General features: G+C 35.5%; 1 pseudogene; it reads left to right on the top strand.

The window, feature by feature from the left end:
• Positions 1-24897: 24897 nt before the first annotated feature.
• On the top strand, positions 24898-52624 carry LOC114204733 (zinc finger and BTB domain-containing protein 8A pseudogene; annotated as a pseudogene).
• The last annotated feature ends 19465 nt before the right edge of the window (positions 52625-72089 follow it).

Raw genomic sequence — 72089 nt, 5'->3', positions numbered from 1 at the left:
GATTTGAATTATCTGTGACTGAAAAGATTAATTTATTTGTAGTTTGCTTGAAAGATAAATGTATTATTCAAGAATAAGCTTGGGCTTCAGTCTACATTTTTGTTCTTTATTAAAAATCAATCTGAAGAAATGTCTATATGAAAAATTATCAGGAAATCTCTAAAAAGATTAATGACAGAAGTACTAAACCAAGTCCCAAATTTATTATTTTGGAATAATTACAAAATATATATGATAGATTCAAATTGTGATTTTCTATTACCTAATAATTATTTAATCATTTTACTTAAATTATATAAATTCCATAAACTTGCAGAGTCTGGAACTCCTTATCTAAAAAATTTAAATAGTTTCATTCCAATACATGATTATAGAGATTATATATGACAATTTATATAAAGTACTAGCAACAAAATTCATACTTTAAAATTGATGTGTGTGTGTATATATAATCTATATTATATATATAAATTCCACAATAAGATATTTAGGTCAATTAAATAATATGTAATATATAGATATATGTTCATGTATATATGTATATTTTTTAAGCGAGATGAGATAATCTATTGGTTGAATCCAACAAAATCCTTCCTGTATTATTTGTTAAAATGTATTTACAAGAGAAATTATTGTATTTAATTTTGCTGTTGCCTTTGCTTTTTTTAAGACCAATTCCTTAACAAAGAGTATACTCTTAATAATATTCCTTATATACACATATATATTTGTGATATTATTGGACATAAAATATTTGGTCTGTTGGTGTCAGCATTTTTTTTTACTTTAAAGTTTCTTTTTATTGAGGGATAATATTTAAAAAAATGCTATGAATATTTTTTCCTTGTTATACTTTCGTCAGCATTTTCACACAAGTATCAGATAGATTAAGGTGGGGAAATGGCAATACAACCCAAAGGCTGAAAGTTTAAATGCAAGGAAGACTAGAAATAGAGAAGCCATAGTTGTCATAGCAACATAATCTTGCTATATTCATATTATCCTTTTCCACACAAGAAGAATTTTCAAAGCTCCACAGAGTTGTTCCAAGTAGTAGGGGAGTGAATTTGGTGTGCATTTTAATATAGAACTTTAAGGTACTGTTATTACAGCCCATCTTCAATAGAAGCAACACTTTCCTCGAAATTTAACTCAGTATAATCATTTAGAGAAATTTCTAGTAATATATTCTTTATGAAATAATGTATAGTTAAGAGTACACTTTTGCTTTTTTCCAGGACACATAAAGACAGAAGCATCTCATAGTAAAATTTTAGACTCATTCCAAGGTTTTACTAAATCTGTTTCTTTTATTTCCCAGCAGCCTACCTCTGGTTTTTATAAAAAGCAGCAGGTATTATATATCTTCTTTTACTAGTGAATATATTTTATCTTATATGTTATTTTGAGCCCTTCTAATCTTTTGATATGCCTATTTTCATTTTTAGATGTATTGAGAAGTGAATAATGTCACGCATAAACCAATTCCATACTCTGACTCTACCTACTTAATCTTTTGTTAGAAAATTAGCAACAAAAATAACAAACAAAAACTTTTATATAGGAGAACATAAACAACTATCAAATTCAAAAAATCATATTTAGTTTTATTTCAGAAATATTATTTAATGAAAAATACATGTAGTCATTCAGCCCATGGAGAATTATACAGATGCCAAGCCACAGTATAATTTAATATATTGTATTATTTTTCCCATTAATTTCCTTTCTCCCCATTCAGCCTAAAGTTATTAGAAAGAATTTGTCCAGTTCCAGATAAAATGAGATACTTAGGGGAATGGATTAAATGGCATAAAGGGCCTTAGTTGTGATCATCTGGGAATAAATGTAGTTTCTGGAGAGTCTGAAAAGTGTACTGCAAGGACATCATAGATTGAACACAGCTGCAGAGATCCCCAGTGAGAAGTGAGAATGTGAAATACTGAGTAGCAGCCAGAAATTGCTCAGAGTAGGAAAGAACTACAAAGGAGGCACAACAAGGTCCTAGTGCAATGTCTCTCAGCAGACTGAATGACTATGGGCTTCACAACCCTTTAGGAGTGCAGACATTACATTATATAAGGTCAGTGGTAATAGTCTACTTTGTCTAACATTTGCTTTCCTCCAGTTTGATTTATTATTGTATCCCATGGTTACGGACACCTGCCTTAATAAATTCAAGGAAAACATATTTTCTTAAAGTACAGCCATATTGACAATGTCTGGTTCAGCCCTAAGAAAAATGGCTCTTCCTCAGATTGACACTTCTACTTTGATACTATTATGCCCAAATAACTGAAATAATAAAGACAAAAAGAAACATTTCTCTCTGCTATTCTTCCCCCTATGTTGATAAAGTAGGTACTTCACATGTAAGAGAAATTTTGTTCTTGTTTGAGGCATAGCTCCTAGAACTTGCAGAGATTTTGGAGAATGGTAATCTCTTAAATTATGACGAACATGCAATAATATGTAACTCTAAAGGGACATGTTATTTGAAATGTCATCAACTCACATAAAAACAATGCATTTTTTGCCATAATGGGCTATCATGTTAAAAAATATAAATTCAAATGGAGTAAAACCATGAAATTCCACAAAATAAGGACTTAACACACTAATGTGTATGTTATTTCGAAAGCATAACACACAAGCAGTAAGTTACAAATTCACATTATACTCTATATCAGAGTGTTAAGTTTTCGGCACTTTACTTTTTTCTTGTTCTAAGTGATTTTTTTTCAAGTCTATAAGAAGAAAAAGAAAAGTCTTCATGTTACACAACTGCCCTAAATAAATGTAGTGGGTTTTAGAAAAGCTCTGCTATTCATTCACCAATTCTAGTGTGCTATTGTTTGTTTTATACAAGGAAAACTATAGGTTAGTATTCATTACTCAATATGTCTTTTAAGGAAGAAATCAAGGTTAAAGTGATTTAACATCAAATGTCAATACAAAATACAGTATAATTATGTTAGTTTGGTTTAAAAGAATTTTTATATCTAATTTTATTTTACAATTACTTTCATAAAAAGATTGCAGATTTAATGTACAAAAAAGAAAAAAAGCTTTATTTAAGAACTACTTATTTTTTAGTACAACAAAATATATTTATTACAATTTGTTTGAACTTAAGAAATTTATTTTCTCTGAAATTGAGGAAAAAATTCTGAGCCCCATAATACTACTTACAATCTGTATGAATAGCCATTCCCCCCACCTATTTTTTCCTGGACAAATGTTATGTTTAAGAACCTAATTTATCATTTTATATAGAGGTATTTAAAAAAAAACAAAACAAAAATGTTTCTGGTATTTCTGAACAGCAAAACAGAAACATATGATGAAACAAGCATAAAACTTCTATATGGCAAACTAATTATAGAAACACAATGTAGACTGCCAGAATGGTCATGTGAGGAATTCTACGGACCCTCACTCCAGCAAAAAACAATGACAAATGGTGAAAAATAATAAAAAATATTACAATCTCTGGAAAATTTCCTAAAGACATACTTTAAGTGAAAAATATACATATATATATACCTAGAAAATCTATTAAATCTGTATAAGAAGGGGCATCTTGGTGGCTCAGTTGTTAAGCATCAGCCTTCGGCTCAGGTCATGATCCCAGGGTCCTGGGATCGAGCCCCGCATCAGGCTCCCTGCTCCGCGGGAAGCCTGCTTCTCCCTCTCCCACTCTCCCTGCTTGTGTGCCCTCTCTTGCTGTGTCTCTGTTTGTCATATAATAAAATCTTTTAAAATAAAATAAGCACCATAGTTTTCTTTAAAAAAGGGGGGGGGATTTATTAAAAAAAAAAATCTGTGTAAGAAAAGTCAGAGTCTATGGCCTTTGAGCCAAGACCTGCCCTACTCCCTCCTCGCCATGCGAGTTTAGCATAAGGGAAGATCTATTTTCGGTGGTTTATGAAGCCAAGAATACATGACTTCATCTTCCCCTGGCTTTTAAGTCCAGGGCTACAGAATCTTCCTAGGAGGGGCAGGACACTGCCACTTCCCATCATCTCATGCAGAGGTTCTGTTCTAGACAAGAGAGGTCACGAGGTCCGGAATCTCTTCCTCCACTGAGTTCCAACTTGTAAGGTAGAAGCTCCACCTAGTAGGCAACAAGCTGAGAATACTGGGACCCAGAAGGCCCTCATTCCAACTCACTCTTAGCATTAAATTTCCACCCTAGGAGAAACAAGAAAAAAACACCAGAGGCTCCTCCCTCACCCAACTTCTTGCTCATTAAGCAAGGTTATCATTCCAAGAAAAGCATGCCACTATCCCCATACCCATCTCTGGACCAGAGGCACAGAGATTTGGTGGGAGAGGAATCAATCAGAACAGGTGATTATATAATAATAAAAGACAGTATACATGCATATTTCTTCCTTCTTGATTGAACTGATTAAAAAACAGTTATATAAAACAACATGTAAACAACTGCATTGTTGGGACTATAATATATAATATAAATTCGACAATTACAGCACAAAATAAAAAGGTGAAAACTAAGCTGTGTCGAAGTAAGGAAATAACACCAAATGGTAACTCAAATTCACAGTAACTAATGAAAAGAACCGGGAGCAGTAAATAAGAAGGTTAATACAACAGGCCCTATAAACAATTAACTGTTCTCCTTTCCTTTTCTCAGCTTTTAAGAAAAGATTTAAAATTATACAAAGTATTTAATTATAAGAATGTATTTTGAGTTTCAAGATATACAGATACAATTTCCATAACACTAATAATATTTAAAAAGTGGGAATATGGGTTAAGGGTACAGAGAAGTAAAATTTCTATTCCCACTCGAGTAAATCTGAAGTAGATTCTGGTAAATTAAGACATATATGGTAAGCTTTACAGCAAGCACTAAGTAAATGCCTCAAAATATAGTGAGAAATCACTTGAATAATTAAGATGATACACTAGAAAATCTTCACTTAATTAAAAAATGAAAGCATTAAGACAAAACAAACAAAAGAAACTGAAACATATAGAAAAAATAAAATAGCAGATATAAATCCAAACATCAATAATAACATTAAGTGTGAATGAATTAAACAATAATATCAAAAATCAGAGTTGACTGGATTGAAAAACTATGTGCTCTCTGCAGAAGACACATTTAAGAATCAAAGATACAAACAGATTGAAAGTAAAAGGATAGAAAAAAATGTTAAAAGAAGAAACACCATGAGAAAGCTGTAGATAGTACTAGTATCAGATAATTTAGCCTTTAAAACAAAAACTTTTTTGCTAGAGATAAATGGGTTTCTTTTTTTTGTAATGAAAAGAGGTCAACATATCAATAATCTATAACAATTACATATATGTACATACCTCACAAGAATGCCACACCCCACATCCAACATGGATAGAACAATTGTACAGGACATATGAAAGGAAAGATTTGGCCAACATTAAAAACTATACCTACAGATATCTAGAAGACACTCCACCCAACAACAGCAGAATATACATTATTCTCAAAGCACAGAAAAAATTGCCCAGAATAAATTACATATCATAATACATGCTTCAACATATTTAGAAGGATTGGATAATACAAAGTGTGTTTTCTCACCATGGAATAAGAAATCAGTAAGAGAAAGAAATTTGGGAAATTCACAGATGTGTTAAAATTAAACAAAACTATCCCAAATAACCAATGGGTCAAAGAAAATATAGCAAGGGAAATTTTAAAAATACTTGAAGACAAATGAAAATGAAGACACATACACCAAAACCTTTGGGATGAAGCCAGACTAGGGTTTAAAGAAAATTTATAGCTGCAAAAGATTATATTAAGAAGGAAAAGAAAACAGCTCAAATCAATAAACTAACTTCCATTTTAAGACACAGAAAAATGAACAAACTTAAAGCAAGCAGAAGGAAGAAAATAAATTTAGAGAGGAAACTAATGAAATTGAGGCTAGAAAATCAGACACTATCAATAAACCCAAAAGTTGTTTTTTTTGGAAAAGAGAAACAAAACTGAAAAATAATTTAAGTACATTGACCAAAAATAAGATGAGAAAAGATTCAAACCACTAAAATCGGGAATAAAAGAGGGGACACTGCTACCTACAGGAATCAAATGAATATAAGGGAATATTCTGAACAACTCTATGCTAAAAAATTAAATAATTTTGATTAAACAAATTTCTGGAACAACAAAAACTCTGAAACTGACAGAATAAGAAATAGAAAATCTGACTAGACATATAATAAATCCCAGGTTTGAATTCATAATTTAAAAACTTCATACAAATTAAGCCCAAACCCAGATTAGCTTCATTGGTGAATTCCTTCAAAAACTTAAAGAAAATTAGTAGTAATTCTTCACAAACTCTTCTCAAAAATAGAAATGAAGAGCCTATTTCTCAATTAATTCTATATTGCCAGTATTACCTCAATAGCAAAATTCAAAAAACAAAAGAAAGCTAGAGATCAAATTTCTTAGAGATATAGACACGAAAATTCTTAACAAAATATTAGCTAACCAAATCCATCAATTTACAAAAACAATTCTACATCCTGACCAAGTAGGATTTATCCCAAGAATGCAAGACTCATTGAACATCCTAAAGCTAGTTATTTATACTAGATCATATTAAGAGAATGGACACAATCATCTCAGTAGATGCAGACAAAGCAGTTGACAAAATCTAATACTCCTTCATGATAAAAACACTCAACAAACTGGGTATAGAAGAGAACTTCTCAACCTGATAAAAACCCGGACAATGTTATACTTAATGTTGAAAGATGAAATGCTCTCACGCTGAGATCAGGGATAAGACAGGGATGTTCAGCCTTGTTAATTTTATTCACCAATGTATGGTGGTTTTAGTCAGGGAAATTAGGCAAGAAAATGAAATAAAACACAGCCAGACTGGAAAGGAAGAATTAAAACTATATCTACAAATAGCACGATCTTTTATATAGAACACTTAAAATGAGAGCAGCAGGGTTGATGGATATATCATTGCACAGATATTGTTTGTCTGCATATAGCAATGAACAAACTGAAAATGAAGCTAAGAAAACAATTCCAATTACAATATCATCAAAAGAAATAGAATACTTTACCTAGGAATGATTTTCACAAAAGAAGTACAAAACTTACACTCCAAAAAGTACAAAACAGTGTTGAAAGAAATTAAAGAAAACCTAACTATATGGAAATCCACCCACGAGTGGTTGGAATACAGGGATGAAATTAGGTCAGAGACTGGTGACACTAAATGCATATAATTTGTTAAATGAAAAATAAAAAGCGATTAAATTGACAGATGGCTCTTTAAAAAATCATCAAAATGGTTTGTGTAATATTGGCATGTAGCCACGTTTTTCTTCTTTTGCCTAGAGTGAGCTGACATGGCAGAGATTGATTTTCCAAGGCTAAAAAATTAGGTACAATTTTCCTAGCAACTTTTCAAAAGTGACTGAAGAAGTATCTTTGCAAGACAGTGGCTGGCATACCAGTGACGTGGAGAAACTAGAAAATGCAAAGAGAAGAGACTAATTCCTGAACATGTTAATATACCACCCCTTCCAAAGATATTTCCAAGCATCAGGAACTCATTGATGTCTCCAGGGTTTCTGTTTTTTGTTTTTTGTTTTTGTTTTTTTTTAATGTTCTGAATAACTAGTAACAGGCCATTATAAAATTTTACAAAGCATGAGAGACTATGGACTCTGAGAAACAAACTGAGGGTTCTAGAGGGGAGGGGGGGGATGAGTTAGCCCGGTAATGGGTATTAAAGAGGGCATGTATTGAATGGAGTACTGGGTGTTATACGCAGTGAGTCATGGAACAGTACATCAAAACTAATGATGTAATGTATGGTGATAAACATAACATAATAAAATAAAATTTAAAAAAATTACAAAGCAAATTGACTGAGGATTAAGTTTCAAACTAAATTAGCAACTAAAATAATGTTCACCAGCCCAAATCCCCAGAATATCTCCTCTTCTACTTTAAGGCCTATGTACAGATTTTTAATATATTCAGGAATCTCAAACAAATATATCTCTTTGAGGACGTTTATTTTCTTTTGTCCTTCTTGGGGTGGGGTGAAGCTTTGGACTGGAAGACTGCATTTTTCTTTATTTTATTTTATTTTTTAAGATTTTACTTATCCATTTGACAGAGAGAGACACACAGTGAAAGAAGGAACACAAGCAGGAAGAGTGGAGAGGGAGAAGCAGGCCCCACGGCCGAGCAGGGAGCCTGACGAGGGGCCTGATCCCAGGACCCCGGATCACGACCCGACCCGAAGGCAGACGGCCAACGACTGAGCCACCCAGGGGCCCCGACTGCATTTTTCTTTAAATATTCTTCCTTAATTTTAATTTTAGTGATCATTTCTATTTGACTAGCTAGCTACCTACTTACCTATTTATTACCTATATATCTACATCTAGGTATATCTTTATCTATAGTTATCTCTACCTATCTATAAAATTCTAACTTTTTTTTTCCCTATTGTCTTGTTCCAAGATAGCCTAATACTGGACCATCTTCCTGCCTCTCACTCATTCAAATCTCTTTAAGATCCCTTTTTCTTGTTTGAATTAGTTATTCCCTAAGGGATCCGATCTGTGTTTCACTCTCCTTAGTGCTGAATTTCCTCAACTTTCTGATGAAACTTAATTCCATAATTAATGAAGAAATATATATTTGGGATCATTGTAATCTGTCCAGCATTTTAATCACGGCCTTTTGTCACTGACGGCCAGGGGTGACACCAGGGTTTTATGTTGATGATGCACACTGCTTTAGTGGCTTCACCTTGGAGTACCTATAGGAGCTGGAGTCAGAAAAGCACTCCATGCTTTCCCACCTTTTTAAAATAAAGTTCATATATTGCGCTCCAATCTCCAATTTGAAAGTCCTCCCTTTTCCCATGAAGGTCAATCAATTCATTAAGACATATTTTCCCTAAATAAAAGTTGTTTGAATTTGAAACTTAAAAAGAAAGAACGTATTTTCCTGCTTCATCTGGAGGAAATTTATTCTACTCTACATTTTGGGAGGGAGGCACTGGAGGGGAATGCAGAGGCAGACTTGTGGAGAAATACAGAAAATGTCATTCAAAACGCTTTTAGAAAATCACTCTCATCTCTGTGCTCTTCCTGGCTGAGTTGTCCATATTTATCCAGTCCAGGATTTTTCTGCAATAAGAAACCGTGCCTGCTTTTAGAAGAGCCTTCTCCTGTGAATGTCCTGAGTAGGATCCTTTGATTCTTCGGATCCTACAGTGTGGTTCTCCCCAACTTCTGTCTCCCTAAAATGCACCAGAGATTATAGCTGTTCTTCCCTCTTGTCACTCTCAGTTGTTATTGTTGTGGTTTGATTTGCTGCCTTTTGAAATACTTCTATTTCTGATGTTTCAAGAGTGTTTCTTGGGGGAGAATCACTAAAGACGTGCTCAGTCAGACCTTGAAAATTGGAGCTCCACAACAGCTTCAGGGTACAAATTATTATACACCTGATTTATTTTTTTTTTCATTTTATATGGAAAAATAATTTAGAAGGTAAAAGGAAACATTTTTGATAGTGTAACTGAATTTATTTTACTTTCAAGGAATAGGTCATATTGCCCAAATTATAATTCTAGTGATTGTCCTCTCAAATTGTACTTATTGTTTTAGGTTCCCTTCCCCCACCCTCAGTGGACCCTTTTAGCCTCCATTATTAAGTATTTCATACTAGTATGAACTAATAAAATGGAATTGTGCGCACTTAGGTTCCCAACGTGATGCTGAAATTTACTTTCTCTTTGACCTTAAGAAAGTTCCTTAAACCTTTCAAATATATGAAATAGGGATAACATTATGCTACTAGACCTTGCTTGATGTAGAAAGGAATGACATTAAATTGGATGTCTTCATCATGGACTAATATATTTTAAGATGTCATATTTAAATTGAATTTATGTTTTCTCAATTGCAATATTAAATAATTTGCTTTGGGCAAACAGGAATGAGTTCATATATAATTGATATTAATATTCTTCCCAGTCTCTAATAAGAAACAAAATGTCCTTATTTATATGCAGATTCCTTACATTGCAGTACGGTCCTACATACTTGGAAACTGAACTAACACTGTATTTCTCAGGAAAAGAAGTTCTATTTCCTTAATTTTATGCCCCTTATTTATATAACATGGATCTCATTTACTATTCTTCTAGGGGATTTTCTTTGCTTGAATTACTTCACTAATTTGTTCAGCATTAACCTCATTTCCTACATGATCAGAGTGTTGTTCTTTTATATGCACACAATCATGTAGTTATGCTGAATAGACTCTCTCTACTTACATATTCATTAGGTACAAGAAAAACTCAACTTCAATTAGGTCTTAAGGTGGGTTATTCAAGAGGCTACTGTTTGTGATTCTCATTCTGTTTATAGTAGTGACTGTTAGAAGTCATTATTAAATATTTATTTGATGTTTACAATAGGTTTCCTTGAAACTTTATTTAAAAGGGAAAGCATAATACCTAGATCCTATATAAGAACGACAAAAGACATTAGCTGTAACTGAAGTCTTCAAAGTGACAGTAAAATAAGATTTTTATGAATGGAAGCATTTATATTAATTTGATTAGTTTTGGCCATTATCTAAAAAAATATAACATTTATATAGTATATATGATTCAAGGAAATTGTTTCTTCATATAAATTAGTTTTTTAGAGCTGACATATCTGGGATATATTCTAACTGGAGCAAAGATATGGCAAACACAATCATGTATATCCTAGAATCTATTATTGATTCCTTCTGCAGATGTTTTAATATTCCATCTCCCTAGAGCCCGGAAGGGAAAGGATTTAGTTGAACAGTTTTGTAATTCAAAGAACATTTGTATATTACTACTCACTAGGCTAAGACTGTATTATCTCCAGAACTTTGGTCTCTTTAAACGAAGTATATGAGATTTAATGCAAGAAAGATGATCTGTCTTGAAAAATAACACATTAAATAAATATTGCTATTTTTTTAAATAGCCCTATTTATAAAAGCAAAGTGTAACATACTTCAGAAACAATAAGATTTCAAGTGCCTTCTCCACTCTAATTTCAAAATCTCCTATGACATCTTATTTATGTAGAAGAAAAGATTTTAGAAAATATTTGAAAATGACATTTAGCATAACTCAAAAGAGATCTAATCTGTAAGGTTTTGGGAATATTCAAATGTAGGAAGCATCCATTGTTTTCCTTGGAGTGTATCATCCTGTCTAAAATAAGCCCACTTGAAAGAATTTCTAGAGGACTTTTGATGAAGAAGAGCAGTTTTCATGACACATACCCAAGATTAGGTCCAGGGATTATCTATACTTTGAAAATCTGTAGCAACTATATAGAGACTTTTATATCATTAATTTAAATCTTCATGTTTAGAGAGATTTAAGGTATACCTAGTGGAAACAAAGTCAGTTATTTCCCATATTTTCTTTTTATTAATAGCATTATATGTGTTAGGATTAGCAAATATCAGAAAACTTCAAATCAAACTGCCTGAAATAAGAATTCTTGATGTTTTGTTTGTTTGTATTCCCAAGCATGATATCTAGATGCAGGGTGGGCTCCAGAACTGGCTGATGTAGCATCTTAAGAACTCCCTGGGCTAATGTTTAGCCTCCATTGTGTAATGTTTAATGTGTAAAAGATGCTTAGCTAGCCTTCCTCAGTGTGATAAAGATGACGCCAGAAGATGTAAAAGTAATATCCAGATATGGCAATGTTGAGAGGAAGAAGGGAGCGATGCTTTCATGTATCTCCCTCATGGGAGCTGTGACTCTGTCCCACAGCCCTCTAAACACTCTTCCTTCTACACCACACTTGCCTTCATTGGGTCAAAGATTCGGTCCTACGTCAATCCTTAGCAGATGCATGAACTTACCATGACGTGAGTTGGAACGGGTATCAGGGAGTCACCCACAAAGATCTCCATCTAAGACGTCATTACTTTGACTGAAGACAAACTAGGAATCTTAACAACAAAAACAACAGCAGCAAAAACAAGAGGTCTATCTTCAGTGTGACAGAGGTTCTAAGAACCTGAGGGGTTGGAGTGTGCTCGGCCCTCTGTCATAAGGAGTAAGAAAACCAACCACATGGTTTGCTCTAAAGAAAGCAAGCTAATAAAGAATCAGAGAGGGCCTTATCTTCAAAAAGGCTGTGTAGAGGTCCCCAAGAAAGAATAAATAAGAAATGGATTCCTCAACCATTTCTCTATAGAGGATGGTCAAACAGATAACTTGCAAACATTTCTCTACTCAGGAAATCTTCATTCTCTACTGTGGGGACATTTAAATGAAGGCACTATCAAACCAACACAGTAGGCTGCTCGAACTAAATAACAGGCATATTAATGGACATATTTAGAATCTATTGATCCAATTTAAAAAACGACATTTGCATATTTTATACCACCTTACATATTATGGTATATATTATTTTACATATACATATTATACACATATATATATGTACACACACACACACACACACACACACATACATACACTGGTACACACACATTCACATTCTTTTATGAGATGGTTAATTTTATTTTTCAATTTGACTGGGCCACAGGGTGCCCAGATACTTGGTCAAATATTCTTCTGGGTATTTGGGTGACGATGTTTTAGGATGAGATGAAGTTTTAAATGTGTAGACTGAGTAAAGCATATTTTTCTGCCCAATGTGGGTGGGTATCGCCTAATCAGTTGATGGTCTCAACAAGACAAAGAGGCTAATCCTCTGCTGAATATGAGAATTTCTCCTGCCTGCTCTTGAACTGAAACATAAGCTCTTCCTGGCTCTTGAGCTAGCAGGCCTTCTGACTGGAACCATGACATCAGTCCCCCTGGTTCTCGGGCCTTCAGACTCAAACTGGAACTACACATTAGACCCTAGGTCTGAGTTTGTTGACTCACCGTGAAGATCTTGGGACTTGTCAGCCTCCATAATCACACAAGCCAATACCTCATACTAAATTTCTTTCTATCTATCTATCTATCTATCTATCATCTGTATCTATCTATATCTCTCTATATAAAATAGAGACATAGAGATCTATACAGGTATTAGATACATAGGTATAAATGTGTGTATATATATGTAAATATATAGATCTCTCTATATAAATACATTCTGTTGGTTCTATTTCCATTAGGCATAAAATCTTATGAGAGAATATTCTTGGGTGGTGGAAGTATTGGCATAACAAATTGTAACAAAAATGATACAAAAAAGATCAGATACATTTGTCTCCTTGAATGTTAATATATTAAGACAAAATGCCATTCTCTTCGGGTTGCACTCATCTAGATTTTTAGCATTCTTATTTCAAAGACTGTATGTTCAGGTTAATATTTGGGGGAAGATAATTAAAGATAATTATACATAAAGCAGTATACTGATTATTTTACTTATGGCCCATAGTAGTTACATATTAAAATATTAACTTTATTATATTTTATTTATTAAGTATATATTAACATATTAAAGTCAGCAAGACATTTTTAAAATCCTTCTCTGTTACAGTGATTTTTAACTCTACCTCATGAAAAAATACAATATCTGTATTAAAACAATCAAACCCTTTAATAGCTGACATTATTTCACACTAACCATAGCTGACTTGTAACTGTCTCTGACTGTCCGAAGTATTTCTTACATGGTATGTCACGTTCAGGAGTTTATTAAGTCGGGATTCTACTGTTAGACCTTTCCTTATTTGAAATGTATTTGTAATACTTCCTTAGAAGTAGAATCTATGATTCAAAGAGTATGTGTATTTTTTAATAGTTTTGACATTAGAATGACAAATTGCCTTACCAGTACATATACTGCCTTGAATCACACCAGTATTATAGAACAGACTCCTTGTCATCAAATCTTGGCTAATGCTCCTAATTAACATTTACAAATCCAGTTTTATCATTAAAAATATTCATTTATTTGCATTTGGTTAATTGTTATTTCTAACTGGTAATTAAAAATTCATCTTTTTATACTTTTTAGCCCATTGTTCTATTGAGAAAGCTTTTTTTTTCCTGACATCTTAGAATGTTTTATAATTTATAGGTACTACTAGTGTATCACTTTAAAAGACATGCCTCTCCCAGAAACTTCATAAATAGCTATCCCTAGTTTTGTTTTTATAGTTAAATCTTAAGCATCTATCTCTGCACATGCTATCAGGTAAGCATTTAACTTCTGTTTTTCCAAACAATCTGGCAATCCACTAAAAAAACATTTATTAATTTGGTCATTTTTTATCATGGACTTGAAATGTCCCTTTTACAATAATGTTGAAATGTACAGGGTTAAAAAACATGTGTTCTGCTACTTACTACCTGTGCGAACCCAGGAAAGCTCAGAGATACTTGGTCTCTGTGTCATCTATAAACCGGGATAATGGTACATACCTGATGGGGTTGGTATTAAAACTAAGTTAATCTATGTGTGAGGAAAACTTGAAAAGAACCTAGAACACAGTTAACATAGTAATTAACTATTGTATAGCTAACTATATGTATATATTCTAATATTAAATATATCTAAATATTAGGTCTTCTTCTAGAATTACTGACCCATCTTTGACCTACCTATACTTACCCTGAAATGAAACTTTATTTTTGCTTTACAGTGTGTTCACTTCACCATGTCACAAATGTCATGTCTTTTTTTTTTTTTTTTTTAAGACTTTATTTATTTATTTGACAGAGAGACACAGCGAGAGCAGGAACACAAGCAGGGGGAGTGGGGGAGGGAGAAGCAGGCTTCCCGCAGAGCAGGGAGCCCGATGTGGGGCTGGATCCCAGGACCCTGGGATCATGACCTGAGCCGAAGGCAGACGCTTAATGACTGAGCCACCCGGGCGCCCCTGTCATGTCATTCTTATTCAAATACCTCTTCACTGTTCTTCCATAGATAAAAATTAGCATCATCATATCAAGTTTTCAGATAAAGAGTTAAGCAAACAAACGAATAAGCACTGAATTGGGATGTTTTTAATTGTAGTTGTGTTAAAGGTAAAGATCTATGTGTGATGATCTGTTTTCAAAATTATATTTTTCCCCCTAGGAACGTCAAAGTCATACAATTTAAAATAGTGTTTAATTTGTTGTTCTAGCAACAGAGCTGTACTCCTATAAAGACACAGCAATTTAAAAGGTCAAAAATATTTACAGTGTGTGAAATAAAATAATTGACCCAAATGTGAAATATAATAATTGGTTCATCTGCCAAATGAAAGAAAATATTTTAGTAGATTTTCCAAAGTATAATGTAAGAATATAGTATGGACACATTTTGCATATATGGAAGTTATGTTTATACCTAGTATCACTTAAAGTAGACAATTAATTGAAACACAGACTGGCACACTGCATTATCTTCCTCTTGTTAATTGGTCTTCAGAGGGTATTTGGAGATATCCAATTATCACTCCACCAAATGCCACAACAATAGCAACAATTTAAAAATAAATAAGGTCACCTTCCTTTTCTACTAATGAGTAGTGCTAAAAAGTGACATAAGGAAGACAGAGAAAATATCACTCTTTTCCTATGTGTAGACCTGATTTAGCAGAGATCTGTCAAAAATGGTGTAAATATGGATATATTGTCAACTTTACCAAAGCAGAGAATTTAGTGTTGTGATTTGGAAAACCAATAACAAGAACAGTTAAACGTTACAGGTGTACATGTATCTATTCATGCCGACTTGTTTCAGGAGACTGCATATATTTAAAGCCACGCATTATTGTTTGGAAATTTAATAAGCATAAGTATTATGTTTATCTACTCTTCTTCATTTAATTTCTAATACCTGTCACTGCAATGAATTAAATTGTTATTTATTATACATCTTTTAACCCAGTATCATAAGGCAATATATCAAATCAGCACACTACCTAGTTCTGTGTAAAGTACATTTATAAAATTCTATGGAGAGCTTCAATATGAAAATTTAGCTTCAGATGTTTACATTAGAATTTTTACAACTCAATGGGGCACCTGGGTGGCTCAGTTGGTCAAGTGTCAGACTCTTGATTTTGGCTCAAGTCATGGTGTCAGGGTTGTGATACCAAGCTCCGTACTCAGCCTAGTCTACTTGTGATTCTCTCTCCCTCTCCCTCTGCCCCTCCCCCTGCTCGTGCATGTACTCTCTCTCTAAATAAAATAAAATCTTAAAAAAAAAAAGAATTTTTACAACTCAGACTATGACTATATGAAACAAAAACATATATTCGTTATCTGATAGACACAGACGCGTAGCAGCCTTCCCAATGCAGTTCTACCAGAATCCCTGATAGAAAATTTTAAGAAAGTGATAATTGCATAACTAGGGTGAGGTATTGGTTAACTTGCATTTCACTTCCATCTCCTGATAGCTACCTTCATTCTAATACCCTAGCCCACGTCTCTCAGTGCTTCCAAATCTTTAAAGCAATGTGTACTTTAACATTAAATACAGGGGAAGAATAAGTTAAAACTCAAAATGCAAGGTCACATAAAAATTAATACAAAAAATAATGAAGATGTCTATTATCATAAGTTTCTCTTACAGAGAGGTTCTAACCATAATCGATAACTTGTGATTGTTAGAATTATGGTGATATTTAAGCATTCAAAGCAAATGTCCAAATAAATTAATACCGTACTCAAATGGGTATTGTAAGCACTTCAATTATAACTGAAGTCTCATATAGAGTTCTTGTGGCTTCAAAATTTTTAGTCCTCTTACTCTTCAATAAGAGTGTTACAAAATAGGTGACTCAAGTAATTTATAATTCCTAGTGTTTCTAACTTTGCCTTGTAATGGAACAGAATCAATAATTTTTTTTTCTCTTTTTATTGTTATTTGCATTTATTCTGCAGAATTTACTCCCAGGCCATAAGTTTTTGTTTCTTCAGTTTCTTCTGGGATATCTTTTCCTTCTGTGCAACCTCCTCTTCTGGTTTAGGAACAATCTGCTCTTTTTCAGTAAGGATCATCTCAATGTGGCAGGGAGAGCTCATGTATGGGTTAATCCGACCACGAGCCCTGTACGTTCTACACTGCATCTTGGGGGCTTTGTTCACCTGGATGTGCTCAATGACCAGAGAATCAACATCTAAACCCTTAAGTTCAGCATTACTCTCTGCATTTTTAAGTATGTGCAGTAAAAATTCAGCACTCTTCTTGGGCCACCGACCCTGTGTCCAGCCCCACTGTTTGGCCTGGGCACACCTACCAACTCCACCATGGTAGCAACGGAATGGCACACACTGCTTCTGTAAAGTGACGTCTTTCAGATACTTGGTGGCTTTTCGGATATGAATACCCTTGATGGCCTGGGCAGTTTCACGTGTGTTCTTCAAGTGAACACGAAGATTTGAACCTCTTGATTTACATGATTTCGTAGAGTTTTCTGGGTCAAGCGAATAGTGAACCATTTTCAGAGGTCACCTCAGGCTGCTTAGGGGGAAGAGCTAGAATCAATAATTTCTTTTTTTTTTAAGATTTTATTTATTTGACGGAGAGAGACACAGTGAGAGAGGGAACACAAGCAGGGGGAGTGGGAGAGGGAGAAGCAGGCTTCCCATGGAGCAGGGAGCCGGATGCGGGGCTTGATCCCAGGAACCTGGGACCATGACCTGAGCCGAAGGCAGAAGCTTAACAACTGAGCCACCCAGGTGCCCCTAGAATCAATAATTTCTTATTAATTATGGTTTTATTTTTCAAAATTAATTCAGTAAGAAAGTTGTAACAACCTGTGGCAGTAGGATATGTTCACATTTTCCAAATTCTTGTATTCTGGTAATTCAGAAGCATTTGTCTCCATCTAGATAAATTAGAAGAGAAGAACAGTTTCCCATAAAAAACACCCGCCTGCTATAATCACTTAGAGCAAAACTAATGAAATGCCAAAGTGAAGATCCTTGCCATTGGAATGGTTTAGGAGAAATAAATGCTTAAAACATTTTCAAGGAACAAACTATTTTTTAAATGTCCTCAAATAATATGTGTGTAAAGCTAAACCACAAGACACGAATAAAGATATTTTTTTTTAAGAAAATGGACAAACGTGCTGATGAGCATAAGTTCTATTTTCTCTATATAACCGGACAAATTGATTTCCAATGTCATGCTGTTTTAAGTGAAATATTGGAGAGAGTGCTCAGACACTTTCAGGGCTGGAAGCGGCTCTGTATGAAAGAAGATGATGGAATACATGAGACAAATGGTTAGACTGGATACAGCAAAGTGCTCCCAAAATATAGATAACACTGGCCGCACAGAAAATGAGCACCCAAGTGAAACATGTGTGAGACCCGAGTGGAGGCGGAAAAAAAAAAAAAAGCTCAAGATAAAAGCAAGGCCTCATAACCTTGACCGGCTCAGTATAGAATAGTGTGTGAATGGAAATAAAGATGCATTTTGTTTTCCTTTGGACACTATTTCCAGACACTTAATGAAAGGCTTGGGCTATCTTTTATAATCCAAAGGGAGAAAAAGCACACTTTTAAGATCAAAGGCAACCTGTTTTTAGAATATATGGAAGACTCAATGGTGAGTATTATAGGTAGAGAAATGAAATTCTAGAGAAATATTAGTAGACACTACAGATATTTTAATGATGTAGTAAATTTTAATATTAAATTCACAGTCAATAGGTGCCTTCCACCAAACGTTTTCTCAAGAAATGCTGTTTCATTACACTGTGATGGGGATATAATATAAGAATGTAAGAAAACAAAAATAATCTCTCTCAAGGATTTAGTTTTTAGGGGCGCTTTGACTTCAGTTCATCAATTATGGATTGCCTTCATACAAGGTTCTATGTGCTTGAGCCACAGTATCTGGAATCCACTGGTTTGGGAGGCAGACACAAAGCGGTATTGTACAGAATGACTGTGGTGAAGGCATACCTGATATGGGAAAGCAAGGCAATTTACTGACTTGGGTTTTAAGCAGAACCCTTTTAAGACACTTGAGAGGAATAGTTAACAGTGCAGTATTTGGCTCTGGTGGGTGTGTTAGAGCAGACAACTGATACACTGGCATGTGAGCTGTAATTTGCTAGGAGGTTGGAAGTAGAGTCAGAAGCAAGAGCATAATCCAGGGCACAGAGGCATGAGGGCCTAGCACTTTCAGGTAATGCAGTTCAGTGAGAAACGCGTCTGAAGATCACATGAGAAACAAGACTGGAAAGGGACATATGGTGCTGATGTCAGAAAATTGCCTATTATTTTGAATCTCTTCAATTCACAGAATGCCTAATGAATGTTTTGCAAAGCTGGTGCAGGATTTTATGTTTTGATGAAGTGTAAAATAACATAATTGGAATATTAGATATTTCCCAAAGTTCTCTTTAGTTTAGAGTGAATGATTTAATGGTCTTAAAGATCCAAATGCTAAAATAGGGACCAGATTATAAAATGGAGGAAGAAATGTTACAGATTTACTACATAGAGACAAGATAATATATATGTTTAAGTTGATCAAATTGGTATTACTAGTATGAGCAGAGTACATCTAGTACCCCAGGAAATCCAACTGGGGAAGGCAAGGATTTTAAATATCTATTGTGTATGTCATACACATTTTTTTTACATATATTTAGGGTGATTACTTCATGAAACAAAAGGCAACATTGAATTCTGGTAGAGCATGAAAATGAGTACTGAGATATAGCCTCTCTACCTGACACTGGCTCAGAAATGCATACTTCTATCCTACCATATGTATGCATCCTACTACAAACAGTGCTTAATCATTATGTTATCTACCATTATTTTTGAGTTTCATAAACACTCACATATACTCACTTAAATACGCATGCAATTTCCCAATTCATAAGAATTATCAATTTCTCACTCTTTCATTCACCACATACTCCTTTTATGGAGTACTTAACCATTTTATGTCTTGGACATATCCCTCTGATAAACCTTCTTAACCTACTGCACACATTTTTCCTATGGGGAAAAATGTATGCTGTATTATAACTACATATTTAAATATTATAATAGATGTATTTAAGTTGTGGAAGCAACTTTTTTCTTCCTGCAGAGATTAGGAAAGCAACTATAGAAAAGCACTATTTAAACTGGGGGTGGAACATGGAGAACCACAGGCGCTAACACTGAAAACGAGAACTGTGTTCAAATTATCGAGGGTCCTCAATACCATGTAAAGGAAATTGGGCTTTGTACTATGGAAAATTCCAAGCCATTGGAAGTCTTTAAACTGTGGCTATAACTTTATCTACTTTCTCCATCACAAAGGTAATTGGATTAGGTAGCTAAGATCAATGGGCAGAGAATCCAATTAGAAAAACAAGGCGGTAGTCCAGATAAGAGGATATGGTAACCTAATTAAGGCAAGAACAATGGGATAAAACTAAAGGATTAAAAAAAAAATAGGGATGCCTGGCTGGCTCAGTCAGTGGAGTGCGCTACTCTTGATCTCAGGGGTTGTAAGTTCGAGCCCCATGTTGGGTGCAGAGGTTACTTAAAAACAGAATCTTAAAAAAAAAAAAAAAAAAAAAAACAAGCCACAAGGTGTGGTAATGGGGATACAGAAAAGAGCCAACATCCAAATAGGTATTTCTAGGTCAGAATGAGAAGGAATTCGTGACTAATCTATCTAGGGCAGTTTAAGAGATGAAATAATGTTAAATATACTAGAGTGTCCAATCAGGGATACTGATGATACTGTTAAAGTAGAGAATTCAGGGTGAGAATTCGATTGGGAAAGTATGGGAAGAAAGAATTAGGTTTCCAAAAAACAATAGTGAAGTACCTGCAAGATGTGAAGGTAAACATTTGACACCTGGATGGATAGGACACCTTGCAGCACAGAAGAAAGGTCTCAACTGAGTATATACAAAAAGGGTAGTTAACATTTAGTTGATATTTAATGTTAGGAAAATATATACTCAAAAAAAAGTAGGAAGAGAAAACATGGAGATAGGCTTATAACTCTGAAATAAAAACTAAACATTTAAAATAAACCTTTCGGGGTGCCTGAGTGACTCAGTCAGTTAAGTGTCTGCCTTCCGCTCATGTCATGATCCCGGGGTCCTGGGTTCAAGTCCCACGTTGGGCTCCCTGCTCACTGGGGGTCTGCTTCTCCCTCTCTGTCTGTCCCGTTACTTGTGCACACTCTCTCTCTCTCTCTTTCTCCCTATCTCTCTCAAATAAATAAAATATTTTATTATTTTTTTAAGATTTTATTCATTTATTTGTCAGAGAAAGAGAGAGCACAAGCAGGGGGAGCGGCAGGCAGAGGGAGAGGCAGACTCTCCACAGAGCAGGGAGCCCGATGTGGGACTCGATCCCAGGACCCTGGGATCATGACCTGAGCCAAAGGCAGACGCTCAACTGACTGAGCCACTCAGGCCCCCCTAAATAAAATATTTTAATAAAATAAAATAACCTTGAATTTCAGAAAGTTGGGATAATAAATGACTTGAGGTGCTGAGAATTGTTAATGTATTAAAATTGGAGAAGGAAGTAGAGACAAATGGTTTAATTTGCAGAAAATGGAAAATTTGGGTCATAGCTCAAAGAAGAAGTAAGAGAGAAGGAAATATAATTTCTTGAAGATAGCACTCATCTAAGAATGTTTGTAAGATAGATCAAGAGAGCCTCGTGGTCCCCTTTTGAGAATATTTGAGTGGCATGGAAATTCACAAAGATAAAATCATTACATCATGACTAAGATGTATAAAGTCTTCAAAGTAATTTATTTTTATGGGGCACCTGGGTGGCTCAGATGGTTAAGCATCTGCCTTCGTTAGGCTCAGGTCATGATCCCAGGGTCCTGGGACCGAGTCCCGCATCGGGCTCCCTGCTCCTTGGGAGCCTGCTTCTCCCTCTGCTTCTCTCTCTCTCTCTCTCTCTCTCTCCCTCTGTCTCTAATGAATAAATAAATAAAAAAAAATCTTTAAAAAAAAAGTAATTTATTTTTGTCTCCCCAGAACACATGGTCTCAGTTGGTCTCTTTTTGTCATGTCAACATACTGCTAGGAGTCTTTCATATTCACGGTTATTTTCACATATTAAGTTAACTAATATCACTTCTCTAAATGTCATATAAATTGTTATTTTATAGATAAACAGTTAGCTGTTACCTCTGGAAGACTTATCATCATTCTTAAAATAGAACAGAACAATAGCATAGAATATTAATGTTTCCTATACCCATCTGGAAGGTGTTTGCAAGCAGTTTCACTTGATCATTCAAATGTATCTGCTGCACAACCGGTGTCCGGTGCTCACTGATAATTCTGAAGTTATTTGGTTTGGGTATGTTGCCAGCTAGCAAAACACAACCAGTAATCTTATGACACTTCCCAGTAATATTTTGGTCATATTTTATTCAAAACACTTATGATAAGATACTACTATACACAGTTACTGTTTATGGGATAATAAAGTGTCATTATACGTACATAAACATTTCATAACCACTGCTCCAAGACTATTGGTACATAGACATCCGCTTGCACAGTTTTCTCTACACTGCTGGCCGGCAGATGCTAGACTCTCTTTTTTTGGAAAAGCGATCAGCTACAAGACTAAACCAAGTCAGCTCACAGATGCTGTATAGTTTAAGTTAATTGTTATCATTTCCACTTAGAGATGTTCAAAAGAAAAAGCAGCAAACCTACTACTAGCTATTAAAAACTAAATGTATTATATTACAGCAACAGCTGCTATTTATTTTGTTGTGGCTGCACGGCAGGTATAATTAATATTGTTTTAGGCATAAATTTATAAAATTTTCTCCATGGGTAGTCCCATTAGAGAAAATGTTTGCAGTCAAATACCCATGGAGATTCTTCTAATATTTGTTAATATAGAACATTACAGGGAAAAAAAGAAACAACGTACCATGTACTAAATTAATTAACAGTAGAGTGACTTCAATAATTGGGCTTCCAAAGAAACCAAAATGTATAAAAGCTGTATTAACAATGATTTTCATGAAACATTATGCCTTTTTCTTCTGTATTTCTTTCTCAAATCTAGTGGTATTGTAAACATGAGAATTTCCACATGTATTGTTTATTAAGCTATGCCTGCTCTTTGTTTTAGGTCTTAGGGATGCAGGAGTAAAGAAAACAGACAAGGTGTCTCTCCTGGAGAGCACATTTTCCTGAAGGAGACAGACAAGGACAACAATAAACACACAAACACCTAAACACATAATGATTTTGTATAGTGTTAATTTCTGTAGAGAAGATAAACAAAGAAGTTAATATGGATGGATACAGAGGGAGGCAGCCTGAGCTACAATAAAATAGGCATCAAGTATCTCATGAAGAGGTGATGTTTTGGCAAAGATCAGAATGACAACAAAGAGCCAGGTGTGTTAAGACCTCGTACATTCAGGCAGAATAAATATCAATTACAAAGACTCTGAGATATGAACAAGCTTGATACATTCAAGGAAGAGAAAGAAATTCAATGGGTTGAATATATGGAGTGAAGGAATAAGGTACGAGATGAGTTGGTGAAATAAAGAGAAGATCCCATTGAGTCTTATGGGCCTTTGTGAGGAGTCTGGATTTTATTAATGCAAAACAAAACCATTAGGACATTTGCATCAGGGAGATGACCTAATATGCTGCAAAAGAAAAATAAATATTTTTTGACATTATGTGCTGAGAAATTGGAAGTAGATGAAGTATAGAAGCCAATTGCTATGAGAAGCATAATGCAGAGTACAGGAGTAAAACTGAAACAGAAGGAGTAGAAAGAGAAATAGCTGAAATATATATTTTTTGTAGTTGAACAGGAGATAAGTACCCTGTATTAATTCTCTTTCTGTCCTCTAAATTTTAACTTTAAGAAATATTAGCAAAATTCATTTTGCTAACAAAAGACCAGAGAAATCAAAGGCCCTATTATCTAACTTGAATCCTGTCTGTTGCAATTATTATGCCTATTTTCTCATTTTTTCCTCTTAACGAAAAGGAGGAACAGCTGTTTACCATCATCCATACATTCTTTTTATAAACTTCAAGTATATTATTAAGCAGTCCTTAGGCTTGTGAGGCCTAATTCAAACATAATCATCCAGATTGACTATTTAAGGTCAAAAGCACTGAATACGACTTGGTAATCTCAATGACAGAAATAACCTAGCAACCATCCATTACCACACCGAAATAGTGAAAACTATCTAATGGAAGCAACTGAATCAGTAAAAAAAAAAAAAAAAAAAAAAACCAGCAAACGATGTGAATATTTTTAGATATTTGACTAATAAAGCCATCACACGGTGCACCAGTCAACAAGAGGGGGTGTCCATGTGTTTGCTAAGTGAATATTTGTTGTAGATTGTTCTAGAAACTAGAATAACTACTGAAAACAGTGTCTCTGGAATCACAGAGATTACACACTAGATGGGGGCTTAGACAAGTCAATAGCCAAGAACAGCACAGAATGGTGAGTAATCCAGATGGTGGGTCAAACAAGGATTCTGGAATCCAGGTGGTAGGGGTCTCAGTTGAGCCCTGAAGAGGGGAATCATCAGGGCTTGAGGAGAGAGGGAGGACACAGAGGTGGAGGGCCGTGGGTCACAGCAGCTGCACAAGCCTGCCCGCCATGTGCAAAATGGCTGCGAGGAGAGAAGACGGAAAAGTCAAAGACACTGATTAGGAATTTGTAGTGGTAAGTTATATATCTACATGGATATTTAAATCTTGTCCTCCTACTTGAGACCCTCTAATATTAGCTGCAGAGAAGCAGGAGGTTAAACAGGGCCCAGAGGACTCCTCTCTATGTTGTGAATATAAATACCCCGAGCCTGTTTTGGATAGAGGATAATCTCTATCAGAGACCTTGAGGTTTGATGGTAGACCTGTCTGGAAGAACAAGCGAATTGGAATCTAAGGTACGTATTTGCACTGTTTTCTAGTGTCTTTTGTGTTATATGTTCCTTATAATCAGTTACTTATACCCATTCCACTTCTATGGTTACTAGTTTCAGTCACAAAATATTTAATGTGTGACAAATTTAAAATCAAAGTTCCCCAGTACAGCTTTTTATTAACATTTCATCATAGATACTTATTCATCCCATTATTACATTTACTAGTTTTCAAAATCTGATGTATGTTTGGGAGCACTGGTGTTTTTCTATGTTAGTTCCCTATAACTGATAGGTTGCAGAGTACTTATCAGCTGTAAATTAATTGTTCAACTGTATGAGGCTAATACATGAAGATTATGATAAATTCTGAGGTTTTCAGCAAATTCTAAGTGAGCTACGGTTTAAGTTTTGTACTATAATAATATTCTTTTCCAATCTTTAACTTTTTTAAAACAATGAGCAAAAAGAAAGCATACTTATGCTGAAAGGTTGAAAAGTGTATGAAGAAATACAACATTATATATCTGAAACAATATCAAGAACATCTAATTTGCAAATATAGACATAATTCTTAATTCATCATTATTAATGTGGTCAAGTAGGTTAACCTCTCGATCTCTGCTTCTCCATTTGTAATTTGGAAAAATAATAGTACCAACTTAGTACTGTTTTATCTATAAATGAAAGGTGCTGAAGGAATTTCCTTTTATGAAGAAAGGGGCGGTAAATACTTTATTCCATTATAATTCCAACATATACACTGTATCTTATTATTAATAGTAGTTATTTTATTTTGCCATTATGCAATTTGTAAAAAAAAAAAAAAATACTGGCTTCAGATACAATATCCAAGACTTTTTAGTCATATTATTGTTTGAAGTTAAAAAAATAAAACCTTCAAAATTCTCTTTTGATTGATAAATTGAAGACATGCATTGAATGTACTTTTCCTGGGACTTTGATATACTTGATCAAGTTAAGGACTTTATAATGCGGTGATTATCTTAAATTATCTGGTTGAACCAATCTAATCACAAGGGCCTTAAAAGTGGAACAGTGAGGCAGAAAAAGAAAGCCAGAGAAAAAGATGTAAGGAAGAGAAAAGCCAGAGAAAAAGTCCCCCCTTCAGTGGGACTGAAGCATGAAAGATTTCTGTCTTGGAAGATGAAAGAAGAGGGCCATGAGCCCAGGAATGCGAAAGGCCTCTATGAGCTGGAAAGGCAAGAAAATATTCATCTTTTGAACGCCCAGAAGGAAAACAGCCCTGCCAACACCTTAGTTTTCACCCAGTGAGACCCACGGCAACCTTTTAACCTGCAGAACTACAAAAATATATAATTTGCAATGGTTTAGCTACTAAATTTATGGTAATTTGTTACAGTAGCAAATAGAAAAGTAATATGAGCACGAAAGAAGAACATGAATTATTGAAATAGTAACCTTTAAGGCACACTTCAAATTAACAAAATAAATGACCCAATTATGATAGTCTTCTTTATAATTAAAAAAATAGTAAGAGGAGAAATCAGGACTAAATACTTTCATAAAATATGTAAAAGAGGGGCGCCTGGGTGGCTCAGTTGGTTAAGCGACTGCCTTCAGCTCAGGTCATGATCCTGGAGTCCCGGGATCGAGTCCCACATCGGGCTCCCTGCTCAGCAGGGAGTCTGCTTCTCCCTCTGACCCTCTTCCCTCTCGTGCTTTCTATCTCTCATTCTCTCTCTCTCTCTCAAATAAACAAATAAAATCTTAAAAAAAAGAGCTTTTGTTTAAAAAATATGTAAAAGAATTTCTTTCTTAATCAAATATTTTCTTTCTCAGTAATACTCTCACATGGTAAAAGGACAAAGACTATAGCAATGTTATGGTTCTATCATCAGAATAATTACAAATATTTCATAAGAATGTTATATTTTAAACTAGAAAATTTAAACGTGATATTTTATGATTAAAAGGTAAAGTTAAAAATAGAACTACCTTAAAATCCAACAATCACACTATTATTTACCCAAAGAATACAAGAACACTAATTCAAATGAGTACAAGCACCCCTATGTTTATAGTAGCATTATTTACAATAGCCATGATATGGAAGCAGCCCAAGTATCCAATGACTGATGAACGGATAAAGAAGATGTGATACACACACACACACACACACACACACACACACACACACACACACACACACACAGCACAATGGAATATTATTCAGCCATAAAAAAGAATGCAACCTTGCCATTTGCAATGGCATGGATGGAGCTAGAGAGTATAATGGCTAAGTGTAATAAGTTGATCAGAGAAAGACAAATATTATTTGATTTCACTCATATGTGGAATTTAAGGAAAAAAAAAACAAACAAGAAAAGGGAAAAGATAAGAGAGAGAGGGGGAGAGACAGACAGAAAGGCAGACAGATAGACAAATCAAGAAACAGATTCTTAATTAGAACAAACTGATGGTTACCAGAAGGGAGGTGGGCGGGGAGGATTGGCTAAAATAGGTGATGGGAATTAAAAAAAAATGATGTCATAGCATAGTGCCATGAAAAAAAAGATTTGAAACAGAATAAATTATAGAGTAACATTTTTATTTGGGTATGAAGTATAGTTTTCCAGATATTGGAAAGAAGCTTTCTGCTATAGAGTCGTCCCAATTTAGTGAATCTGAGTGATGTTGGGCATTCTGTGTTCTTGATCCAGTTTGTATGAGGGAAGTCATATCCTCAAGTTATTGAGTGTGGGGTGGAAAGCAGCTGGGGGGCAGAAAGTAAAATGAATCCCAGTGTTGCTAATGCTGCTTCTCCCTCTCTGCCCCCGAGTCTGACAGCTTCAAACTACATCGGTCATCCTGGCATGATTTGCTCAGAAGACCAAAATCACAAAGACACTGTCCTCCTCTTCTCAGTGCTAATTATCTAACTTTATTAAACCAATGTAACTTGATAGACATGTGCCCTATGGAATAGAAGACTTGTGAAAAATAAGCAACTGTTACTTCTAGGTGGTTTCAATTTATTAACCAGTTATAATCAAGGGATATGTTTTTATATGATTAAAAGTGGTATAAATGAAATTAATGAGTGAAATTTGAAAAATTGGCCATCATATATTCCTACAGCAACCAATGATAGATTCCTATAGCTACAAATCTTGTATTTCTGTAGCTAGAATTGATTCCACTGCAAAACTCTACATTTTACCCCACAACTGCCACACTGAAGGGCAACTAATCTGTTCTTATTTTCCTGTCTCCATAATCAGGTTACTTTGAAGACAGAGCTATCAATTTTCTTTGCTCCAGAAATAAACAAAGTCCGGGGTACATATGGAAATATAAATTTCCCCAAACAATACTACTTTGAAGAAAAGCTAACAAACACTTACTCCACATCTGTTTTCAGGACAGTGCCCCAATTTGCAAGGAGCTATAAACGCAAATTTTACCATCCCCTGAATCATGGCTATCTTAAAAAAAAAAATCCCAGTGTAATCCAATCCTTTTTATTCCAAATATATACAGATCCAGTTAAAATAAAATTTAAAAAAATAAAGCCAATATACATTAATTTTTGCAATAAACCACTTTTGTTAGAAACATTTTTTTAATTCAGAGCATTGTTGATATTGTTCCCCTTTTGTATCAAACATAGGATACTCTCAAAGTTTATATATACAGTTTAAAGATTTTACTTACTTACTTATCTATTTGTCAGAGAGAGAGAGAGAGCACAAGCAGGAGGAGCAGCAAGCAGAGGGAGAAGCATGCTCCCCGCTAAGCAGGGAGTCCGATGCAAAACTTGATCCCAGGACCTCATGACCTGAGCTGAAGGCTGATGCATAACTGACTGAGCCACCCATGAGTCCCCCAAGGTTTATATTTTTCAAACTGTGATTATCCATATGTATAGGAAATTCAGTAAGATTATATTTCTAAGGTATTAAGTTTTTTGTTTTTGGGTTTTTTTTACTTTCATTTTTGGGGTATATACTTGTTCATATGTAGCCCACAAACATTATCAAAGAGGATAACATTCATTTAATTTGCTCTAAATTGTTACGCTACATCTTTGGATAAGCAAGTTAGAACTGCAAGAAAGGATACAAGGTTTATCTATGAGGTAATAGTACATCTTTGTTTTCATTAGAATTGTAGTTCTTTTTTTTTTAAGATTTTATTTATTTATTTGACAGAGACACAGTGAGAGAGGGAACACAAGCAGGGGGAGTGGGAGAGGGAGAAGCAGGCTTCCTGTGGAGCAGGGAGCCCAACATGGGGCTCGATCCCAGGACCCTGGGATCATGCCCTGCTTAACCAACTGAGCCACCCAGGGGCCCCTAGAATTGTAATTCTTGAACTAAATAATTCCACTAATGCTTCCTTAAGAAAACTGGATGCTGATCTGAAAAATCCCTTAATTTAAAATGACAGATTTTTAAGTACCCTGAAGTAATGGGTCCTGACTGTCTTACTTCCTTGTGTACTACTCAAAGCTCCTAACAGAATTTTCACACATGTTCAGTGGTTTAGACATGTTTCTTAAAAGAATAAGCACATGTTAAAATAGCAAATAGTGATTAAAACACTATTATGTGTATAGTAATAACACTATTACACATTATATTTGTAACATTCAAGGAGGCATACATTCTCTTTAGAAACCTACATTTGGTTATAAGGAATGACACACTGAAGTCAACTTTTGGAATAAAGAATATTTGAAAAGATAAATATAATAATAAGTTAATTCTCTATTCCATTCCTTATGTCTTCCTATGCTTATTTTATCTTATCTAAAATATTATTTTCAACATCTTTTAATATGTAAAAATATTTCACAGGACTTATTTTGTTATCCAAATCATTATTTATATTCCATATTAAATTTTAACTCTTATGAGGATACTTAATATATAAAATGTGAAATCATGAGAAATATAAAGAAAACTCAGGCCATTATGAAGTTTTTCAACTTGTTGATTCTAATTGATCCTTTTTTTTATTTTTTTCATTTCCTACGGATGCTATCTGCTCTCAGATATCCATCCTCTGCTCCATCAAAATGGGCATTTAGCTGGGCAGCAGCACGTGGCTAATGGCTGGTGAATGGTATATGAACAAAGGTGATATGTACAAGATTAGGGTCCAGCTCTTAAAAGCAAGAAAGCACGCCGCCTGCCTTCCTGGAGGTAATATTCCCACATGTAACTTTTCTCCTCCTTGCAGATGTGAAGGTAGGATCTGGACTCGTAGATAATAGCTGCCCTGAAGATGGCACACTTATCAGCCCTGCAACACACTCTTCTGAACTGCTATACCAAAGATTATATTTACACTGCTGATACCTTCAAACTGGACACATGTCAGTAAGTATTTATCTTGCTTAACTGTTTTGGTTTTTTTTGTTGCTGTTGTTACAGCAGCTTAGAATTTATATCAACTATTTCCTTAGTGAAGAAAACATAACCCATGGTGTTCAGGATTAGACTGTTTTGCATCAAGGTAATATTGCTTCATTTTTTGATAGAAATTCGTAATGGTTAGTTACATATAGTATAAAAAAATGTGACTATTATTTTCTTATTAGCTATTTTCCTATGTTCAGGTATAAATTCTATAATACCTATTCCTTCATTAAAAATAATAATATACATGGATCCACTTCCATTATCTTTCTTTCCAGTACTTCACGTCTTTTTAAAGCATACAATTTTGAACAATTGACTACTAAAATGTGTAATTCATTTGTAAGTTTTCCAATAATCCTAAGTGACCTTGGATTTTCAGCTTTGTCAACTTCTCAATAACCACTTATAAAAGTTAGAAGAAAGAATTGGTCCCTCATGAAATCCCTTAAATGAAGTAAATTTTAAAATCCTTTCATGCATTACGTGCCAATCACTATGGCTAATCCCATTCAAGCTCCGTAATTAGTATCCCATGGTAGGGATTCCCACCTGTACTGTGTTGTACAACATCACAGAATGGGGAGGGGTATAAGAAAGAAAGGCTCCCAGCAGACCTATAGGTGAGAGAATGTGTGAATCAATTTTAATTAATTCTGCCTCTTTAAATCTGTCTGCTCTTTAGGAGAGATTGCTATCTGCCTCAGACACTCTGGCAAGATAATTAACAGAACTACTGCGGGAGACTGATAGCACAGGCAGCAGCTGATACCTGTGGCAGGAATGCCCCATCATCCAAGTGCCATTGAACTGTAAAGGTAAAGGGCATGCCGTGCAGTGCAACGTTAATTTTACTAAATAAGCGCGTTATTTATAACATCCATTATAGACTTTTATTTATCTAGCATGTAACCGAAATAAAGAAGATTGTTTCTAAAACACTTCAAACTGTTCTGGCAAGTATCTCAGACGTTCTGACAAAATATCTTTAAATAAGATCGCCCACAATCCCTATGAGTAGCCACAATAGTGTACATGGACCCCTGAATCCCACCACACAGAAAATCAATAAAACAAAAATTATTCCTGAATGAAAAAATAGAAAGTTGTGAATTATAAAAGTAAACATGAAACATTACATTAAGTTCTCTAACATCCGTTTAATGTATAGTTGTTTTAGTTTCTTGCTAGAACCTGATATTTTCCTGTTTTCCTACAAAAATAATAATCCCCTTATTAGGTAGAATTAAGTAGTATTAGCCAAGCAGAGTAAACTTTTTTTTGCTTTAACAATAGAATTTGACATCACCTTTTCCAGTTGCAAAGATTTGCTCATCCATTCAATGACTGAATTTCATAGTCACAAGAGCCTGATATTTATTTCCTGACTTATTTACTTATAGTGGTCAATGGAAGGGCTACACAATTGTATATTAAATGACTATGATAAAGGTAGCTTCAAATAATTATCTCTATATTCAGTGCTTCAGTCACTACGTACTGAGAAATCTATTATAGTCTAGTTTGTCTCAAATGTTCATTTCCATCATCATTTCATCAGACATCCTTTGAGGAGTCTAATACTTAAGTATGTATTCTGTATTTTTAATATCCATTAAGGAAATAACAGGATTTTATTTTATTTTTATTTTTTTATTTTTATTTCAATTCAATTAACATGTATTATTGCTTTCAGAGATAGAGATCAGTGATTCATCAAACCTATATAACACCCAGTACTCATTACAACACGTGCCCTCCTTAATGTCCATCACCCAGTTACCCCATCCCCCCACCCATCTCTCCTCCAGCAAATCCCAGTTTGTTTCCTATGCTTAAGAGTCTCTTATGGTTTGTCTCCCTTTCTGATTTTTTTCCCCCTATCTTCCCCTATGATCCTCTGTTTTGTTTCTTAAATTCTACAAATCAGTTAAGATCATATGATAATTGTCTTTCTCTGATTGACTTATTTCGCTTAGCATTAACACCCTATGACTCAGCAATTGCACTACTGGGTATTTACCCCAAAGATACAAATGTAGTGTTTACAGCGGCAATGTCCACAATAGCTAAACTATGGAAAGAGCCCAGATGTCCATCGACAGATGAACAAAGAAGATGTATATATACAAGAGAATACTTACTCAGCAATCAAAAAAATGAAATCTTGCCATTTGCAACAACGTGGAAATAATAGGATTTTAAAATTGAGTAAGATCTTGGCCAGGATACCATAAGGAAGGTGAGTAAACTCAGACTCAGAGATGTTAAAAGACTTACTAAATCCTACAGTTAGGATGGAATGGAATCAGAACTGGCAACCTGGAATTCTGACTTGTGACCCAGCATGTAATTCACTAATAGGATTGCTTTGCAGTATCAGAGATACTTGGATTGATTTCTAAGAGGCCACCATAGATTCTTTCTTCCAAAGCCATGTGCTCGTCTACTTCTTTTATCTCCAACCTCTTATTTTAGAACTGAAATGACATACTCTCCCAAGCTAGTTCTAAACAATTCTGGAAAAACATTTTTTCTTCCCATTTTTGAGCAAAAACAGCAATAAAAAAACCCTGAGATTAGGCAAAATAACTTTCCTGCTTATTCTAGGAGATATTTACTCCTTGAACACTTTGAGCCAACTAAATAGTGCACATATCAGGACTAGCAGGTTGCCTATCAATACCTTTTTCACGTATACCTCCATTGATCCAGAGCTACTGTGCCATAAATTCTGCCCATTCCGAACTAGTGCCTTGAATTGCAACACTTGTTTAAAATTATTCAGATTAATGGGGCGTCTTGGATGGCTCAGTTGGTTAAGCGACTGCCTTCGGCTCAGGTCATGATCCTGGAATCCTGGGATCGAGTCCCATGTCAGGCTCTCTGCTCAGCAGGGAGTCTGCTTCTCCCTCTGACCCTCTTCCCTCTCATGCTCTCTATCTCTCATTCTCTCTCTCAAATAAATAAAATCTTAAAAAATAAAAATTAAAAATAAAATTATTCAGATTAAGAAATCATTTCTAATGAAATGCTATACACATCTGTCCCTGACTTCCCCTTTCTGAGATGCTCTTAAAAGTCTGTCAAGATGGTGTTATCACTTGTACCAGACAGGGTCTCAAGAGAAATAAAATCAATAGGATGTATATTTATATATATATAGAGAGAGATTTATTTTAAGAAATTGGCTCACGAGAGTAGGGAGGCTGCCAAGTCTTAAAGTCTACAGGATGGGCCGCCAGGCTAGAAACCCAGAGAAGAAGTGAAGTTGCAGTTCAAGTCCAGAGGCATTCTGCTGGCAGAATTCCCCCTTCCTCAGAGGAAAACAGTCTTTTCCTTAAGATCTTTAACTATTTGGATGAGGCCTACCCCCATTATGGAGCTTAATCTGCTTACTCAAAGTCTACTGATTCAAATGTAATCGCATTCAGAATGATATGTGATTATTTCCAACAACATCCATAACTCAACATACACCTAGGCACTGCGGCCTGGCCTAAATGACACACACACACAAAATTTAACATCACATGTTTTATAGCAGCAAATTCAATATAAGCATACATCATTTTATTGTGCTTCACTTTACTGCTCTTTCCAAATACTGCATTTTTTACAAATTGAAGGTTTGTGACAATCGTGCATCAGGCAAGTCTATTGGCACCATTTTTTCCAATAGGATCTGTTCACTGTGTGTCATGTTTTGGTTAGTTCTTGTAATAGTTTCAACAACTGCATTATTATTATATTTGTTATGTTGATCTGTGATCAATAATCTTTGCTATTTTGCTATTGTAACTGTTTTGGGGTGCCATGAACTATACCCATATAAAACGGCACACCTAATCAATAAACATTCTATGTGATCTGACTGCTCCACTGACTGGTCATTCCCATGTCTCCCTCCCTCTCCTCAGGCCTCCCTATTTCCTCAGACACAATAATATTGAAATTAGGCCAGTTAATAACCCTAAAATGGCCTCTGTGAAGTGTTCAAGTGAAAGGAGGAGTCTCATGTCCCTCACTTTAAATCAGAAGCTAGAAATGATTAAGCTTAGTAAGGAAGGCATGTCAAAAACCAAGACAGGCCCAAGAGCTAGGCTTCTTGCACCAAACAAGTTAGCCAAGTTGTGAATGCCAAGGAAAAGTTCCTGAAGGAAATGAAAACTATGATTCCAGTGAACACAGGAATGATAAGAAAGGGAAACAGCCTTACTGTTGATGTGAAAAAAGCTTGAGCTGTCTGGATAGAAGCTCAAACCAACCATGGCATTCCCAATATTAAGCCAAAATTGAATCCAGAGCAGGGTTCCAACCCTCTTCAATTCTACAAAGGCTGAGAGAGGTGAGAAAGCTGCAGAAATAAAGTCTGAAGTTAGCATAAGTTGGTTGATGAGGTTTAAGGAAAGAAGCCGTCTCCTTAACATACAAGTGCAAGGTGAAGCAGCACGTGCTGAGGTAGGAAGCTGCAGCAAGTTATCTGGAAGATCTAACACAGATCATTAAAGAAGGAGGCTACACTAAACAACAGATTTTCAGTGTAGACGAAACAGCCTTCTACCACACAAAGACACCAGCTAGAGAGGAAAAGTCAATGCCTGGCTTCAAAGCTTCAAAGGGCAGGCTGACTGTCTTGTTAGGAGGTAATACAGCTGGTGACTTTAAGGTGAAGTCAGTGCTCATTTATCATTCTGAAACTCCCAGGACCCCTAAGAATTATGCTAAAGCAATTCTGTCTGTACTCTATAAATGAAACAACAAAGCCTGGATGACAACACATCAGTTTACAACATGGTTTACTCAATATGCTGAGCCCACAGTTGAGATCTACTGCTCCTCTCAAAATATTCCTGCTCATTGGAGTGCCTGGATGGCACATTCGGTTGAGCATCTGACTCCTGGTTTCAGCACAGGTCGTGATCTCAGGGTGGTGAGGTGGAACCCTGTGTCAGACTCTGTGCTCAGCGTGAAGTCTGCTTGAGATTCTCTCTCTCTCTCTCTCTCTCTCTCTCTCTCTCCCTCTGCCCCTCCTGCTTGTGCTCTCATTCTAAAATAAATAAATAAAATTTGAAAATATTACTGCACATTGACAATACACCTGGCTACCCAAGAGCTCTGATGAAGGTGTACAATGAGATTAATGTTGTTTTCATGCCAGCCAACACAGCCTCCATTCTGCAGCCATGGATCAAGGATTAATTCTGACTTTTAAGTATTGTTATTTAAGAAATACATCGCATACGATGTCATAGATAGAAGTTCCTCTGATGGATTTGGGCAAAGTAAACTGAATAACTTTCGGGAAGTATTCACCATTCTAGATGGCATTAAGAACATTCATGCTTCATGGAAATAGGTCAAAATATCAGCCTTACTAGGAGTTGGAAGAAGTGGATTCCAATCCTCATGGATGACTTTGAGGGGGCAAGACTTCAGTAGAAGAAGTTAAGTGCAGATAGGATAGAAATAGCAGGAGAGCTAGAAGTGGAGCCTGAGGGTGGGACTGAGTTGCTGCAATCTCAAGAGAGAACTTTAATGGCTGAGGAGTTACTTCTTGCAGAAGAGCAAATGGAATATTTTTTTGAGATGGAATCTACTTCTGGTCAAGATGCTGTTAAGATTATTGAAATGACAGCAACGGATTTAAAATACTACATAAATTTAGTTGATAAAACAGTAGCAGGGTTTGAGAGGATAAGCTCCAATTTTGAAAGAAGTTCTACTGTGGACAAAATGCCATCAAACAGCATCACATGCTACAGAAAAATCTGTGAAAAGGACAAGTCAACTGATGCAACAAACTTCATTGTTGTCCTCTTTTAAGAAGTTGCCATGGCCACCCCACCCTTCAACAACCACCATGCTAATCAGTCAGCAGCCATCACCATCAAGACAAGACCCTCTACCAGTAAGATTAGGACTCACTGAAAGCTCAGATGACAGTTAGCATTTTTTAGCAATAAAGTATTTTTTAATCAAAGTGTATATATTTGATATTCCATGCACATTTAATAGACTACAGTATAGTGTAATTGTAACTTTTATATGCACTAGGAAACCAAAACCTTTATTTGACTTGCTTTATTACAATATTCACTTTACTGTGGGGGTAGGGAATTGCACCTGCAATATCTCCGAGGTATGCCTGTAAACTTAGTTTTGCTTGATCAACAATTTTTGTAGTGGTCTCCTGGGAAATTGACTGCTGACACACCATTTGCAGAAATGCAATTATGCAGAAGTGTCATAGCTGATAAGCCAACCCAGTTTCTTAAGTCTAGAATCAACATGAAAGATAAGATTCACGAGGGAATGGAGTCTTTTGTAATACTCTCAGCGCCTAAAACAATGACGAACTAATAGCAGGTAACTGAAAAACAGATGAATGAATAAATAAATTAATAAGTCAGATATTCTGGTATATTAATTGCAGAGAAGGAAAAGATTATTTTCAAAATGACCTCATTATGTAAACATATGTACTGTGGAAATTCTTTTGCATTTCAGTAATTAAAATTCAATATGAACAAGACATAATTATAGCATAACCTATGTGTGTAAAACAAATATCTAGACCCACAGAACACACAGGAGGCACTCAATATTTTTTATGATGATTGACAATAATTTTGTTTCACATGAGAAAATAAATTTTCAAAATTCTTTTCATGCAAATATCAATTGCTTAGGTGATTTGTCTAGCATTCTTATATTTCACAAACAGAGCTCCAACATGCTGTAATCCCTTATCTTTTTTGTCATAATTCTCCTTGATATTTCCTCTCATTTCTTAATGACATTTTAAAGATTCTAGACATAGCACTTGTGTTTACAGGTCTCCATCTCAAAAAGCTCCGGGTGACAAAGATAACTGAGCATCAAGTTGATGCCATCCTGTTCATGAAGATTGAAGAAGTATTCTGCATCTTGATTTATATCCCAGGCTTTATATTCACAGCATTTCATATTTAAAAGATTTTTCACAGATGTCATTCTTAAATCTTTATAAAGATTATTGAAAGCAACTCATTTTTCTTATTTCAGTTAAGAACTGAAACTCCTCTGGAAAAATGGCAACTTTGCATAGTTTTATGAAGGACAGGAATCCCAAGGCATGCCAACTAGGACACTGAATTATTATCTACAGTATTAAGTGCTATGTAAATATTTGTCAATTGAATGAAATGTCCTGGGAAACATTTTAAAAGATTCACTGAACTAAAATTAAAAGCTTCTCTACTTATGACTACATAAGGAAATGTCATTTTTCTGGGTTCATCCATCTTTCAATCTGAACATTAAGAAATGCTCCAGAGGTTCATGATATACATATAAACAATAATATCTTCTCTGTACCCTATCTGCCAAATGTCCTATGACATTACCAGTCAGAATAGACTTTACTATTTACTTATACCTGGCATTAGACATGTGTGGCAACTAATAAATATTTTACTCTTTGATTCAAGAAATTTGTGTAAACCAATTTATCTAAACTCAGAGTTTGCTCATCTGAAAAAGCAACTCTTATTTCATGAAGTTGTTAGAATACAAACAAAACTTGCTTGTGACCTGTGTCCTAATGACAATTATACCTTAAGTTTCTACAGAATTTCAGAATTTACAGTTTTTCAAAAACACACACATACATATATACACCCAAGCACAACCTAGCCTTATAAAATGATGAGAGTAGAAAAGGAATCTTAAAGATTATAAATCTCAAAGCCCTAATTTTCCAGACAGACAAAAAAAAAAAAAAAAGATACGCTCAGAGAATTGAATTCGTCAAACATCTCATCAAAAACAAACAAAAAACTGGTAATAAACTGCAAAACCCAGACTACTATACTTAAAGATTTTTTTTTTTAGAATGGGAAGGGGGAGGGGCACAGGGAGAGGGAGAGAGAGAGAATCCTAAGCAGACTCCACACCTAGAGCGGAGCCTGATGCAGGCTCGATCTCACAACCCTGAGATCATGACCTGAGCCAAAATGAAGAGCTGAACGCTTAACCGACTGAGCCAACCAGGCACCTCTACAGTAATTCTTGTGTGTGTGTGTGTGTGTGTGTGTGTGTGTGTGTGTGTGTGTGTGCACCTCCAGGTATGTGTGCATATGTGTTTAACCTAAATTATCTTGATATATGTACATAAAGGAAATCATGATTTTTTTAAAGTACATGGTTCATATGTAGAAGGAGCGATAATAATTATAGGAATAGATTCATATAAAACAGATCTTTCCTTTGGTGTTAGAAAAGAGGAAATTCAATTTCATCATGCAAATTTATTGGCATTTAAGTTTGCATCTCAGGCAATGATTCTTAAAAAAAGAGTATTACATCATCGTATTTTAGGTTTTTTATAAATAATTTGATAGAATAGCATTTTTCATTTAAAATAACACTGGTGAATAATTCATTTTATGTTAAAAATTAGAGTTATTCATCCCTCTCAATGATTTACATTCCAATATCATTTCCTGAGTGAGGCAGAATGTTATATCATCACCTTTTTATCAAGGGAATCATTTATAACCTTAGAAATTGAGATGAGACTACTTGAATCCACATAGCTTAATGATCAGGACTGAGAAATGAGATCATTTGTATCAAAATGGCATAATTACTTTGTCCAAAACATTCTTTTCATGAAGATAAGGGTGTAAATTAATAATTTTACTGTTTACTTTGGGAAATTCCTGTAAACAAATGTATCTGGACAAAGAGTTTATCCATCTAAGCAAACAAGTCTTTTATTAGGACATCAGTTATCTTCTGAGCAAACAATTTTCTTTTCAAACAACAGTTTAGTTATCCTGACTTGCTTCAAGATTCATACCTTTTCCCACACACCATTTCTAAACTATTATGTTATGAACTTTACTCACTCTCAACCACTTCCCTGAATGTAAATATCTTCTTTGAACCACTAACCAGACATCCCCAAACACTAAAAACATAGAACATTAAAAACATGTTTGTATCTATACTTCCAAGGCACTAATAAGAATCTTCACATTGTTATTTTATTTTACTGCTATAGAGCCAATAAACTTAGACTTACTTTGTGTTTGTGTATGTGTGTGCTTTTTTATAGTCAAGAATTGACAACTTTTTGTCTGTGTTACAACCTAATAATCTAAAAATGTTTTTGAGGTATGTTGAAAACTTGAACATTCTTATGGCTTAAATGTGTCTCATTAAAAGAAAAAAAGTCTGAAAACTACTTCTCTAGATCTTACCTTTCTTCATCTATAGAATGATAAAAATATGCCTTATACTTTATGTAACTCAGTGAGATACTGTATCTTTCATTTTAACTCCAGTTTAGTTAACACACAGTGTTATATTAGCGTCAGGTGTACAATATAGTGATACAATAATTCATCACCCAGGGCTCATTATGACAAGTGCACCCCTTAATCCCCATCACCTATTTCACCCAACCTCCTACCCACATCTCCTCTGGTAACCATGATTTTGTTCTCTGTAGTTAACAGTATGTTTCCTGGTTTGTCTTTTTTTTTCCCTTTGCTCATTTGTTTTGTACCTTAAATTCCACCTATGAGTGAAATCATATGGTGTTTGTCTTTCTTGGACTAACTTATTTTGCTTAGCATTATATTCTCTAGCTCCACCCATGTGATTACAAATGCCAAGATTTCGGGCGCCTGGGTGGCTCAGTTGGTTAAGCGACTGCCTTCGGCTCAGGTCATGATCCTGGAGTCCCGGGATTGAGTCCCGCATCGGGCTCCCTGCTCAGCAGGGAGTCTGCTTCTCCCTCTGACCCTCTTCCTTCTCCTGCTTTCTATCTCTCATTCTCTCTCTCAAATAAATAAATAAAATCTTTAAAAAAAATGCCAAGATTTCATTCCTTTTTATGGCTGAATATTCCATTGTGTGTGTATATGTATACATATACACCTATGTACATACACACACATACATATATAAACACTACATCTTCTTTATCGATTCATCTATCAATGGACATTTGGCTGCTTCCATAATTTGGCTATTGTAAATAATGCTCAATAAACAAAGGGGTGCATATATCCTTTTGAATTAGTGTTTTTGTATTCAATGGGTAATACACAGTAGTGCAATTACTGGATCATAAGATAGTTATATTTTTAACTTTTCGAGGAACCCCCATACTGTTTTCCAGAGTGGCTGCCCCAGTTTGCATTCCCACCAAATGTGCACCAGGGTTCCTTTTCCTCCACATCCTTGCCATACTTGTTTCTTGTTTTTGATTTTAGCCATTCTGACAGGTGTGAGGTGATATCTCATTGTAGCTTTGATTTGTATTTCCCTGATAATGAGTGATGTTGAGCATCTTTTCATATATCTGGATATATATGAATATATCTATCCATATACTGGACATCTGTATGTCTTCTTTGGAGAAATATCTGTTCATGCATTCTCAACTTTTTTAAAGTGGATTATTCATTTTGGGGGTGTTGAGTTGTATCAGTTCGTAGTATTTATTAATCTTTTATTAGATATGTCATTTGTAAATATCTTCTCCCATTCTGTATGCTGTATTTTAGTTTTGTTGTTTCCTCTGCTGTGCAGATGCTTTTTATCTTGATGAAGTCCCGATAGTGTTTTTGCTTTTCTTTCCTTGCCTCAGGAGACATGTCTAGAAAAATGTTGCTCTGGCCGATGTCAAAGAAGTTACTGCCTATGCTCTCTTTCAGGATTTTTTGGTTTTAGGTCTTATATTCATGTTTTTAATCCATTTTGAGGTTATTTTTGTGTTTGATGTCACAAAGTCGTCTGGTTTCAATGTTTTGAATGTGGCTGACCAGGTTTCCCAACACCATTTGCTTAAGAAACTGTCTTTTTCCCTTTGGATATTCTTTCTTGCTTTGTCAAAGACTAACTGACCATATAATTATGGGTTTATTTCTGGGCTTTCTATTCTATTCTATTTATCTCTATGTCTATTTTTGTGGTAGTGCCATACTGTTTTGGTTGCTACAGTTTTATGCACCTTGAAGTCTGGAATTGTGATACCTCCAACTTTGATTTTCTTTTTCAAAACTGCTTTGGCTATTTGGGGTCTTCTGTGGTTCCATATAAATTTTAAGATTTTTTGTTCTATTTCTGTGAAAAATGTTGTTGTGATTTGGATAGGGATCACATTAAATCTGTAGATTGCTTTAGGTAGTATAGATATTTTAACAATATTTGTTCTTCCCACCCATAAGCATGGGATGTCTCTCCATTTCTTTATGTCATCTTAAATTTCTTTCAGCAATGCTTTATGGTTTTCTGAGTATAGGTCGCTCACCAGTTTGGTTAGGTTTATTCCTAGGTATTATTTTGTAAACGGGATTGTTTTTTTAATTTCTCTTTCTGCTGCTTCATTATTACTGTATATTCTTTATTACTCTGTTGTATAGAAATGTACCATATTTCTGTACATTGATTTTGTATCCTGTAACTTTACTGAATTCATTCATTAGTTCTAGTTTTTGGTGGAGTCTTTAGTTTTCTGTATGTAGTATCATGCCATCTGCAAAGAGTGGAAGATTTACCTCTTCCTTAGCAATTTGGATATTGTCTGATCACTGTAGTTAGGACTTCCAGTACTATGTTGAATAAAAGTGATGAGAATGGACATCCTTGCCTTGTTCCTGATCTTAGGGGAAAAGCTCTCAGGTTTTCCCATTGAATATGATGTTTACTATGGGTTTTCATAGACAGCCTTTATTATGTTGAGGTATGTTTCCTCTAAATCTACTTTGTTGAGGACTTTTATCATGAATTGATGTTGTAGTTTGTCAACTGCTTTTTCTGTATCTATTGAAATGATCATTTGCTTTTTATCCTTTCTCTCATTGATGTGATGCATCACACTGATGGATTTGCAAATACTAAACCACTCTTACATCCCAGGAATAAATCCCACTTGATTGTGGTGAATGCTTTTGTTTAATGTACTGTTTGATTCAGTTTGCTGGTGTTTTGCTGTGGATGTTTACAACTATGTCCATCAGAGATATTGGTCTGTAGTTCTTTTTTTTTCTGAGGTCTTTATCTGGTTTTGGTATTAGGATGATACTGACCTCATACAATGAGTTTGGAATTTTCCTCTTTCTGTTGTTTGGGATCGTTTAAGAAAAATAGGTATTAACTCTTCTTAAATGTTTGATAGAAATTTGCTGATGAAGCTCTCTGATTCTAGACTTTTGATGGGAGATTTTGATTACTGAATCAACCTCCTTTCTGGTCTGTTCAAATTTTCTATTCCTTCCTGCTTCTGTTTAGGTAGGTTATATGTTCATAGGAATTTATCCAGTTTTTCTAAGTTGTCTAATTTGTTGGCATATAGTTTTTCATATTTTCTTACAATTGTATTTCTGTGGTGTTATTTCTCCTCTTTCATTTGTGATTTTGTTTATATGCATCTTTTTTTTTTTTTTTTCCATGAGTCTGGCTAGCAGTATGGCAATTTTCTTGATCTTTTCAAAGAACCAGCTCTTGGTTTCCTGATCTGTTCTATTGTTGTTTTATTGTTGTTGTTGTTTTTGTTTTGGTTTGGTTTTTTAGTTTCTGTGTCACTTATTTCTGCTCTAATACTTAGTATTTCCTTTTTTCTGCTTGTTTTGGATTTTGTGTGTTGTTCTTTCTCTAGCTCCTCTCCGTATAAGGTTAGGTTGAGGTTTTTCTTGTTTTTTGAGGTAGGACTGTATTGCTACCAACTTCCATCTTAACAACCACTTTGCTGCATCCCAAAGGTTTTGGAGCACTGCGTTTTTATTTTTGTTTCCATGTACTTTTTCATTTCTTTTTTGATTTCTTGGTTGACCCATTCATCGTCTAGATCATGTCATTTAACTTCCTTGTATTTGTGTTTTTTCCCTCATTTTTTCTTATGGTTGATTTTTAGTTTCATAATGTTGTGGTCAGCAAAGATGCATGGTATGACTTCAGTCTTTCTGAATTTGTTGAGACATGTTTTGTGGCCTAATATGTGATCTGTTCTGAAGAATATTCCATGTGCACTTGAAAAGAATGTGTATTCTGCTGTTTTAGGATGAAATATTCTAAATATAGCTATTAAATCCATCTGGTCCAGTGTATCATTCAAAGCCACTATTTCCTTGTTGATTTTTTATTTGGATAGACTGTCTGTTGATATAAACGGGGTGTTAAAGTCTCCTACTATTATTGCATTACTATTGATTAGTTTATGTTTGTTATTAGCTGTTTTAGGTATTTGGTTGCTCCCATATTGGGTGCATAAATATAAACACTTGTTATATCTTCTTGTTGGATTATCTCCTTTGTTATTATATCATGTCCTTCTTTGTCCTTTTTATAAACTTTGTTTTAAAGTCTAGTTTGTCTGATATAAGTATTGCTACTCTGGCTTTCTTTTGGCATCTATTTGCATGATAAATGCTTCTCTACTCCCTCACTTTCAAATTTGCATATGTCTTTAGGTCTGAAATGAGTCTCTTGTAGGAAGCATATAGATAGGTCTTGTTTTTTAATCCACTCTGTCACCCAATGTCTCTTGATTGGAGTATTTAATCCATTTACATTCAAAGTAACCATTGATAGGTATGTATTTATTGCCATTTTGCTACTTGTTTTGTGGTTGTTTTTTGTAGGTTTGTTTTTTTTTTTAAGATTTTATTTATTTATCAGGGAGTGAGAGAGAGAGTACAAGCAGAGGGAGAGGGAGGCAGAGGGAGAGGGAGAAGCAGGCTTCCCACTGAGCAAGGAGCCTGATGAGGGACTCAATCCCAAGACTCTGGGATCATGACCTGAGCCGAAGGCAGCCGCTTAACCTACTGAGCCACCCAGGCACCCCTGTTTTTTGTAGTTTTTCTCTGACCCTTTCTTCTCTTTCTTTCTTCCATGGTTTGCTGGTTTTCTTTAGTGATATCCTTGGATTCCTTATTTTTTGTTTTTCACATATCTATTACTGTTTTTTGATTTGTGGTTACCAATCAGTTTACATATAACACCTTCTGCATATAGCAGTCTGTATTAAGCTGATGGTTGCTTAACTTTGATCTCATTCTTTACTGTTCTCCCCGCACCTTTCAGATATTTGGTATCATATTTTACATCCTTTTGTTAGGTGCTTCTCTTGACTGATTTTTACACGTGTACATTTTTTTCTTTTGTTCTTCCTATTTTCTTTACTCTTACTTATGGTTTTCATTTTCCACTCACAGAGTCCCCCTTAACATTTTCCCTAGGGCTGGTTTACTGGTCATGAATTCTTTTAACTTTTGTTTGGTACCAGGTACACATTGTGTCTGTGTGAAGTGGCTGAGCAGGGCATGCGCAGGGTTGACAAAATGTGCTCTGAACCCAAGGCTGAGGCCAGCAGGTTTGAAATGGGCAAGTCCTTAGAACACCTGGGTGGGATGTACTGCTGGGGAGGTTAAGGAGCAAGTGTCTGTGCAGGGTTTCCTCCTGCAGGAGGCACTGTGTTTATGCCAGGGGGCAGGGAGGAAAAGCTTCTTTGTTCCCGGAGAGGCCCCAACATGCTCCAAAATCGGTATAAAGAGATCGTTCTCCTGTTTTCCCCATGCACTGTGCTAACTCTACCTTCTGTGTTAGCTCTCCACAGGTTGCTATCTCTTTCAGAGCAGGGACCCAGCTATCACTGACCCTCCCTCCTAGCCCACTGCTAAGTCAGCTGACTTTTTAAAGCTCCAGGCTTTAAGTACCACTAGTTATACAAACTCAGGGAATTCAGCCCCTCTAGTTTTCAAAGCCAGTCGTTTTGGGGATTTGTCTTCTCTGTGTGTGCTCCATGGTGCAAGGGATGATTTCTTTGCCCTCTCCATGCCTGCAACTCTTTTCCCTCCTACAGACAGATCTGACCACCATTTCTGCCTTTCCTAATCAATCAGATGTGATTCCTTCTCTATGTTTAGTTGTGGAGTTTGTTCTGCCAGTCTTTGGATTATTCTCTGTTTATTTACAGAGTGTGAGTGATATCTAGTTGTAAATGTGAGACAGAGTGAGTTTAGGATCCTCCTACTCTGCCATCTTCCCAGGCATTGCGATTCAAATAACATTTTTTTTCCAAGATAACATTTTTATGTGACATATTTCCCTTTAGTTCAAATAACACAGTCAGAAGCTATTAGTATCAAAATACAAAGGGAAGCACAATTCACTTTTGTATCTATTTGAATTATAATTTGTCAAATAATGTGTAACAAAATGGTTATCATATACTTCTAATTTAATCATGCCAGAAGAATGGCATGAGATGTTCCAAATTTAGATAAAATATTGTTATTTTCTTTCTGATCACTCAGTGATCATTTCATTTCTAAATTTTAGCTGCATTTACTAACCAAGTAAAATTCAGTAAACTCTACTTGTACAATATGATATCTAAGAACCACAAAGAACATTCAGTATTTGGGAGTGGACAATAAGATATGGAACTTCCATATATATATATGTGGAAATAAGAAAAACTTTTCCTTACAGTAGAATCCTAATAAATGTAGAATGAATTGCTAAAATGTACAATTAAACTATAGGATAAAGGTGTAATGAAGAACATGATATAAAATCTCAAGTAATCACCCCATAAATTACTTCTTAAATATAAAGGGCAATACTGACTCCATATTGGAAAAAATAATCAAGCATTACCTTAATCACTTTAACGAAGGATCAAAGTGAAGATTGCCACTAATGGGACAAACTGTCACCACATTCCTCCTGATATGTTGCCCCGAGAAGGGTACAACGTCACTCCCATGATATTTTACCTAAAATAATAAAATGCTTAACCTGAAACAATGAGGAAGTATCTGGAAAACTCTAATTTTGGTTAATTCTACCAAATATCTTTCCTGTTTGCTTCACAAATATCAAGATCATGAAAGACAAAGTATGTCTAAGAAATTGGTACAGATTAAAGGACGTTAAAAATATATGACAACTGAGACCACCATGGATGTCCTGAGAACTTCTCAAACCCCTTGTCTGCTAGCATTACCTGTCTATCCTTCATCGAGGACACGAAGTCAATAAACTCAGACTGCCTTCTGAGATATCAGATTTACTGGAAGGTTTGAGGGAGAAGGATCACTTTTTAGGCCAAAACAAACAGTGGCATATTTATGCTATTCATATAAAATCTGCTTGAATTTTAAAGACAGATACTTGAACAATAAGGACTGGAAATGGATTCCATTGCCTGCCTTAAACCACTTTCTACAAGAGCCGCGTCATGGTCATGGGCATACCTGTCCTTCATTCCTCTGTTCAGGGACACCTGGTGATACATCAGAGAAGCCACCCCTTTTCTCTGTGTCTTGGAAATCAAAACAGCCCTTATGTACCTGAGTACTTCATAGTGTAGAGCATGACCCGGCTCCATGGCTTTCCAGGTGTCACTTTGGTCTAAGATGGTGGTTCTTAGTTCTTGAGGAAAGACTGCCTACTTGGAAGATCTGGTGATAGCATCTTTAAATTCTTTTTTTTTTTAATTTTGTATTGTTATGTTAATCACCATACATTACATCATTAGTTTTGGAAAAAAAAATATATGACAACTGAATGCATGAATCCTGGAAAGAGGGATTAACGTACATTTTGTATGCATACCATAAAAATTAACACTATGGTAATTCTGTTTGTCTTTTTGCTTCAGCCAAATAAAAGCACTATTAATAAAATATATTATAAGATCCATGGCAATTAAACTTGAAATAATAACAACTTTGTTATTCTCATGATTAATAACAATGTTCAAGTCTAGGTCCATCTCTGCTCACCTAATCAGTGAGTCTTAGACGGCTTCACGTTCACCATTATTGAAGGACGACCACACAGAAAGTGCACACCCTCAGAAACTGAAGCAGCTGAATGACACTAATGATACACTAAGGAGTTAATTTTGAAATGTCTAATAAATGCAGAATTTAAGTAATAATTCCCAGCGGGTATGATTGTTATAGAGAAGAATGATATGTCTAGTTACCATAATAATTAATTATGTAAGAAAGTCTTCATTGTTATAGATCTAGTGGAATGAGTCAATCATCTGGTTAAATATGGAGATTCACTGTTTGGGGCCTGCATAATCCATGGGATTATGGGAGACTGTGAGAGACCATTTGACATGAGTTAGTGAATATTACCAGTATTTTCTAGGGTAGATCATTATTACTAGTTACAGAACAGGAAACCTGTCAGATTGACTACTTTTTCGCTGTCATTCAAACACTTAGCTTTTGGAAAATAGCTTGGTTTTCACTTTGGGTGTGTGTATGCATAAATTCTTTTCTACATGGTCAGACCAGGTAAAATTTATAGGTCAAAGAGGACTGGTTCTGAAGTTTGAGTCTTCTGACATATAAATCTTACAGAAGTTATATTTTAATACAGCACATTCAATAGATTCATCCTCACCAAAACATAACATACATACACATAGCTAGTTATTGCATGTACTTTAGTTTAAAATATTAAATATTCCAGTGACATGTTTCATCATTTAAAATCTGGTGATGCATGCACTAGGATGTGAACACATCACACACCACAGATTTTCATTTCTTTAAGATTTTATTTATTTATTTGAGAGAGAGTTAAATAGTGAGAGAGAACAGGAGCAGTGATGGGGAGGAGTTAGAGAGAGGGAGAAGCAGGCTGCCTGCTGAGCAGGGAGCCCAACTGACCCAGCTCGATCCCAGGAGCCCAATATCGCAAGTTGAGCTGAAGGCAGACACTTAACCTACTCAGCCACCCAGGCATCCCCAGATTTTCATTTTTAAAATATTTTACAAGCAATTCCACCTGTAATAACTTCTTAAAATCTGTTTTGCAATTACAAACCCCTTAAATAAAGACCTATGTGCATAAAATTAAGTTTTCAAAACTTTTAGAAGCAAAGATAATATATCTCATTATGTCCTTAAGGTATGTATAATTCTTTGTCCAGATACACATGTCATAAAGCATAGAAAAATTTCTCATAATTTCAATGAAAGTTTAAACATTAAAATAAAAGATTATTAAACAGAATATATAAAGGATTCTTACAAATTTAAAATGAAACAATTGACAGTAAAGTTGGAAACAAATGGGCAAAGAGTATAAGGTGATTTAAGAAAGGGAAACCAAACAGCCAATAAACTTGAGAAAATGTTAACTTTAATTGTAATCAGGGAATTTAAAGTAAAAATCATAAAAATCACAACTCTCATTCTTCAAACAAACAAAAAAAACAAAAAAGCCACCAGATTTCCAAATACTAGCAGGGATGTAGAACAATGGGAACTCTTAAAAGAATGCTAGTGAGTGTGTCAATTACCATACCCAATTTAGAGAATAATTTCAATATATATGCATTTAAAAATGTGTATACCATATACACAAAATTCTACTTCTACAAACCCTAGAAAAATGCTTGTACAGGTGTAGAAAGATATGGATAAGGACCTTTATAACAATTTCACTGGCAGTAGGAAATAAACAGCAAGGGAAGAGCAAAATACCGCAATATATACAATGGAACTATTCAACAGTCAAAATGTATAAAATTGAACTACATGTGTAAATATGGGTAAATTGCTAGGATATTATATTGAAATAAAAAGCGAGATTGAAGGAGGATAAGAAAATTATAAGTTCATTTTGTAAACTTTAATATATTGGGCGCCTGGGTGGCTCAGTTGGTTAAGCGACTGTCTTCGGCTCAGGTCACGATCCTGGAGTCCCGGGATCGAGTCCCACATCGGGCTCCCTGCTCAGCAGGGAGTCTGCTTCTCCCTCTGACCCTCTTCCCTCTCGTGCTCTCTATCTCTCACTCTCTCTCTCTCAAATAAATAAATACAATCTTAAAAAAACTTTAATATATTAAAATGATACTCTAGAAATGCAATCTGATGGAATGGTGGAGAGAAACAGAACATGTAACATGCACTTACTTCATATGTATTATTTTATTCCTTAAGACAGGTGGTAGATACACAGTACTCATTAAATGTCGTTGTATCATTTTATATGCACAAGAAATTTCAGAATATACTTATATACTTTTACACTTATTGCATGTATTTGACTACAACTGCAATGTTAAAAAATAGATTATAATGAATCTAGTGTTTGTGGCTTTTAAAATAATCCATTTTGTCTAGGAATTGATTTATCTTTAATATAATTTATACAGAAACACAGGACCTTTTGAATACTAAAGCTACTGCATGGTAAAAAGGCAAAACGAATACCCTGTTTTCTTGAAGTTTATAAATGCATCAAAGACTAAAATTAGCTTGAACTTTGAATGTCATTTAATTGGATATAAACATTAGATTATTAATCAATAGTCCATTTAATCTGACTCCTTTACAATGGCAATTTTACATGAAAACATTATTTTTTTTATCTTGCTAGAATGTTCTCAACATTTTCAACTAAATGTGGAACAAATAAATTAAATCAAGATTCAGCGTCTCAAGAGAACATTAGGTCCACTGAGTGGTAAAGTAGATCATGCCAACAACCACTCATTTAAATCAGAGTTTATTTTTTTAAAGGAACATTTTATAATATAATAATCACCTAAAATATGAAGCATATAATCACTATGAAACATATATTTATGGATTTTTAATGTACCTATCCTGCTTTTTGCAAGGAGCTGTGAACCAAAATTAATAACACTAATTATACCCAGCCACCTGCAATGAGTAGCATTAAAAAAAATTATACCTACAATTTCTTTAAAAATATATTGTTTGGACACTGGGGAATGACAATCTACTATAGTTAAAGAAAATATTATTTTCCTCTTATATCAAAGCTTTATATAAAAATAATAATTTATACCTGGGGCTTTAGAATATTGCCATTTTTAAAGGCAGTATTTCTTTTTGACCTCACATTTTCTATATAGAGCACAGTCATTTAAACTATGGTCTATGATTTAAAAAAGGAAAGTTATTCTTAATGGGCCGGGCATACAATTCAATGTGATTATCAAGTATTGCAGCTATAAATTTAGTGAATAAATTCCATAAAAATTTGATCTCAGTATTTGGAATTGTAATTTAAATGTGCTCACTATTTCAAGGAGAGAGCAGAAAGACTGAACTCAATATTATAACTACTTAATCTCAGGTTGTGTTTCACATAAGCCATAAAATTCATATAATCTATTTGCTTCTATAATTTTTAGTGAGGACATCAGAAAAGAAAAAAAATCTTAATTCAATTCTTAGGAAAATGTAGTAGATAATTCTATCATCTGGAAATTAAATATGTATCATAGCGTATTCTGAAATGAATAGAACTGACTTTGAATTCAAAAACTCCATTCAAAAACATCGTTATTGAGTGTTTATTATGTTCCAGGAAATGAGCCAGGACAGAGGGACACAATTTTGAGAAGATATGGAAACAACTCTGAAGCATTTACTATCTAAATTGGTTTCAAGTGTAGAATGTGCATTTTCCATATGGTAGTAATTTTATATTAGTATAGCTGTAGAGTAAATAAAGTGTTTTTTTTTTTTCTGAGAATTAAAGGTGATTGGAACTCAGAACATAAACATTTCAGTACAAACTGAGAGAAGCTATATTTAGTTAACTTTACCTATAAAGAAACAGGGAAAGTATTTAGAATATAGGTGAGATGATCCTAACTTTGGAAGGCAGGGCACACGGGATCTACCCTAGTCTCTGCCACGGACATTCTGTTTAGTCATGAACAATCACTTACATTCTGTGGGCTTCATTTTTGCTTGACTGTCTACATATATACTGAAGAAAATAAATGAGATAGGGGCGCCTGGGTGGCTCAGTTGGTTAAGCGACTGCCTTCGGCTCAGGTCATGATCCTGGAGTCCCAGGATCGAGCCCCACGTCGGGCTCCCTGCTCAGCGGGGAGTCTACTTCTCCCTCTGACCCTCCCTCCTCTCGTGTTCTCTCTCTCATTCTCTCTCTCTCAAATAAATAAAATCTTTAAAAAAAAATAAATGAGATAAACTATTATCCTATAATTATGAGAAAACTTAATTCCCAGAGTAAAATTAAACAACTCAATACAGCTAATTAAGTATCCCTTTTCCGATATCATTATTTTGTAGTAAGACTGAAAATTATAGAAAGAATAAAACTGAAATATTTGAAATATAACTTATTAAAGAACTATATACTCTTTTTGCTTAGGCTGTATACCGTCTACAAGCTGGTCTTTAAAGAGCCCTTCCCTGGGATTTATGAACAGTATTGGGGTAAAGTGTAAATCCTGTGATGTCAGGCCGCTAGCTTCCTTCAGATGACTGATGTCATTAGCATATGTAAGACCTTTATTAAATCTTCACTAGACATTAGTGAGAAAGAAAAAGATGGCTATTTCAGTCTCTCCGATAAAGATGCCAATTCTAATGGTATAGAACGTTCCTCCTTTTATAGCTGTGGCTGGCAAGAAGAAACCAGTTCTCCACATTCTCACCTAAGCTCAGATCAAGGAACAGGTATAATAAGTGGGAAATCTTGGAGTAAGTATAATTACCATCCAGCCTCCCAAAGGGATACTCAACAGCCTTTGACTAAGCATGAACAAAGGAAAGATTCCTTTAAAATGTCCAAACATTTGAGGTTGTCACTGTCTCCTGAAGCTGCTCATTATAAGTCAAGCAAATGAGAAGCATGAACATCAGATTCTCCTAGCCACATTTCCCAATCTGAAGAACAAGCACAAATTGATGCTGAAATGGACTCTACTCCTGTGAGCTATCCGTATGGTCCAGGATCTGATGTCACATCCAGAAGCTTTCCAGATGATCTGCCCCAGATGCGGTTCAAGTGCCCATACTGCATACACCTGGTGAAGTGGAAGGCAGACCTCAAGCTCCACCCTCGCTGCCACACAGGAGAAAGGCCTTATCCATGTCGAGCCTGTGGGAAAAGATTTAGCAGGCTGGACCACCTCAGTAGCCATTTCTGAACAATTCACCAGGCATGCAAATTAATCTGCAGAAAATGCAAACGCCATGTGACTGATATAACAGGGCAAGTGGTCCAGGAAGGAACCAGGCGCTACAGATGCTACAGGCACTGAAGTGGGCATAGACAGCCTCCCCATTGATTTGGAAGCTGAACAGCATCTAATGTCCCCATCAGATGGAGATAAGGATTCCAGATGGCACTGGAGTGAAGATGAGAATAGATCATACATGGAGATTGTAGAGGATGGGTCTGCTGATCTGGTCATACAACAGGTTGAAGATAGTGATGAATAAGAAGAAGAAGAGAAGGAGATAAAGCCCAACATTAGGTAGCTAACATGGGAACCAATAGAGCTGGCATGTCTGCAACTTATGCTGACTTCCTGTATCTCTCTCTTTCCGTGGTCAGAGTCTGGCTCACAAAGTGATGACCTAATATAACTTGTATGCTTACCGAAGAGGTCATGGTATCCATTCTGAACTTTGTTGCCCTAAAATATGTTGCTGCACTGGAAAGAAATACCTAGCTTGAGTTGGCCTGATGGATGAACAATTAATACTCTTCCTTTTATTACAGAGGTACCTTTTTGCTTTTAATATTGAAAGATCTACCCAGCAATTTTCTCTCAAAGAAAATAATTTAAATAAATTTACCACAACCAAACTTTATGTAAGATAATTTCAAGGCATTTCAAAAACACAAACTACCAATATTGAATTTTCACAGGGAACCAGGTAAGAGCACTTTTAAGAGTCTGGCACCCTTACCTGACTGGATTTTAAGTCTTTCTATTAATTTCAGATATAATTTAATTTCAGATCTAAAACAACTTTTCAGTATCCTAATATCCTAGCTGGGTAGGACTTGATGAGGTATTGTTTTAGGATTATGGCAGACAACAAATCTAAAATGTGAAACTGTTCATATTTGAATTTTTTGTCATTAAGGTAATTAAGCTTCTATATATAAAAAAAAAATCTTGGGGCACCTGGGTGGCTCAGTTGTTAAGCACCTGCCTTCAGCTCAGTTCATGATCCCAGAGTCCAGGGATCGAGCCCCGCTTCGGGCTCTCTGCTCAGTGGGGAGCCTGCTTTTCCCTCTCCCACTCCCCCTGCTTGTGTTACTGCTCTCACTGTCTCTCTCTGTCAAATAAATAAAATCTAAAAAAAAAAAAAAAACTTATTACAGTTAAGCTTGATATAATTTAATTTTGGCAGAGGCTCCATGTATTCTACTGTATTTCTAAATGTCGTGACATCCCTCAAGATGATACTTTACATTTTATTTTTTCTCTTCTTTAATTACTGATTGTCCTTGATTCTGATTGGAGGGCTAAAATGGTTAATTTCTTATAGCATTTTTTTTAAGATTATTTATTTATTTATTTATTTGAGAGAGAGAGAATGGGAGATAGAGAGCACGAGAGGGAAGAGTGTCAGAGGGAGAAGCAGACTCCCTGCTGAGCAGGGAGCCCGATGTGAGACTCGATCCCGGGACTCCAGGATCACGCCCCGAGCCGAAGGCAGCCGCTTAACCAACTGAGCCACCCAGGCACCCCTAAAATGGTTAATTTCTAAAACATTTTTTACAAATAGAATGAATTGCCATTTGTTTCTGTTTTATGGTACTTAATGCTGAGACCTTTCCAAGATTCCCCTGATGGTAAATTTCCATTTGCTTCAAGACTGGATGGCACGCATCAACTTCACTGTTCTCCTAACATGACTGTTCCTGAATCAGGAATCTTAACAATTTAGTTGTATCCAAATGAGGGAGGGAACACTTGTCATTCTTTAGTTTCACCAGATGGTAACATCTTTTAAAATTATTATCTGATTTTTAGTCGTTGGAGCTAATAGGAAAAATGAGTGATTGGAGCTTTATTCATGAGAATGAAGTAGTGCATGTGTATGGTCTAACGCACTTTAGTCTGTGATCTAAATGTTCTCTTATGCTTCTGCAAGCAAACATCAGCGTGAACGTCAGCAAAGTCCACGGAACACCCTGCCACTGCCACCAGCACCTGGACAGCCTTATCTGAAAAAATGCTTTCTCATTGTTTATAAAAAGCATCAAGCTCTCCCCCACAAAACAGCCATCAAGTTCATGAAACTAGACAACATATCTGTTCTACCATTTATTATCATAAAAGAAGAACATTTGTGACGTTTGTAAGTTGTAAATAATAACTCCAGTTATCATATCATCTGTATCTAAGACTAGAGACCAATTCTTTCCTAGAGTGAGACTGTCCATTAATGGTTTCTGAGAAAACAAAATTCTTTGGCTTTTAAATGTGGGAAAATGTTACATAGGGGTATAATCTGTTAATATAAACTTTATGCCAAAAAGAATAAAATAAACAAAATAAGTAGAATTTTTAAATTATTAAATAAGAATACTGAAGATAACTTGTTTGCTTCCTTTAATTACAAAGTGTCATTTAATGAGCAGACCTTCTAAAACATACCCATACAAGGTACAATTAATTACATATATATATTTTAAGATTTTATTTATTTATTTGATAGAGAGTGACACAGCAAGAGAGGGAACCCAAGCGGGGGGAGTGGGGAGAGGGAGAAGCAGGCCTCCCATGGAGCAGGGAGCCCAATGCGGGGCTCGATCCCAGGACCCTGGGACCATGACCTGAGCCGAAGGCAGACGCTTAGCGGCTGAGCCACCCAGGCGCCCCAAGGTGCAATTAATTACAGCAATTTGTTATCAGCTTTGGATTATATTCTCTATTCTATTTTATAGTCATATTATCCAGTTTAACTGTCCAATCCCATTTTGTTTACTTAATATTATATTGTATTTGATAATTGATGAGTAATGTCTAAATTTCATATAGATATTTATTGTGTCAAGTCAAGTGCTTTACCTATATTTTAGCTTTAACTATGCCCTGCAACCCTAGGGCACTGTAGCGATAAAGTAAATAATGTCTCTGCTGGTAGTTCAGCTCTAAGAGGAAACTTTTCCAATTGGACTGCACTGTAGTTGCAAAATAGATAAAATATGCCACTCTAAATTATAGTGTGTATCACAGATTATCTAAGCTCAAACTCAATACACAAATTGATAATACAAGTTGATTCAGAACATAAAGATATTAGGAAAATGTATCTTAAAGTAACTCCAAATGAACCCATTTCATTTGTTTCAAAATAAATGTTTCTTTTTTTTTTTTTTTTTTTTAAGATTTTATTTAGGGCTCCTGGGTGGCTCAGTTGGTTAAGCAACTGCCTTCGGCTCAGGTCATGATCCTGGAGTCCTGGGATCGAGTCCCACATCTGGCTCCCTGCTCAGCAGGGAGTCTGCTTCTCCCTCTGACCCTCCTCCCTCTCATGCTTTCTCTCATTCTCTCTCTCGCAAATAAATAAACAATAAAAATCTTAAAAAAAAACAATTTAAAAAAAAGATTGTATTTATTTATTTGACAGAGAGAGAGAGAGAAACAGTGAGAGAGGGAACACAAGCAGGGGGAGTGGGAGAGGGAGAAGCAGGCTCCCCGCTGAGCAGGGAGCCCAATGCGGGGCTCGATCCCAGGACCCTGGGATTGTGACCTGAGCTGAAGGCAGATGCTTAACAACTGAGCCACCCAGGCGCCCCTCAAAACAAATGTTTCAAAACCTCCATGTTTTTTTCAGTCAAATCCTTGGCAAGATAACTCTAGGACTCATTCCATGTCCTTAATCATACAAATATTCTACACTAACAATCCCTGCTTTATGAGAAACCCAATGTTTTCTGCGTGTGTAGTCTCTCTTGCAGCACCGAGTAATAAACCCAAATTTGCCAAGCATGTAACTCAAGGTCTTTGGCTGACGAGCATTGACAATAATTAGTACACACATTTTATAGTAAAAGGATAACAAAGCTGAAAGAAGACACTATTTACACAACAGCCTATTATAACCGATCTTTAAGAAACAAAGATTATCTAGCTCTTTCTTTTAATGAATAGATGACACAACAGATGAAAAGGGAAGATAAATGACTTGATCTAACTTAAGTTTTTGATGACCATTAAAATTGGAGAAACATCTTCTCCTATTCATAAAATTCTATTGTCACAATAAACATAGCAGAGATATCAATTTGTAGCCAAAGGAAATACAACTTAATTATAGTAAAAATGAATTTAAGTTAGTATAGAAATATTCCAACTTTCAATTATGTTTATTTCTTATTTACAAACCAAACAGACTCTTATACAGTATATCTACATTACATTCTTATCAGAAGTTAGGCTGGTTTTTGCATGATCTTTGAACTGCCTTTGGACTCAAGCTACAACTACAAGTCCCTGGTTATCCCACCTACTGGTCTAACCTCTAGATTTTGAGTTTGGGTCACCACAATCAGATGAGCCAATTCCTTAAATTCCTTCCTTCCTTTCCCTTCCCTCTCTCCCTACCCCCCTTCCTTCCTTTTTCCTCTTTCTCTCTTTCTCATATACACGTGCACAATGCACGCACAAGTTCTGGGGGTTTTTTGTTGGTTTGTTTTTTGCAGAACCCTGAATTCTACAGGGGAAACAAATGATTAGTTCTAAAGTCACATAAAACTGACAGGTAAACACATCCCTGTATAACATAATTTTAAGTAGTGATAGGTTAAAAAATAGTGATGGATAAAATATGATAGGAACATAGATAAAAGGGAATGATGTGTGATATGGTATGGTAGGGGTGCTAGTTTAGGTAGGATAATTAGAGAAAGTCAATTTGTAAAAGCGATATTTTAGTAAAGACCTGAAACAAGAACTAGAATTCCAAGGGAAGTTTAGAGAGATCATTCTGGCATAGGGAACTATGTACAAAGTACAAAGGCCTTGAGTCACGTATACTTGAGGAACAGCAAGAAGGCCACTGTGATTTGACAAAATTATGTTGTTTGAAGATGGGAGAGAATAGATTTGGAGAGGAAGGCAGCATAGGGAGTTATTAATGATGCATTTCATCAAATAAATAGGGTGGTCTTTGGCAACAGTGCATGAGGAAAGTTGACTCAGAAGTGAACTCTACTTCCACAGTGTTGGAACAAAGGCTGGGATCTCTACAATTTACCCCATTCTGAAAGACTACCCAGAGCAAGGATTCTTCAAAAATGTAGTAGACTGCCAGCAGCCAGGGGTCAAAGTTGGGAGTTCATTCAAAAATTATCAAATAATGGAAGCAATGCATAATAAAAGCTGTGGACTCTCCACTGATTTCATTCAAGAGTAAAAGGATCAACCCCAAGAATGCATAGAAGAAGTCTCATTAGAAAGGAATAATAAAGACTACTTCTGTTTGTAGCTTACAAATCCTACATCTTTTAATAAACCCATTGCACATATTTCTATGATAATCTGAACTTAAACTTAGCTGAAAGGGGGAAACACATGTGAGGGCAAAATGCCAGGCAAGGTAGGCAGAAATCATGCCTGATTAATATGGATTAAGGACGCACAGCCAGTATAGCTGCACAATGTTTATTTAAGGTTATTTATATATTTAAGTAGATTTTAAAATATATTTAAATAAAGTTTTAAAAATTTATTTAGTCCTGATATATTTCACAGCTGAATCTCAAAATACTTCATTAGTACTCTGATGTTTTGATGATGACTTACAACAATACTGGTACCTAGTAAAAAGCCTAATGAATGTAAAGTTGCTTGTTTTTAATAACATTGTGGACTGAAAAGGGAAATTCAGAATCAAAAATGTGTATTCAGGTAAAAAGATCAAAAACTAATTACACTGTTCATTAATTATATATTGCATATATACACATATAAACATGTATAGATACTATGCATATTATGCAAATATATAGAGAGAACATGAATATATGTATACATATATATTTGCCCCCCATGGGTAATTACTACTGCAATGAATTAAATTGAAAAGCACATTTTTTTTTTCACAAGGAACATTGAAATCCTCACTTGGTTTTGCTTGGATGGATTAGCCTTGACAGCAAGAGGTATATTATTATGGTAAAATTTATCATTGTTACATAGAAGTTACAGGTTAAAGGATGCCACTATCAAAACTAGATTTGTGTCATTTCTGAAATCAATATATCACTGACACAAAATCACAGTCCATAACATTATCTTGGGGTCATGGTAGCTCACAATGATATACTTGAAAATCTCATTTCAGGAACAGGGAAGATGCTTGAGTCTGCCATGCCACTAAGCCAAACTGAAAACTGTATTTTAACCAATCTAATATATTCATTCTTGTACATTCATTTTATTTAATTTAGAGCATTAGAATATTAAAATAATCAAAAGAGTGGTTTTGGACTAAAACCGATATATTTGGACAATAGGAACTGTGGATAACAGTAACATTGAGGTAAATATTACATTTTCTTCCTTTTACAGAAATAAACACACGTCGTATAAGTTGCTTCATGAGATCTGGGCAGAGGATGGAAGGAAAAAAGGCAAAGTGAAAGGTAAGTAGCATAGTCTACACGTGCTACAAAATACATACACACCTGTTTATTATATGGTGCCATTACTTCTTCATAATTACCCTGAATATTCATTCTCTCTCAGTGGGCTTAGCAAGTTCATGGACAATCATCAAGTAAGCAGAACAGCTAGAATATTTATCCAGATTTTTGACTAGTTAAAAATAAATAAATAGTATGTCAACAAAACTACCACAAATAAATAAATGCAATAATAATAAAGCTTTTGGTACTCTACCACTTTACATTATTTTATCTTTTGATCCTTTTTATTGTATAATTAATTCAACAAAACCAGTATTTAGCATCTACTACTTGAGAAATACTAGTAACACAAGAATAAATGATCCACGTCCATCCCACAAAGAACTCACAGCCTCTGTACATGTGTATGCGCTCATGTGTGTGGAATCGAGAAAGGGCTGGCACTGGCAACCACAGTACAATATGTTATCACTTAAAATAATTACAGAGCTTAGTAGGCATCTAAGGACATATTTCTAACTACACTCTGGAATCAGAAGGATTTTCAGAGAGAAGTATGTTCTAAAATTCTGGATTTTTCTAGGAAATAAAAAACAACGATATGGGAGTTGGGAGATATTTTAGAGCTGTAGGGGGAAAAAGGGTATTTAAAATCAGGATAATAATTTGTGACTGGTGTGTTAAATTTGGCGTATATATTACAAATTTACCTTAGTGTCCAGTTCACAACTTTATGCCAGAATACGTAATTTTTTATACCAGCTTTTTAATACAAAACATACTAAATTAATAAGCAAAAAAGTAGTGATATTTTCACATTATATTCGCAGGCAAAGACACAACTACCAATTAAGATAATGGTTACTAGTTAGAAATGTCACATGGTACATTATACGTTAAAAAAGAAAAGAAGAAAAGAAGAAGAAAAGAAGAAGAAAGGAAAAAGGAGAAAGGAGAAAGGAGAAAGAAGAAAGAAGGAGGAGGAGGAGGAGGAGGAGGAGGAGGAGGAGGAGGAGGAGGAGGAGAAGGAGAAGGAGAAGGAGAAGGGGAAGAAGAAGAAGAAGAAGAAGAAGAAGAAGAAGAAGAAGAAGAAGAAGAAGAAGATAGCAGGAGGGTAAGAATGATGGGGGGTAAATCAGAGGGGGAGATGAACCATGAGAGACGACGGACTCTGAAGAACAAACTGATGGTTCTAGAGGGGAGGGGGTGGGGGATGGGTTAGCCTGGTGATGGGTATTAAAGAGGGCACGTTCTGCGTGGAGCACTGTGTGTTATACGCAAACAATGAATCATGGAACACTACATCAAAAACTAATGATGTAATGTATGGTGATTAACATAACAGTAATAAAAAAATGATAGATTTTTTAAGAAAGTAGCTATTAGAAAAAAAAAAAAAAGAAATGTCACACAGAACACATTTGAATTACGCACCACCCTGTTCACATAACCCCAAACATGTGACTTTAGCATACGCAGGTACGCCAAGTGAAAACCCTGAGCAGGGACGCCTGGGTGGCTCAGTCGGTTAAGCGTCTGCCTTCGGTTCAGGTCATGATCCCGGTGCCCTGGGATCGAGTCCTGCATCGGGCTCCTTGCTCAGCAGGGAGCCTGCTTCTCCCTCTGCCTGCAGCTCCCCCTGCTTGTACCCTTGCTCACTCTCTCGCCCATGCACTCTATCTCTCTCTCTCTAACAAATAAATAAAATCTTTAAAAAAAAAAGAAAAAAGAAAACCCTGAGCAGTTGGTATCTCCTACCACACCTTAGTCTCTTGTGTACATGCATGACTTTCATGTTTCCAAGTATTCTAGTCTTTAACTTTTGTGTTGTCTTAAAGGTGTTTGGTGGGATAATTTCATGTTTAGGTATAGTTTAAGTGCTAGAAAGCCATGAGCTACCCCACTGTTTGGAAAAGGAAAAAAAAAAAAAGATGAAGAAATAGTACAGTAAGAAAAAATCTTCTAAAGAAAGATTCTCTTCCCCCTTTTTCCACCAACTACTACCCATCAAGTCTTCTCTTCCTTCTTTAGTCATTAATATAAACTTTCAATGCACTACATTTAATGTATCATCAATATTAATCTATCTGTTACTTCTATAAACTTTTTTTTTCTTGCTCAATAGGTATTTTTCTACAGAGATTGTTTTGGTGTTTTGGTTAGGACAGACATACAATTTTTCACATTAGAACTACTGACGTATTCTTTTATGGAATTGCTTCTCATTTAGTGTCAGGACTTATGAGGTGAGTTATTATTATTAAAGAATAGACATGTATACTAGTTAAGCATGACTTCATTTAAATTATTTGAATCGCTGAATTAAATATCTAGTGTCTATGCATGAATGCCTTTCATTGGCTTATTCACTGTGTGTGTGAAATGTCTGTTTATGTTACTTACCCTTTTTACTGGTGGTAGAGACTCAAGTAAGAATGATTTGGGAGAAACTTCTGGGTATAAGGAAATCATTAATTCTTTTTATTTTTTAGGAAATCGTTAATTCTTATGGGTCAAAAAATCTTTTCTCAACCAGTTATTTTCCCCTTAAATTTATTTATGTTTATTTTGCCATAATGATATCAAATATTTTCTTTTATGAGTCTAATTATATGTTTGGAAAAATTTTCACAATTCCAAAATTTTAAAAACACGTATGCACGTTCTCATTCACTTTGGTGGTATGATTGATTCATGTAACTTTGGTCTTCCAACCTTGCAGCTTTGCTACCATCTCCATACTCCCATTAATCAATTCACACAGTAAAAGTCACTGAAAGAATTCACAAAACAGAGGCCCTTCTCCTGGGGACGGGCTTGTCATGGCAAGGAAGAAAGAGAATTCACATGTGCTAGCAGCAGATATAATCATAAAAGAAAGTGAGAAAATGGCTGAGAGGCTGAGACAGAACAGTCTACACTTCTCCCACATTTGGGTCATTCTTGTCCACTCCTGCATTATTTCTTCTTTGTCGGGGAGTGGGAGTAGCCAAGAGGTCAGGGTTGTTATCTTAAAGAAGTCCAACTCCTTGGAGAAGAGCTCGGTATTCCTCCCCAACAAACTAACATACAATGAAAGCAAATAAAAATTGGAAGTGGATTGAGTTATATAGTGTGTTTGGCATCACTCAAGCATAATGTATATCTAAGTGAAAATATCTGTCACCTTTAAATTTCTTTAATTTTTATTCATACTCAAGAAGATAGGCTATTTTTAATCAACATGTAAAACCAATCTCTACTCCTAAATCACTTTCACAAATTGAAAAATTTTAATCATTCTCTAGAGAGCACGCATTGTAACAAATTTTGCTGAATTGAAATAATTTGATTACAATGTCATTTTCCCGAAAGGATCAAAAGTTCAAAAACTAAACTACTTAAGAGTACATTCCTAAATCTGTTCTTCTCTTCGATTTTCTTACTTAACAATGTCTTTCAACTACTTAAGGGTCACAAAACTAAAATTTTATGTTTAGAACAAAACATTAAAAAAAAAGACTGTATCTTCAAAGCCAAAGACAGAAAGCTAGTCCAGAATTTCTTCTCATTAAAATAATAGAGTACACTTATGATAGTTATAAAAAAAAAAAACTATTATGAATTTTGGAGATTTGTCTTATGATTATAGTTTTCAATGATTTGTATATTCTTCAATCCTGGAGGAACTAAATTACTGTCTACCTTGGGATCTAAATGAGTCTACTTTGTTTTAGCAGCGGCACTTTGATGTTTATCCACGCTTTCTAGTTGAGAAACAATGAACAAAAAATGCAGAAATGGCTGTCTGCAAATTATTTATATTTAAATGTTTCAGACATACGGAAGATGATATTTTCACTATAAACACATTTCACAAGGGACATTTCCTATGTTTGACAACAGATTAAGTGGAGATTTAGGTCATATGTACCTGTTTTCACAAACTAATAAAATAAACTTAATCATTTGTTTTATGCTGAGTCACCCATTTGATCAGAGACCTTCATTAAAACATTAAAACATTAAAAAATCATTATCAAAACTTCAGATGATAATTAACCCTATCATTGAAGACAAATAAAAGTATTTTTTATATCTTTATAAATCCAATGCCTCACCCAAAACCTGGATCCTGGTTTATAATACACAATCAATACTTTTTAAATTATTACATCTATCTAGTCAAAATCTATCTTCTCTATAATGAAGTAAAAAATATTTATAGAAAAATTATAATGCTGGGGGCGCCTGGGTGGCTCAGATGGTTAAGCGTCTGCCTTCGGCTCAGGTCATGATCCCAGGGTCCTGGGATCGAGTCCCACATCGGGCTCCCTGCTCCTTGGGAGCCTGCTTCTCCCTCTGCCTCTCTCTCTCTCTCTCTCTGTCTCTCATGAATAAATAAATAAAATCTTTAAAAAAAATTATAATGCTGGGTTTTGGCTTTTAAAAAATATGATCCATGAACAAACATGTATTTATAACTTTCACAAAAAGGTTTTTCCATAAAATTTTAGTAGAAATATTTGCTCTCATAGCTTGTAAACAGTAAGTTTTGCAGTAATAGAAACAGCTCACTGTCAGCTTAAACACAATAACTACGGACACAATAAGACTTCTTTGGGCAAAGCAAACACTATATAACTTTATTCATTCCTATAAATCCTCTCTCTTTACTATAAATATGACACACTGATGAAAAGAGTGAATATTTGAATGAACTCTGCATTATCAAGGATCAGTCAGCTGATTATTTCAAATACTCAAGTTGTTCCATTTTTAAATATATTTTGAATCCTCTATAAATATAAAGTGTACATTCCAATTTTGTATGATGTTATGCAAAGTGCTGCACTCAAAAAAGAAAAAAAAAAGAAATGAAGCTTGATTTTTCTAAGCAAAGCTTTGCTGCTCAAAACTGTGGCAAGAAGCTTGGTCAGATTCAATCTCATTAAGCATTCCAAAGATTAAATATTTTTGCATGGCCTGGAATTGATACAAATCTTCTTCAGGTTTAGCAATAAGAATTGAAACTGCAAAGTGCATGGAGTATAGGGTAAGTGTAATTTATACGCTGAGGCTTTTGCACATGTATCCTTTCTTCCTCCTTCTGGTCTCTTTTTTCTTTGGCTCTACAGTTAAGTGGCATTCCTCAGATCTCCTCCCACCAACCAACCTTCTTCCTTTCTCATTTCGTCCCTTATACTGACTATTTTCCTCTACTTTAACTCCAACCTATGACTGAAGAGCTTTGTTAGCTGTTATTCTCAGCAGCAATGGGCAGCTTTCCTTTGGGAATAAGTGACTGTGATCGTCCCCTAACAGACTTTGTACTGTTTAGTCCAGAGTAATTGAACCTATTAATTTCCCCCTGCTTTTTGGGCCATAATGCATTTGCAGGGGAAGAATGGTAAGGTGAGGGAGATTCATGTTCTAGAACTACTCTTGAATGTCAGGATGTGGATTGGGGAGAATGTTGAAAATGGCTTATTGGAAAAAATATGTTGAAAGAATTGTTTTTCTTTGAACTTTTAGCTAAATTTTCATCTATGATCTAGGTTACCTATTCATTCAGAGTCCAAAATTTGAATGCTACCTGTTGATATCCTTCTATGAAATAAAAAGTTCTAGAATTTCCATTTGTTTGCTTGTTTTTTACCTGCTCTTAATTGGATAGTTTATGTGGAAACTACGGATTGGATTTGGTGGAGCAGTATGTATAGATTATGTGTTACAGGATCTACTTTAAGTCTTCAGTATGAAACAAACATATGGGGTCAATCATGGAGTGCTCATTTAGATTAATTGAATAGCAAATTCCAGTTACTTCTCTTGTGTACTTCCCTCCAATAACATTCACTTATATTAAAAAAGGATTATATCTGGGTCTTTTCTTTGTTAAGGATGAAAATGTTAGGCAGTTAGTCAGGCATGAGCGAGGACAGATAAAGCAGGTGCTAGCCACACACTCGGTGCTGCCCCCAGGGGTTAACAGCCACACCTTCAGAGCCACCTCTAAGGGCTAACAGAACAGGAAAGGCCTAGCCACAGACCTGGCTCAAAAGCCACAAGGGAACTTCTAAGAGCTAAGCATGGGCACAAAGGTTGCAACTTGTCCTTAACTACCTTCAGTGTCACACAGAAGCTCATTAGACACTCATACAATATATCAATAAATACAACTGTAAAAGAATGCATGATGGAGGGAGGCATGTGGAGAGGCCAAACGTTATATAACCACCAACTGTCAATCAAAGCCACATTTACAGGTACACAAACCAGGCTTAAAAGGATGAAGCCAGAGCGACTTGGGGCCATTGCCACTCTTGCTCAGGCTTTCCCTCTTACAAGTGTCCTATACTTGGGGGTGTCTGGATGGCTCAGTTGTTTAAGCATCTGCCTTCAGCTCAGGTCATGATCCCAGGGTCCTAGGTTCAAGTCCCACATCCCGCTCCCTGCTGAGCCTCTCCCTCCCCCTCTCCCTTTCCCTCTGCCTGCCACTCCCCCTGCTTATATTTTCTGTCAAATAAATAAATAAAATCTTAAAAAAATGTCCTATACTTATCTACTCAATAAACTCTTATCTCCCCATTCTGCTCTCAGGTCTCCAATTCTTTGGTGTATCTGGGACAAGAACCTAGCAATCCAGTAACAGAAAGAATCAAATCAAAGGTAGTTTTAGATGCCATTTTCCCATGCTTTAAAAAATAATAAATAACACTTGGCTATACATAATATAATGCAAAAATTAAATCTGGGGAAAATTTCGTATGAAAATGTATAGATTTTTCACTGAGCAGCAAATTTCAAAATTAAACCCACATTTTCAACCTTTTAAAGATCTGAAACACATTCATAAATATACATCTGCCACTTTAAATGTTATTATCAGGAGTAAGGCTCATAAAATACCATGGAAAAGTTCATTTCTGTTTATAAATATATGAGAGACCCTCTCCCAGTGAATTTTAACCTTTAGTAAAGGCAAAACTATGAATAACTAGAGACTAATAGAAATGAGTTCAGGGGCACCTGGTTGGTTCAGTTGATTAAGTCTCCGATTTTGATTTCGGCTCAGGTTACGGTCTTGGGTTGTGAGATCCAGCCTGGCGTGGGGTTCCTTCTAGGCATGGAGGCTGCTTAAGAGTCTCTCTCTCCACCCCCCTCCTTTTGCCCCTGTCCCCTCATCTCCCTCACTAAAAATAAAATAAAAATAATAAAATAAAATAAAATAAAATAAAATAAAATAAAATAAAATAAAATAAAATAAAAATTAGAAACGAGTTCAACTCCATTCCCTCAGATCTTTGCTGAGTTCCATGACTCATTCTTGCTTTGTTGCCTGTGTAGAAACCTGGGTTAGGCAGGCCTTGTTAAAAACAGATGATTCACTGAAAATGGATTTTCTCAGATAGAGGAATTAAAAATCATAATATTAATAAGTGTTCTATAGTTATAGAACTGCCATTTCAGAACTCTATTGAAGGTAAAGATAGATGATATCATTCCAGAAATTACTTGGGAAAATAGTGCGATATGAAAATGACATACATTGTTGTTGCTATTGATAATATTCACTTAATATTATAAATGTATACAAATATGCCCAATTTGCTAAAAATACAAAAAAAAAAAAAAAAGGAAAGAGAGAAAAAACAGCCAGGGTGACTAGTCCTGGTCCAAAGTTGTTTTTATACTTTTTCATTATATTTTGCCACTTTCTATTTCATATTTATACTCTTCCTCTTTTCCTTTAACTTTTTCCACTTCATACATTTCTTACTTCATACAAAGATTCCCCCCTACCCAACCACTCTCCTCCCTTGCTCCCCAACCCACCCTAATTAAATTGGTCACCACCAAGTGCTACTAATTTTTCCTTCCTAAGTATTCATCAAATTGTTACTAAAACTGTTCTTAAAAGATGGTTATCATGTCTAACCTGGATAAAATCCCACCATCTACTAGTCCATCCTACTTCATTCTCATCTATTCCCCTTCCTAGACCCATTGTAACATAGCACTAGAACTCTATTGTATTTTCCTGCCGTACCAAAAAAGCAGATTTCTAGTCTAAGAGGCACTTGCAGGCAGCAATACGTAATTAAACATTTTATATATTGCTTCAGTGTATTCATTTTGGGGTATACTTCTACGGTGATAAGTTTATATTCACAGTACTTTTAAAGTCATTTTAAAAAAAGATTTTGTCTATTTATTGAGAGAGAGAGGGAGTGAGCATGGGCAGGGGGAGGGCAGAGGGAGAGGGAGAGGGAGAATCCCAAACAGACTCCACACCAAGCTGGGAGCCCTATGCTGGGTTGGATCCCACAACCCCGAGATCATGACCAGACTGAAATTACTGGTCGGATGTTCAACTGACTGAGCCACCGAGGTGTCCCTGTTAAAGGCATCTTTAAAATCTTTTCTCTAAATAAATTTGAATAAACTTTTATTTTTTTATTTAAATTCAAATAGCCAACATGTGGTACATCATTAGTTTCAGATGCAGTGTTCAATAATTTATCAGTTGAATATACTTTAAAAAGGTAAGTAAATAGGGTAGCATGCAGTTTGTGAAACACTAGAATGTGAGAGATAAATTCCAGGGTCCTTCATGAGGAAGAACAACTTTTGATTATTTTCTTTGCTTATTCTTACCTGTAGAAAATGTTTAATTCTCAAGAGTTAACCAATGTTATTGTCACTCATTTTAACTTCGATTCATACTTTAAATCTTTTATTTATTGAGTGTAAATGACATTGACAAGGTGAAAACCTTTTGGATTCTCAGTGAGCCCAATGCTATTGAAATTTTGTTCCAAGAAATCTGTTATTTTCTACTACTTCTGGTTATGTCTGCCAAATATTTTTTCTGACATTTGGATTAACAGAATTTGTGAGAAAAGAATTCTTAACAGATCATTACTTTTTTCCTCTTAATATCTATTTCTTATGATCCCAGTATAAAGGCTGCTGATAGACTTGCGGTTTAGAGGAGGCTTAAGTCAAAACTACACAAAATAGTGATTAATATTTCTGTGGAAGCTTTGAGAGAAACAAGTGTCATTATATCACAACTGCATGACAAGTATCTATGAGGAAATACGAAGAACAGTACTGGAATAAAATTTTATTATCAACCATCATATCTATTTCTTTTATCAATCTTTTATTATCTAAGGGTGTTGAATAATTTACTCAATATTTGTGCAAGCCACTCTGCTTTTTTAATGCAGAGTTTGGCACTTTTGTTTAGTATTGTTTTTGGCTTTGCAGACCATGAAGTCTCTATTGCAACTACTCAAGTCTGGTTGATTGGAAAAACAGCAACTGCCAAGACGTAAACAAATGGGGGTGGCCATGTTCCGTTAAAACTTTATTTACAAAAGCAGTCAGTGGTCCAAATTTACCCACAAGCCACAGTTTGTCAATACCTACTCAAAGGGAAAGCATATATATATATGATATATATATATATCATATATATATATATATATATGCTGATATTGTCTGTTCTAACAGAGCCTTGGGCAGATATGAGTCTAATGCCAATCGCCACAGAGCACAGCGTTATCAGGGCAAGAAGAATGAAATCCATGATAGCTGTAAGAATCTAACACACTCCCCTATCAAGGTGGGGATAATAATAATTATAACCATGTAGAAGAATACCAAATAATAATAATAACCACGTAGAAAATTCAGGCATTTAGAAAAATTTCAGAGATGAAACATGGATTGAGATTCTTAAAAAAATGAATATTCTTAAGGGTTTTTTGTTTTTTCCATTTCAGGCTTGATATAAGAGAATGGCTGCCATTTTAAAGCATGCAAATGTATACACACCCTGTGTGGAAAGCATTAACACAGAAGGCCTGAAGTTGCTGCCTTCAACAGAGCCTATTTGTGGGTTGGCCCTTGGCTGGCTGCGGGGAGCCTCGTTGTTTTACCAGCCTAGGCTCCTCAATGCCTGATTTCCTTTCTTGAAGTTTGAAATGCCAAGAGTTGAAGCTGGTTGTTGCTCCCACATGACCTTTCCCCAATAAAAACCTTGGACTCTGGGGGTCAAGCAAGCTTTCCTGGGCTGCACACGTTTCTCTATTTTGCTGCTGGATTGAGGAGTACGTCCTGTGTGACTTCGCTATGAGTGTGGAGTGGGAGTGGGGGTCAGGGGAACGTAGGAAATCTGTGCCCGGATTCCTCCAGACTCAGCCTAATCCATCTGTTCTTGTTGATTGTGTTAATAAAATATGGCTGTGAGTACAACTGCCTCTGAGTACTGAAAGTCCTTCCAGAAAACCACTGAATGTGTACACGTTCCCAGGGTTTCGAACACACACATACACACACACAATACTTACCCTACTTCTAAAACAGTAGATATTTTCTGTTTTCTCTTCTGTTGATTTTCTTCCATTCCATTCCATTTTATTCTATAACATTCTAGTCTAATGCCTTTAATTTTAATGGAGTCAATTCCGTTACATGTAAATTAAAAGCCATTTGAATCCTACTATGTGATTTCCTGATCCACTAATGTAACACAGCTCTTGGTAGCCTACTGCGCTGTCATTCTAACCCATATACCTTATATGTTTCACTATCATTTACAAAAAAACACACAGAATCTTTCCTCTTAAGGACTTCAGTGCTGATCAATGCCAAGAAAGACACATAGCACTCGTGTGTTAGTTACCCATTGCTGTATACCAAAATATCCAAAACTTAGCGGCCTAAAACAACAAAGATTTATTATTTCATAGTTTCTGTGGGCTCAGGGTCTCTCTCACTAGGCCACAATCAAGGTGTCACATGTTATCTGCACAAATTTCAAGGCCCAAGTGGAAAATCTGCTCCCAAGTGGATTCGCATGACTGCAGGCATACTCTTCTTGGCCATTGTCCGGAGTCACCAGTCCTGGCCAGTTGGACATCTCCACAGGCCAGTTCAAAACATGGCAGCTGACTTCTCCCAAGGCAGGCAAGAGACCAAAAGGGGGCAAGCAAGGCAGAAGCCAAAGTCTTTCTTATTCCCTAACCTTAGAAACAACATATCAACACTTACACTATATTGTACTCATTAGAAATGAAGTCAGTAAATTCATCATCCACACTCAAGTAATGGAGATTACACAAGGGCATGAATGGCAGGAGGATTTTTGAGGGCCAACTTAGAATCTACCCACCACAATCCAGAGAAAGAAATAAGCATGATGAAGCTAAAACAGTTATGTTGCCAAGACATATGGTATTTTCCCTGTGTTACTCTAATTTCTCTATAGTTTCTAATCTCTTTCTCATGAGATTATTAGCATGTCCCACCTACAGTAGTCTTTTATGTAAAAGATTCATGGTACCTGCCAGTTTACTCCTGAAGGCAATTATTAGCTTTGAGAGCCACTTTAACATGCCATAAAGTCATGAATATTTTTTGCTATCATTATGTTGCTTTTGTATCTCACAGGCAAATTTATATACATTCTTATGTGATACAACTTTATTAATGTGCTCCGAACAATGAGGGAGGAGGAAGAGGAATAAGAGAAAGAGGAAAAGGGGGAGCAAGCACAAAGGGCAATGGGAGAGAGGAAGGGAAGGGGTGAAGTTGAAGAAAAAAAGGTCATTATAAAATGCAGTGAATAGGGGCAACTGGGTGGCTCAGTCGTTAAGCGTCTGCCTTCGGCTCAGGTCACGGTCCCAGGATCCTGGGATCGAGCCCCATGTCGGGCTCTCTGCTCGGCGGGAAGCCTGCTTCTCCCTCTCCCACTCCCCCTGCTTGTGTTCCCTCTCTCACTGTGTCTCTCTCTGTCAAATAAATAAGTAAAATCTTTAAAAAATAAATAAATAAATAAATAAATAAATAAATAAAATGCAGTGAATACTCAATATACAATTCCAAGCACATACACAGTTTAGCTATATGTATATGTAAAGTTATACAAATATTAAGCTGTATATAACAAAAATTATATAAATATAAATATATATATGCACATTCTTCTTTTGAGGAAGGTAATACTATTATTCCTATGCTACAGATAGGGCAACTGAAGATGAATACGTTTAAGGTCATCCTGTCAGAACTAGAATTTCAGCCCAGAGAGTCTGGTTATGGAGCCCATATTTCTAACTCCATCATGCTTCACTACATGGACTCAAACACTGGATCAAGAATACAGTATTCCTTAGGGACGCCTGGGTGGCTCAGTCGGTTAGGTGCCTTCGGCTCAGGTCATGGTCCCAGGGTCCTGGGATTGAGACCGGCATCAGGCTCCCTGCTCAGCGGGGAGTCTGTTTCTTCCTCTCCTTCTGCCTGCCACTCCCCCTGCTTGTACTCTCTCTCTGTCAAATAAATAAATAAAATCTTTAAAAAGAAAGGAATACAGTGTTCCTTTAAATTCAATTTTTAAAGTATTTAAATTTTTTAAAATATTTAAAATTCAATATTTTAAAAACATTAATAAGGATCTTTGTCTTCAGCACACACACAGGTAATCAACAACAATTTGTTGGATGGATAAGTAAATATTATAGTTTATTTTGAATTTTCTGGAAACTGGCCTAAAGTAATTTTTAAAATGTCAAAATTTAAGGACTTGGTTTGTATATGACAGAGAAAAAGGAAGAAGACAAAAGAGAAAAAAAAATTACAAAACTTTAGAAGGAATTATGGAGGAAGAAAAAGAGAAAAGGAGGAAGGAATAAAAGAAGAGAGGGGAGGGTACCTGAGTGGCTCAGTTGGTTAAGTGACTGCCTTCAGCTCAGGTCATGATCCTGGAGTCCCAGGATCGAGTCCCACATCGGGCTCCCTTTTCAGCGGGGAGTCTGCTTCTCCCTCTGACCCGCTTCCCTCTCATGCTCTCTACCTCTCATTCTCTCTCTCTCAAATAAATAAATAAAATCTTTAAGAAAAAAGAAAGAAAGAAGAGAGGGGAGAGGAAATAAAATTTTAGAGAATGTTAGTTTGAATTTGATGTTACAATTAACAAATCAGAGTGTGTTTTCTGCTAGTTGCATGTCACATATTGTATAGTTAAATCACAGAACAATGAAACACTTTTACTTTAATTTTATTTATTTATTTATTTGAGAGAGAGAGAGAGAGAGAGGCAGTGAGAGAGGGAACACAAGCAGGGGGAGGGGAAGAAGGAGAAGCAGGCTTCCCGCCAAGCGGGGAGCACGATGCAGGGCTCGATCTCAGGACCCTGGAACCATGACCTGGGCCGAAGGCAGACGCTTAACGACTGAGCCACCCAGGCGCCCCTGAAACACTTTGAAGTTTAAGAATTAAAGGGATATATGGGGCGCCTGGGTGGCTCAATCGGTTAAGCGGCTGCCTTGAGCTCAG

The sequence above is a fragment of the Eumetopias jubatus genome, unplaced genomic scaffold (assembly GCF_037043125.1).
Source record: "Eumetopias jubatus isolate StellerSeaLion01/CBP00866 unplaced genomic scaffold, mEumJub1_p1.0 scaffold_5, whole genome shotgun sequence".
In the NCBI taxonomy this organism is placed as follows: domain Eukaryota; kingdom Metazoa; phylum Chordata; class Mammalia; order Carnivora; family Otariidae; genus Eumetopias; species Eumetopias jubatus.
This window is presented reverse-complemented; position numbering and strand designations above follow the sequence as displayed.